At 43.7% G+C, this 72,089-nt stretch overlaps 1 protein-coding gene across 3 annotated transcripts; it reads left to right on the top strand.

The window, feature by feature from the left end:
* The first annotated feature begins 36,340 nt into the window (after positions 1-36,340).
* gprc5c (G protein-coupled receptor, class C, group 5, member C) lies at positions 36,341-68,856 on the top strand. 3 transcript variants are annotated; one of them, XM_072242334.1, is made up of 5 exons: positions 36,342-36,501; positions 47,357-48,416; positions 55,054-55,157; positions 62,770-62,961; positions 65,952-68,856. In XM_072242334.1, exons 2-4 carry the CDS (start codon positions 47,408-47,410, stop codon positions 62,923-62,925), a joined length of 1,269 nt encoding a protein of 422 aa, XP_072098435.1. In that variant the 5' UTR covers positions 36,342-36,501; positions 47,357-47,407; the 3' UTR covers positions 62,926-62,961; positions 65,952-68,856. The 3 variants fall into 3 exon arrangements, with proteins under 3 accessions (XP_072098434.1, XP_072098435.1, XP_072098433.1); XM_072242332.1 differs by having other exon boundaries at positions 36,342-36,530; XM_072242333.1 differs by lacking the exon at positions 65,952-68,856 and having other exon boundaries at positions 36,341-36,530; positions 62,770-64,475.
* The last annotated feature ends 3,233 nt before the right edge of the window (positions 68,857-72,089 follow it).

Raw genomic sequence — 72,089 nt, 5'->3', positions numbered from 1 at the left:
AGTCATTCAGTCCTGGAATCATTTTCGTGAACCTCCTTTGACTCCTCTCCAGTTTCAGCACATTCTTTCAAAGATGAGGGGCCCAAAACTGTTCACAAAACTCCAAGTTAGACCTCACCAGTGCTTTATAAAGCCTCAACATTACATCACTGCTTTTCTATTCTAGTCCTCTTGAAATGAATACTAACATTGCTTTTCCTTTCCTCACTACAGACTCAACTTGCAAATTAACCTTTAGGAAATCATGCACAAGGATGCCCAAATCCATTTGCACCTCAGTTGTTTTTGTATTTTCTCTCCATTTAGAAAATATTTACCACTTTCATTTCTTCTACCAAAGTGCATGACCATACACTTCCTGACACAGTATTCCAAATGCCACTCCTTTGTCCATTCTCTGAATCTTTCCAAGTCCTTCTGTAGCCTCTCTACTTTCTCAAAGCTACCTGCCCTCCACCTATTTTCAAATCTTCTGCAAACTTTGCAACAAAGCCATCAATTCCATCATCCATATCATTGACATATAGAGTAAAGAGAATGGGTCCCAACACACACACCTGTGGAACACCAAGCAACACACACAAAATGCTGGAGGAAATCAGCAGGCCAGGCAGCATCATGGAAAAGAGTATAGTCAATGTTTCTATCCGAGGCACTTGAGCAGAAACACCTCTAGTCACTGGCAGCCAACCAGAAAAGGCTCCCTTTATTCCCACTCTTTGCCTCTTGCCAATTAGCCACTGCTTTATCCATGCTAGAATCTTTCCTGTAATACCATGGGCTCTTAGCTTGTTAAGCAGCCTCATGTGTGGCATCTTGTCAAAGGCCTTCTGAAAATCCAAGTACACAACATCAACTGATTCTCCTTTGTCTATCCTGCTTGTTATTTCTTCAAAGAATTCCAACAGATTTGTGAGGCAAGATTTTCCCTTGAGGAAACCATGCTGACTACGGTCTATTTTATCATGTGCATCCAAGTATCCAGAGAGCTCATCCTGAATAATCGACTCCAACATCTTCCCAAGCACTGAGGTCAGACTAACTGGCCTATAATTTCCTTTCTTCTGTCTCTCTCCCTTCTTGAAGAGTGGAATAATATTTGCAATTTTCCACTTTTCCCGAACCATTCTAGAATCTAGTGATTCTTGAAAGATCATTACTAATGCCTCCACAATCTCTTTAGCCACCTCTTTCAGAACTCTGGAGTGTATACCATCTGGTCCAGGTGATTTATCTACTTTCAGACCTTTCAGTTTCCTCAAGAACCTTCCCTCTGGTTATGGTAACTTCACACACTTCATGACCCCTGACACCTGGAACTTCCACCATACTGCTAGTGTCTTCCACAGTGAAGAGTAATGCAAAATACTTACTCAGTTTGATGGCCATTTCGTTATCCCCCATTACTACCTCTCCAGGATTGTTTTCCTGCAGTCCGATATCCACTCTAGCCTCTCTTTTACACTTATGTATCCGAAGAAACTTTTAGGCAAAGGAAATAGTGATGTCAGACACTGTACTCACACATTATGATCCACATTGTCCAGTGCAGCTTGCCTGTAACACCTCGCCTTATGGTATAAGTGCAGTCATGTCACATATTATGAGTGATGGAAGTGAACTCCCCATTGCCTTTGCACCACGTTCCTTTCCTGCTGCAGAGAAAAATAGGCACAGATTACAGAGAGGCCTTGAATCTGGTTTGGGGTGTAAAGTGTTCCAACTTGTACTTGTATGGGAGAGAGTTTATCCTCGTTCCTGATCATCAACCACTAGTGTCCATTTTCAGTCCGCACAGGGGAGTTCCACTAACAGCAGCAGCACAAATGCAGTGATGGGCTCTGTTTCTTGGAGGACACAATTACAAGATCTAATTCAAGAGGACAACTAATCATGGAAATCCTGATGGATTGGCCTGTTTACCCTTGGAAAAGGAAACACCTGCAAAATTTACAAAATTCCTCTTGGAGCATTCTCCCTAATACAAACCAAAAGTCTCCCTATTATGGCAGAGATTATCCAAAGGGAAACTAGTAAGGACTCCACATTGTGTCAGCTCCACACGGCCACCCAAAGTGGCTGGAATGTGCAGCGGAAATTCCAGTTCCCTATTTTTACCAGTGCCGGGATGAACTTGCCCTTGACGGGGTTGCCTTATGTGGAGATTGGGAATTGTTGTACCATTCAAGTTGAGAGCTGATGTGTTGGAGGAGCTGTATGTTGGTCATCTAGATATGGTCAAATTGAAAGCGTTGGGTCGAAGCTTTCTGACAGTCTGGGCTAAATCATTTGATTGAGCAGCTTGCCATGCTCTTTACAGGGCGCTGGTAGATCCAGAAGATGCCAAGAGCAGTGCCTCTCCATCCCTGGGAGTAGCCTGCATTGCCCTGGCGGAGGATGTGTGTGGATTTTGCTAGACCAGTTATGGGCACACATTTCTTGGTGGTAGTGGCACAAAGTAGCTAGAAGTTTTTCCATTGGCCTCCACTACAGCCTTGCACACTGTTGATGTGCTGACCAGCCTCTTCTCAAGGACTGATGTTCTTGAACACTTAGTCAGTGACAATGGACTACAGTTTGTTGTTGAACAGATTCAGTCATTCCTAAAAACGAATGGAACTGGCAAATGTCGAAAAATTTGTTAACTTTACAGCAACAATACAATGAAATACATCATAAATAAATATATGTAAAAAACTGAACTACAATAAGCATCTCTATGTCTATTAAATAATTAAATTAAAATGAGTAGTACAAAGGAAACATAAATTTAAAAAGTAGTGAGGTAGCATTCATGGGTTCAATGTCCATTTAGGAATTGGGTGGCAGAGGGGAAGAAGCTGTTCCTGAATCGCTGAGTGTGTGCCTTCAGGCTTCTGTACCTCCTACCTGACGGTAACAATGAGAAGAGGGCATGTCCTGGGTGATGGGGGTCCTTAATGATGGACGTCACCTTCCTAAGGCACCACTCCTTGAAGATGTCTTGGATACTACAGAGACTAGTATCGATGATGGAGCCGACTAATTTTACAAGTTTCTGCAACTTACTTAAATCTTGTGCGGTAGCCACCCCCCATGCCCGCACTAGATGGTGATGTAGCCAGTCAGAATGCTCTTCATGGTACATCTGTAGAAGTTTTTGAGTGTTTTAGTTGACAAACCAAATCTCAAACTTCTAATGAAATACAGCTGCTGTCTTGCCTTCTTTATAGCTGCATCAATATGTTGCATCCAGGTTAAGTCCTCAGAGGCATTGACACCCAGGAACTTGAAATTGCTCAATCTCTCCACTTCTCATCCGTTGATGAGGATTGGTTTGGGTTCCCTCGTTTTACCCGTTCTGAAGTCCACAATTATCTCTTTGGTCTGGCTGACACTGAGTGCCAGGTTATCACTTCCTCACCACTCAGCTAACTGGGATGTCTCACTCCTGTACACATTTTCATCACCATCTGAGATTCTGCCAACAATGGTTGTATCATCAGTAAATCTATAGATGGTACTTGAGCCACACAGTCATGGGTGTTGAGAGAGAGTAGAGCAGTGGGCTAAGCACACATCCCTGTGGCGCGCCAGTGTTGATCGTCAGCAAGGTGGAGATTCTGATCCTGGTATCTCATCTGCACTGTACCACCCAGCTACAAATGGCTTGGCTGAAAGGTTAATGCAGAGTCTAAAGAAACCACTGCAAGCTATATTAGCAGAACACACTACACTAACACTGAATCAGAAGCTCACCAATCTCCATTTTGCAATGCAGCACACTCCACATTAAACAGTTCATCAGTTATGCAGTTGCTGGGTCATCCCTTGTGCTATAGGCTTGGATATCCTTAAATCTGTTCTCAGAAGGAGTATGCTGAGGCAAATTGAGGGCTCCTCAATCAAGGAGGCTCAATGTTTCACTCCTGGACAAGCAATCCTGGCGAGGGACTACAGAGGTGATCAAAACTGGGTACTCAGAAAGATTAAGGACAGAATCGGACCACTCTCCTACACAGTGGAGATTGCACCTGATATCATCTGGAGATGACACCTCGAGAGCAGAGTCGACTGTTGGAGAAGAAAGGTGACAATTGCTGTCAGAACAACTTCCTGCAGTTTCAGAGTCAACTCCTACAGTCACCACAGAGGAGACCCCCGAACCTCAGGTTGTTTTCACAGCCACAAGTTTCACCTACCAAGATGCTTTCCCACAAGTGTATGAACTCCTCCACAGCAATCAAACTTCTAGGCCAATGTAAAAGTTTTTTTTAAATGAAAACAGCTTTAATGGTTGATCAGTTTGTGACAACTTTTTATGAAGAAAATTCAAGACAGTGGGAAAGTTTCAATGACTGTAATCCACTGATAAGTAAACATCCATATCAGTCAAAAAAAACCCAAATAGTAATTGCTCTGACAAAGACCTCCAATGGCTTTTAGACCAAACAGGCGTAAGTAGTCTTTAGACTATATTGAAATACAGTTCTGATGAAGGATCTTTGATGTGAACCACAGACTGTTTCTCGTTCCACAGATGCTGCCCGATCTGCTGAGGCTTTCCAGTATTTTCAGTTTTGATCTAGGATATTTTCCGTGCTTTCAAATTTTTTCTGCTCCGCCTCCAGCCGGGACTACCGTGGGCCGAGACGGCTCCTCAGCAGCCCAGCGGCTGTCGTGACTTTTCTCGAAAGCCGCTGAGAAGAAGGAGGGTGAACTTTCTGGAACGTACCTCCTCAGCAACACTCCAGACCAGGAAGGGAGGGCGGCACAGCACGACGCACCCCCGTCACGTGAAACCCCGCTCCGGCTTCAGTTAGAGCCAATTTAAAAGTTACTTTGCTGTGGATGTCTATTTAGTAGTTGTATTATATATATATACATACGTATAGATGATTAGAGAGCAATATGTTACATATTTGAGTTGAGATGCATTCTACATTGAGTTGGATTTATAGCTAAGCAGGGAGGAGTGTAGTGCATTTAATATTTCAGTAATATTTTTATATTTTAATTGCATTGTTTAATTAAGCATTCTTTGTTGTTACATAATTCATTACGGGTCATATGTAAGAAGTACATGAATGGCACACATCATTACACCTCCATGTCACACGTAAGCACCTCACCAAGAGGAAAGTAAGTAGACCCGTATTCCCGGCTCCTGTGTTTTTTCTTTTGATTAGTTTTTGGAGTTACAAAACAGAACAGAGGGGAAGCGTGGATCGGAAAAGGAAAGAGAGTTAACGTTTTAAGATCATAGTTCCTTTAAAGTGGCGTCACGGGTAGAAATAAAATAAAATTGAAAGAGTGCAAAGAATATTTACAAGGATGTGCTGGAACGAGGCAAATGAGGGGTGGTTTGACAGAGGTTTACAAAATTGAGGGGTTTCGATAAGGTAAATACAAACAGGCTTTTCTCATTGAGATTGGATGAGACTTGCGGTCATGGGCTAAGGGTAGAAGGTGAAGTATTTGAGGGGAACCTGAGGGAGAACTTCTTCACTTATAAGCTGGAACTAGCTGCCAGTGGAAGTGGTGTATTGCAACATTTAAGAGAAGGTTGGGTAAGTACATGGATGGGATGGGTGTAGAGGGATATGTTCAGGTGTGGGTCAATGGGACAAGGTGAAATATCAGTTTGAAGTGGACTAGATGAGCTGAAGGGCTTGTTTCTGTGCTGTAGGCTCTATAACTCTGTTAAGATCTGATTCAGTCTGCAGGATGGATGACCTTGATCAGCACTGACTAGCTCTGAAATGAACAGAAAAGGTGACTTAGCTGACATTGTTGAGTTCGATATTGAGTCTGCAAGGCTACAACATCCCCACTACATTGTACACAAGTACGTGTACAGTACATACACAGGAGGAATGAGAAACCCACCTACAGCAGCTTCGCAGGCACACAGCATCAAAGACACAAACATTCACAAGAAAACATAAATTGAACGTAAATTATCGTCAGATGATGAGGCGCTGTAACACGCTCAACACAGCCTTAAAGTCAGAATCAGGATCTGGTTTAATATCACCACCATATGTCATGAAATTTGTTGTCTTTGCTGCAGCAGTACAACACAATAGATAATAGAGAAAACAACTGTGTGTTACAGTAAGTATACATAGTGTATAAAATAGTTAAAATAAATAAGTACTGCAGAGGCACTAAGTTGAAATGTGATGTCTGAATTAGGTGCTATCCCCATTTTTCTCACACAATAACAATCTGGATGGTAATGGAGGAGGTACAATTAGGAAGTTTGCAGCCAATACAAATATTGGTGCTGTTGTTAACACTGAAGAGAATTTTCTTTGGCTGCAGACCAATGCTGATAGGCAGAGAAATGGCAGACGGGCTTTAGTTTGGAAGATGAGACATGGTGCTTTAATAAGGGTAAGACCAAGGACAGGACCCCAAGCAAGTACTAAGGAACAGAGGGACCCTGGTGAACATGTCCAAGGATCCTCAAAAACAGTAGCACCAGTAGATCCAGAAAGAAGCTTTAGGAAGCTTCTCAGCTTCCTTGGGAGGCTAGAGAAATTCAGCATGTCCAAAGTTCAAAGTAAATTTATTATTAAAGTACGTACAGTACTGTGGAGAAGTCTTAGGCACATGTGATAGCTAGACTTTTGCACAGTACTGCATAATCACCATGTACTACCCCGAAATTCATTTTCTTGCAGGCATTCACAGCAGAACAAAGAAATATAAAATAATCAATGAAAAACTACACACAAAGACTGAGGAGCAACAAGGTACAAAAGAAGACAAACTGTGCTCATATAAAAATAAATAAATAGATAGATGAATGAATTAATTAATTACTGAATAAATAAATACTATGAACAAGAAATAAATAGCATGAGTTGTACAGTCATTGAAAGTTAGTCCATAGGTTGCAATCAGTCAACACACACCAAATACTAGAGGAACTCAGCAGGCCAGGCAGCATCTATGGAAAAGAGTAAACAGACGGTGTTTTAGGCCAAGACCCTTCAGCAGGACTGGAGAAAAAAAAAGATGAGTGGAGGGAAAGGGTGGGGGGAGGGGAGGGAGAACCACAGGGTGATAGGTGAAAGTGGGAGGGGGAGAGGTGAAGTAGAGAGCTGGAAAGTTGATTGGTGAAAGATACAGGGCTGGAGAAGGAGGAATCCAATCGGAGAGGTCAGAAGGCCAAGGAAGAAAGAAAAGGGGGGAGGAGCACCAGAGGGAGGTGATAGGCAGGCAAGGAAATAAGGTGAGAGAGGGAAAAGGGGATAGGGGTTGGTGAGGGTGGGGTGGGGGGAGTGGTTATTACTGGAAGTCCGAGAAATCAAAGCTCATGCCATCAGGTTGGAGGCTACCCAGCCAGAATACAAGGTGTTCTTCCTCCAACCTGAGTGTGGCCTCATCACAACAGTAGAGGAAGCCATGGATAGACATATCGGAATGGGAATGGGAAGTGGATATAAAATGGGTGGCCACTGGGAGATCCTGCTTTTTCTGGCAAATGGAGTGTGGGTGCTCGGCGAAGTGGTCTCCCAATCTACGTCGGGTCTCACCAATTAGATTTCCAGCATCTGCAGATTTTCTCTTGCTTGTGATCAGCTCAGTGTTGTGGTGAGTGAAGTTATCCATGCTGGTTCAGGTCCCCATCGACTCTTACCAATTTTTATAGAGGGTTCATAGAGAGCATTCTGTCTGGATGCATAACGGCTGGTCTGGAAACTGCTCTGCACGGGACTGTGAGGAACCACAGAGTCTAGTGGACACGACTCAGCACATGACAGGAACTAGGCTCGTCTCCATGGACTCGCAAAGCTTCCCGCTGCTTCAGTAAGGCAGCCAGTATAATGAAAGACCCCACCCGCCTCTCTTCTCCCCTGCCCCATCGGATAGAAGATTCAAAACCTGGAAGCTCAGGCTCAAGGATGGCTTCTATCCCACCATTATCAGCCTCTTGTACAGTAAGATGGAGTCTTGGCCTTACAGTCTACCCCATTATGATCTTGCACGTTGTCGATTCCCTGCACTGCACTATTTCAGTAGCTTTTACGCTTTTTTCTGCACTGTTCTTGTTTTACCCCATTCTAGCTCAATGCACTGCGTCTGAACTGTATGGACGGAAAGCTTTTCACTCTACCTTGGGGCACGTGACTATAATAAACCAATCCCAATCCCAGTTATTGGTTGCTTGGGATGGATAGTTTCAGCCAGGAGGAAAGCCAAGATAAACCAAGGGTTGTTTTCCTCTGAGAGGTGGAGGCTGTAGGTGGAGGAATGTGTTCCTTGGCGTACAAAATTATCAGGTACATTGTGAGGAAAATGTCCTTTTAACAGAAATGCCTGATTCCAGAAGGCATAAACAAGCTGTGGGAGATTTGGAGGAGTCTTAAGGAAGAATCCTATTCACCAGATTTATTCAAGAAAATGCAGAGAGCTCCAGACACAGCTCAACTCATCACAGAAATCAGCCTCCTTTCTCTGGACTCTGTCTATAACTCTCAGTGCCTTGGTAAAGCTGCCAACATAAACCCGAACCCACCCACCCTGGACTCTCTCTTTTCTCCTCTTCCACTGGGCCGACCATACAAAAACCTGGAAGCCCTGTATATAGTCTCTATAAAAAGTATTCAACAACCCTTTGGAAGTTTTCATGTTTTATTGTTTTACAACATTGAATCACAGTGGATTTAATTTGGCTTTTTTTGACGCTGATCAACAGAAAAAGACTCTTTTGTGTCAAAGTGAAAACAGATCTCTACAAAGTGATCTAAATTAATTGCAAATATAAAACACAAACTAAGTGATTGCATAAGTATTCATCCGCTTTAATATGACACACCAAATCATCACTGACGCAACCAATTGGTTTTAGAAGTCATGTAATTAGTTAAATGGAGATCACCTGTGTGCAGTCAAGGTGTTTCAATTCATTTTAGTAAAAATACACCTGTATCTGGAAAGTCCAACTGCTGGTAAGACGGTATACTGGTAAAAACTACACCATGAAGACTAAAGAACACTCCAAGCAACTCTGTGAAAAGGTTATTGAAAAGCACAAGTCAGGAGATGGATACAAGAAAATTTCCAAGTCACTGAATATCCCTTGGAGTACAGTTAAGTCAATCATCGAGAAATGGAAAGAATATGGCACAGCTGTAAATCTGCCTAGAGCAGGCTGTCCTCAAAAACTGAGTGACCGTCCAAGATGGGAACTAGTGAGGGAGGCCACCATGAGACCTATGACGACTCTGGAGGAGTTACAAGCTTCAGCGGCTGAGATGGGAGACACGGTGCATGCAACAACTGTTGCCCGGGTGCTTCACCAGTCACAACTTTAAGGAAGTGTGGCAAAGAGAAAGTCACTATTGGAAAAAACACATGAAGTCTCAGCTAGAGTTTGCCAGGAGGTATGTGGGAGACTCCAAACTCAGCTTGAGGAAGGTTCTATGGTCTGATGAAACCAATATTGAGCTTTTTGGCCATCAGACTAAACACTATGTTTGGTGTAAGCCAAACACCACACATCATCATAAACACACCATTCCAATCGTGAAGCACAGTGGTGGCTGCATCATGCTGTGGGGATGCTTCACTGCAGCAGGACCTGGAAGGCTTGTGAAGGTAGAGGGTAAGATGTACACAGCAAAATACAGGGGAACCCTGGAGGAAAACCTGATGCAGTCTGCAAGAGAACTGCAACTTCGGAGGTTTGTTTTCCAACAAGACAATGAACTCAAGCATAAAGCCAAAGCTACACAGGAATGGCTTAAAAACAACAAAGTTAATGTCCTGGAGTGGCCAAGTCAGAGTCCAGACCTCAATCCAATTGAGAACTTATGGCTGGACTTTGAAAAGGGCTGTTCACTCATGATCCCCATGCAATCTGACAGAGCTTGAACAGTTTTATAAAGAAGAATGGGGAATAATTGCAGTGTCCAGATGTATAAAGCTGATAGAGACCTATCCACACAGACTCAGGGCTGTAATTGCTGCCAAAGGTGCATCTACTAAATACTGACGTGGAGGGGGTGGGTATTTATGCAATCAATTATTTTGTGTTTTATATTTGTAATTAATTTAGATCACTTTGTAGAGATCTGTTTTCACTGACACAAAAGAGACTTTTTCTGATGATCGATGTCAAAAAAATTAAATCCATTGTGATTCAATGTTGTAAAACAATAAAACGTAAAAGCTTCTGGGGGTGGGGGAAATATTTCTTATAGACACTGTACCACCAGGCTCAAGGACAGCCTCTACCCCACTGTTCTAAGAGTATTAAATATTTCCCTAGTGTGATAAATTAGACACTTGACTTTTTACTCCACTTCATTATGATCGTGCTCTTTATTGTTTACCTGCACTGCACTTTCTCTGTAGCTGTTACAACTTATTTTGCATTGTTCTTGATTTACCTTGCACTGTGTAATAATCTAATCTATATTAAGCGTGTACAAGACACTATCTCTGTACATGTGACAATAATGAACCAATGCCAACGTGGCTGGAATCTGAAACATACTGCCTGAGGTGGCGGAGGATACAGATGGTGGGGTGGCACAATACCGTCGTGGTTAGCACAACACTTTACAGTGCAGGTGACCCAGGTTCAATTCCCACCATTGAAGAAAGAAGAAGAAAGCCCTTAACTCCGAGTGGAGTCATTGGGACGCTGTCATGACGGCATTTTTTTTTAGCATGCTTTCTTATTTTTACGAGGCCGAGTTGCTAGCCTGACACTCAACCTAGCATGGATGGAAAGCGTGCAAGGGAGCCGGCTGGATTCGAACTCGGGAGCCTTCGCTCCGAAGTCCGGCGCTGATGCCACTACGCCACCAGCCGGGGAAATTCCCGCCCTTGCCTGTTACGAATTTGTAAGTTCTCCCCATAACCCACTACAAGTGCTCCGGTTTCCTCCCACAGTCCAAAGATGTGGCTCGAAGGGCCAGAAAGCTGTATCTCAATAACTAAATGATAAAAGTTGCTTTCATGACATTTAACATGTACTCAGCTGAAATACCAAGGCATAGGAGACTACCCAATGCTGGAAAATGGGAATTGGAACAGATAGGGAGCCTTTTCCATCCTGTATGGGTCTGAGTCCAAAACTACTTGAAACCTGATCCAAAAACATTGAGAGTTGTTAAAGTTCTTGAACTACTGTGTTTAATGTGGAGGGATATGGACATCTGGTAAGCAGAAAGGATTCGTTTAGTTAGACATCTAACTGCTGGTTTAATTAGTTCGGTGCATCATCGTGTTCCTGTGCTGATCTGTTTTTATTTTCATTTTATTTACTTATTTAGAGATTTGGGGTGGAACAGGCCCTTCCAGCCCAATGAGCCCCCGTCACACAGCAACCCCACCTATTTCATCATAGCCTCACCACAGGACAAATTACAATGACCAGTTAACCTACGAACAGGTACATCTTTGGACTGTGGGAGGAACACCCACACGGTCACGGGGAGAATGTACAAACTCCTCACAGGACGACACTGGAATTGAACTCGCAACCCTGACGCCCCAAACTGTAATAGCATCGTGCTAACTGCTACACCACCGTTGTACCCTCCGTGTTCTTTAAAAAAAACACTACAATGCTTACATTCAGTTAAAAATAGTCAAGAACGTTGAAATGAATGAAACAAATAAAACAAATAAAGAGATCTGCAAACCCAATACCATCACAAGGTTAGGTAGTGTTTAAGGTTGTTGAGATGTTGAAGGGGATTGGCCAGATAAAGGAACGTGTAGTAAACTGGTCAATTAATTTATTACTTTCACACGCGGAGTCATGGAGCACTACAGCAGAGAAACGAGAATGGTTGATCAGATTAACTGTCTGGGAGAAGAAACTTTTAAGATGGTTCAAAGTTTTTCTCCTAATAGCTCTATGGTGCTTTCCAGTGCTTTTGGAAAAGGCAGTTTGTAGGGTAAGTAGTGTCCGCAATGGTTTCCCATTCTCGCCCTGGACACATGCAGGTCCTGTAGTGACAGGAGTTTCAGCCAATGAACTTTGCTGCTGACCTGACAGTTTGCTGTAGCTTTTGTACATTGTGAGAGGATACATGGCTGATGTGAGGATGCTGTCTAAACCATTATTAGTAGTTTCCCAATCAATTTTGGCCCAATTTTTCTGAAACACAAACATCACAATATTTGAATTGTTGTGTTTATATCCATCCATAAAACAATTTATAAAGCAAATATTAGACTGTACAGAGAGCTTGGTTGGTTGTAAACTCTTGTGGGCCACCTTGAGGTTACACAAAGTACTGCATAAATGCAAGTGTTAAGTCCCGGAGTTGGGGTGTTATATTGAAGTTGTAAAAGACATTGGTGAGGCCAAACTTGAGTATTGCTCACAGTCCCATTCACCCACTAACAGGAAAGATAAGAATAAAATTGAAAGAGTACCGAGAAAATTTACAAAGATGTTTCCAGGACTTGAGGACTTGAGTTACAGAGAAGGGTTAAATAGGTTGGAACTTTTGATCCATTATGTTGTACCAGACAAATTAAACTAATGATACCTAAATGTCCTAATCTGCTTCCGATAAGAAGAAAATTGTAAAAAGCCACATTAATGAGTATTACAGCAGGAAACTGAAAATGTGTTTATATAAACATGAAAAGAAGTAAGAGTGGACTCGCACTATTGAAGCTGGTCCTCCATTTCATAAGATCGCAGCTGATCAGGTTGTAGCTTCAAACTCTGCATTCCTGATGACCTGTATAACCTTTCTCCTCCTTACTGATCGAGCATCCATTAAGTTTGGTCAAAGAGATCAGTTTTAAATTGCTCCTCACAGGAGGAGGAAAGATGTGAGAAGTTTAAGGAGACACAAGAAAGATTGCAGATGCTGGAAATCTGGAGCAATACACACACACACACACACAAAACGCTGGAGGAACTCAGCAAGTCGGCGGCATTTATGGAGGGGAATAAACAGTCGACGTTTCAGACTGAGACCCTTCACCCACCGTCTCGTACTTCTCCCCCTACCCCACCCTTTGATTCCGGCTTCCCCACTTTTTATTTCCAGTCCTGATGAAGGGTCTCAGCTCGAAACGTCAACTATTCATTTCAAAGTTCAAAGTAAATTTATTATCAAAGTACGTACGTGTTACCACATACTACCTTCCCCAGCTATGGGTAAATAGCCCCATTGCCTTGTGGGCAGCCTTGGGAGAGATGAAGGCTACGGGAGTAAACCCAGGCAGCAAATCCAGGGTGGAGCCCCTAAGGCGATTGGATGTCATTGAACATCCTTCTGACAGCTCCTGCAGCCAAGCTGGTGCCAAACGTATTGCTTCATAAGCTTTCCTTTGGAGTACACTGGTGAGGCCAAGAGGGGGATCTTGACGACTGGGCATCTCAGGATCCCCGTACCTTCTGCCCAGGCTTGATGATGATCATTGCCCATTGTCCCTTGAGACAAACGGATGCCAACCAACCAACCACTACCTCGAGATTCATATTGCAGGCTTCATGGTAGAACAAACAAATACAAAAAAAATCAATGAAAAACTACACACAAAGACTGAAAAGCACCAATGTGCAAAAGAAAAGCAAAATGTGTAAGCACAGTAAATATATAAATACCGAGAGCGCAAGTTGTTGAGCGACTCCATAGGTAGTGGAATCATTTCAGCGTTGAGGTGAGTGAAGTTGTCCACACTGGTTTAGGAGCCCGATGGTTGAAGCAAAATAACTCTTTCTGAACCTGGCGGTGTGAGGCCCAAGACTCCTCTACCTCCTTACCAATGGTAGCATCAAGAAGAGAGCATGGCCAGGACGGTGGGGGATTCTTGATGATGGATGCTGCTTTCCTGGTGGCAGGGCTCCTTGTAGATATACTGAATGCTGCCTGCAGATGATCCCTGTTCCTCCATTCTCAGTATATTCATGAACCCCTTAAACAGCTCTATCATACCTGTCTCCATCATAACCCCCAGGCACCCACCACTCTGTGTGTCAAACACTTGCCCCATCATATTTCCTTTGAACTTCAACCATCACCTTAAACGCATGCCCCCTAACCTTAGACATTTTGACCCTGAGGTAAAGAAACTGGCTGTCTACTCAATAATCTTATAAGCTTCCATCAGGTATTCCCTCAATCTCTACAGCTCCAGAGAAAACAACCCAAGATTGTCCATCTTCCCATTACAACACTTGTCCTCTCATCCAGTAGTACCCTGTTAAAATTTGGTAAAACTTCTTCTAAACTCCTCTCACAGCTTCCACATACTTCCTATAATGACCGTGGGGTGCGTGGGGAATTGGAAACCAAAGTTGAATACAATACACCAGATACCTACCAATTTAATCAAAAATGAGAATCAAGTTTATATGATGTGAAATGTGTTGTTTTGCAACAATAGTACAATGCAAAGATATGAAATTACAATAAATTACAAAATTTAAAAAATGCAATTAAAAGGAATAACAAGGTAGTGCTCATAGGTTCCTGGGCCATTCACAACTCTGATGATCAAGACATAAGAAGATGTTTCTGAAATGTTGAATGTGGGTCTTCAGGTTGCTGTACCTCTCCCGTAATGGTAGTAATGAGAAGAAGGCACATTTTGGATGGTGGGGGTCCTTAAACATCTCTGGAAGATCTCCTGCTGAAGGGTCTCGGCCTGAAGTGTTGAATGTACCCTTTTCCATAGGTGCTGCCTGACCTGCTGAGTTCCTCCAGCATTTTGTGTGTGTTGCTTTGGATTTCCAGCATCCACAGATTTTCTCATTTGAAATTTCACATTTGTCAGTGATAATAAACCTGATTCTGTTTTTAAATACAAAATATTCTTCACTTGCCAGAAATCCAGAGTAACACACGGGTCTCAGCCTGAAACTTCGACCATTTATTTCCCTTCATGAATGCTGCCTGACCTGCTGAGTTCCTCAAGCCTTTTGTGTGCTTTGCTCTGATTCTCTTGCCGACTCTGTTCATTGCCAGATGTGGCCACTAGGTGGCAGAAAATGCTTCAGATTTCCAGGTACCTTCCAGCAGATTGCCTGCCCTCATCTGATAGATGGTGTTTAGCATCAGTGCATATGTTGGTATTATATCTGGATGTGAATATACCTGTCCAACATCATCAGCATAATGATTCTGGTAGGAACAAAACTCCTGCACTTAAAGCACACACTTAAATGGCAAACTTTCAGTAATAATTCCCGAAAACTGTGCAGGGGAACAATGCTGTCAGACACAGCGCAAACAAACTGTGTGAGACATCAATTTTTTTTATATATCAAAATAAACTTTCATAAATTCATGAATTACAAAATTATTTACAAGAATGAACTGTGTAACACCTTTCTCCCCTTACATTTAGTCAATAAGTTAAGTAGTATTCAATACATTTCTTAAAACCGATAGCATTGTTGCCTGTCATGTAGACCCTTGGTGTGGTATATTACTACAGTAATTGGGGGGGGTTTCCTCATCCCACCCAGCCCCTCCCTCTTGAGTAGTGGTAGGACTCTATTCTGTGGTCCTTCCTCACAGTGGCTGCACCGAGCTTCACTGGGTCCCTCAGTACGTACTCCTGCCGATTGGAATGTGCCGGTCAGCAACGTTCCTCCATGGCCATCTCCATCTGCTGGCGTAAAGAAGACCAAGTCCAGCAGCGGACGGCCAGGATAGGGGCCCACAAGCCCTTTGAATTAGCAACACAAGAAAAGTTCTGGCCCGAAACATCAACTGTTTACTCTTTTCCATAGGTGCTGCCTGACCTGCTGAGTTCCTCCAGCATTTTGTGTGTGTTACACAGACAAGAAGGCACAGTCTGATCCCAATGCCTACTTAATTGCCACTTTATTCATATGGATTCCACCTATAAAGAGATATTTCCTTTGTTCTAACCATCCCATCCCATCTTTCTTTGGGAATGAAAACTAATTTGTTTTCTCTCAAGCAACACACACAAAATGCTGGTGAACGCAGCAGGCCAGGCAGCATCTAAAGGAAGAGGTACAGTTGACGTTTCGGGCCGGGACCCTTCATCAGGACCGACTGAAAGAAGAGATAGTAAGAGATTTGAAAGTGGGAGGGGGAGGGGGAGATCCGATGCTGCCTGGCCTGCTGCGTTCCACCAGCATTTTGTGTGTGTTGCTTGAGAGAAAACAAGTTGTGCTTGAATTTCCAGCATCTGCAGATTTCCTCGTGTTTGTGTTGTTTTCTCTCAATCTCAGTTCTGAAATATTATCTTGTTTCTCTTTTCACAGATGCTGACTAACCTGCTGAATACTTCCAGCATCTTTTGGTTTTACTTCAGATTTTTTGCAATTTATTGACTTTTGTTGCTCTTGAACCAGAGGGGATAACTTCACTCAATTTCACTTGTCTCATCACTGAACTGTTCCTACAATCTACGGACTCACTTTCAAGGACCCATCTCATGTTCTCAATATTTAATGCTTATCTGTTTATTTATTTATTTGTTTGTTCGTTTGTTTGTTTATTATTTCTTTTTTTCTTTTCGCACTTGCAGAGTTTGTTGTCTTTTGCACATTGGTTGTTTGACCGTCCTATTGGGTGTGGTCTTTCATTGGTTCTGTTGAGTTTCCTGTATTTACTGTGAATGCCTGCAAGAAAATGAGTGTCAGGGTTGTGTGAGGTGACATTTCCTATATGTACTTAGATAATAAATTTACTTTCTACTTTGTACTTTGCCAATAAAATTAAGTTACGGCCTGCCGTACGGTAAGCCCATTCTTCATGCCACACTTCTTTCACGAAGATAACTGTGGGTCCTGTGAGAAGGGAGGTCAGCTGACTGTGATGGCGAGTGGGGGTATCTGTAGATGACACTGACCCAGGTAACAGGAGCGGGCCGGGACTCGGACAACCACCACACTGCCCTCTACATGTGGAACTCATTGCAGGAGCTGGATAATCATTGGCCACCAGAGGGCAGAGCTGCCCTGTACCAGAGCAACCCCCACCCCCAGCCACAGGTTCCAGCCCATTGCTGGACTTCCCGGCTTTTAACTCCCAAGTTTTCTGGGATTCATTATGAGGGAGAAGCTGTCTGAGGACATTGTCCAGGGGATGTTATGGTGTCAGTTGAATCACCTGGGGTTGGAGAGGGAGGTTGAGTGGGAAGGAAAGGAGAGGGAGTAGACGTTATGTCAGTCCTAAACACAGAAGAGATTCTGCAGATGCTGGAGATCCAGAGGAACAGGCACAAGATGCTAGAGAAACTCAGTGTTTAGACAGAAGCTATAGAGGAGAATAAAGAGTCAACGCTTTGGGCAAAATGAATGGAAACAAAAGAAATCGATGTTTATGCCATCGGGTTGGAGGCTGCCCAAACGCAATATGAGGTGTTGCCCCTCCAGCCTGAGAATGGCCTCACAGTGGCAGTGGGCTGACATGTCGGAATGGGAATGGGGAGTGGAATTATAACGGTAAGCCACTGGGAAATCCTCCCTGTTGCCAGCACTAAACCCTGCAGGCAGAACAAGCACGACAACTGCCTGTTCCACTCCCCCCTCACCACCATTCAGAGCCCCAAACTCTTCTTCCATGTGAGGCCACACTTCACCTGCAAGTCTCCATTTCCAGCCCTGTCAGGGCCGTCTACTGTATCCGGTGTAGAACGTTGTTGAGTCCTGACATAGACTGGGGGACCAGTCTGACGAGCATCTTTGCTCTGTCCACAACAGGGAGGATTTCCCAGTGGCCAGCCATTTTAATTCCAATCCCCATTCCCATTCCGACATGTTGGCCCATGGCCTCCTCTACTGCCACAACGAGGCCACGCTCAGGTTGGAGGAGCAACACCTCATATTCTGTCTGGATAGCCTCCAATCTAACCGCATGAACACCAATTTCTCTAACTTCTAGTAATTTCTCCTCCCTTCTCCTTTTCCATTCCCCATTCTGGCTCCCCTCATACCCTTTCTCTTGCCCTCACCTGCCTAAGGGAGTGATGAAGATTCCCTGAGGGCTAGATCTGATGGGCTGAACCACCTCCTGATGGGTGCTGGAATAAAAGTTTCCCAGGTGCTTGTCAGAGTTGTGGCAGAGAAAGGGAGATATTTGTCCTCAATTACCAGTTCTGTGTTATTCCTCTCCGCGCCTTGTGTCACATCGGGCAACCTTGCCATTTCTTTAGCATTTGTCCGTTTTTTCTGAGGCCGAGTTGCTAGCTTGATGCTCAACCCAGCACAGTCGGAAGGCGTGCAGGGAGCCTGCCGGATTCGAACCCGGGACCTCTCGCCTCAAAGTCTGGTGCTGATGTCACTACACCACTGGCTGGTACATTACCACTTCTAACGCAGATTATCTGACGTACTGAGATGTTCCACATGGATGTACATCTAATACTCCTTGTATGTCGGTGTATATGTAGCTGGTGGGGGTTTGGTTGTGCGTGCGTGTGTGTGTGTGTGTTCACGTGCACTAGACACACAGATAATTATAGTGCAGACAGTAGGATCTGGAATAACGTAAGCTCTCACAAGGAGAGCTTCTACCTCCTAGTTCCAACAATTGGTCCCGTGTAGAGTTTGCATGTTCTCCCTGATATGCTTTCCTCCCTCATCTGTTGGTATCATATACAGGTTCATTGGTGAGTATAAATTCTTTTGTGGTTTATTTATTTATTGAAATACAGCATGGAATAGATCCTTCCAGGCACACCACCTGGCAATCCTCTGATTTAACCGCAGTCTAACCGTGGGCAACTTACCAATTAACCCACCAACTGGTAGGTCCTTGGACTGTGGGAGGAAACCAGATCACCTGGAGGAAACCCATGCGGTCACAAGGAGAATGTATGAACTCCTTACAGTTCACTGTGGGAACTGAACCTGGGTACATTGGTAGCAATGTGCTAACCACTACACTACTGTGCTGCCCCATTTAATTCTTACCCCTGTTCACCCACTACTTTTAAATCCCGCCGAAGGGTCTGGGACTGACACATCGATTATACTTTTTTTTTCATAGGCGCTGCCTGACCTGCTGAGTTTCTCCAGCATTTTGTGTGTGTTGCTCTGGATTTCCAGCATCTGCAGATTTTCTCTTGTTTGTGATTTCACTACTTTCAATTATTCACACACTGAATTTGATTGGTTTGTTTTATTCCATTTCCACCACTAACTGGGCAGCAATACATGTGATCAGAACAATTCTGTGTGAATGCACTAAAACTAATTGATTTAGTCAACAATCCCCTGTGGTCTTATTAACATAAGAAGTTCTGCAGATTTTGGAAGTCCAGAGCAACACACAGAAAATGCTGGAGGAACTCAGCAGATCAGGCAGCATCTGTGGAAATAGACAAACAGTTGATGTTTCAAGTTCAGGATTCCTTGAAGTCATTTCCAGTACTTAAGTGTAAAGGAGAACGAAATAATTGTTACTCTGGATCCAATGAAGCACAAAAAAAAACAATAAGATAAAGAATACAATAATAACTAAAAAGCTGATTGTATATACAGGTATTTAAAGTGATTCAGAATCAGAATCAGATTTATTATCACCAGCACATGTTGTGAAATTTGTTAACTTAGCAGCAGCAGTTCAATGCCATACATAATATTGAAGAAGGAAACAATTAATAATAAATATATAAATAAACCAACAAATTACAGTATATGTATGGTGCAAAAAACAGAATAATATATATTTGAAAAGTGAGGTAGTGTTCACAGGTTCAATGTTCATTTAGAAATCGGATGGCAGAGGGGAAGAAGCTGTTCCTGAATCGCTGAGTGTGTGTCTTCAGGCTTCTGTACCTCCTACCTGATGGTAACAGTGAGAAAAGGGCATGCCCTGGGTGCTGGAGGTCCTTAATAATGGACACTGCCTTTCTGAGACACCACTCCCTAAAGATGTCCTGGGTACTTTGTAGGTTTGTACCCAAGATGGAGCTGACTAGACTTATAACCTTCTGCAGCTTTCTTTGGTCCTGTACAGTAGCCTCTCCATACCAGACAGTGATGCAGCCTGTCAGAATGCTCTCCAAGGTACAACTATAGAAGCTTTTGGGTGTATTTGTTAACATGCCAAATCTCTTCAAACTCCTAATGAAGTATAGTCGCTGTCTTGCCTTCTTTATAACTCCATCGATATGTTGGGACCAGGTTAGGTCCTCAGAGATCATGATACCCAGGAACTTGAAGCTGCTCACTCTCTCCACTTCTGATCCCTCTATGAGGATTGGGTGTGTTCCTTCGCTTACCCTTCCTGAAGTCCACAATCAGCTCTTTCGTCTTCCTGACGTTGAGTGCCAGGTTGTTGCTGCGACACCACTCCACTAGTCTAGTTACAGGAGTGTCTGTACATAATGTGACTGACTGGAACTGATAAAGTAGTGATGGTGGGGGGGTGTGAAGGGAAGGTTTAGTAGGTCGAGGTGTTAATCAGCCTCACTGCTTGGGGAAAGTAACTTTTTTTTTGAATCTGGGTGCTATGAAGCCTCCTCCCTGATGGGACTGAGATAAGCTGTTGAAGAGCTGAGACGCTTCATCGGGACTGGCAAGGAAGGGGGAAGGAGCCAGAGTAAAAAGGTGGGGGGAGAAGGGAAGGAGTACAAGATGGCAGGTGATAGGTGAGATGAGGTGAGAGGGAAGGTGGGTGGGTGGGGGAGAGGGGATGAAGTGAGAAGCTGGGAGGGGATGGGTGCAAGGTCTGTTCTTACGTTAACTGTTTATTCCTCTCCATAGATGCTACCTGACTTGCTGAGTTCTTCCAGCATTTTGCGAGTGTTGCTCTGGTGATTTTCCTTGCTGCTGTGATACAGGGATGGGAAAATCCTCTGGGGCATCCTTCTATAAGACATCCCAGAGTGGTATAGAGGCAATAAAATAGTTTTCCAAGTGCAGTCATTATTGTAATATGAGAAAGACGACAGGCAGTGTATACCTGGAAAGCTGACGCAAGAGGGAAAATGATAATGACAACATACACTCAGTGGCCACTTTGTTAGGTGCACCTTAAACCAGCCAATCACGTGGCAGCAACTCAATGCATAAAAGCACACAGACATGGTCAAGAGGTTCAGTTGTTGTTCAGACCAAACATCAGAATGGGGAAGCAATGTGATCTAAGTGGTTCTGAACAGTGAATAATTGTTGGTGCCAGATGGGGTGGCCTGAGTATCTCAAATACTGCTGATCTCCTGGCATTTTGATACACAACAGTCCCTAGGGCAGGGGTTCCCAAAATTCTTTTATGCTATGGACCAAAACCAGTAATCAAGGGGCCAGTGGACCCCTGATTTGGAACCCCAGTGCTAGAATTTACAAAGCACAGTGCAAAAAACAAAAAAAAATCCAGAGAGTGGCAGTTCTGTGGGTGAAAACAGCTTGTTAAAGAGAGAGGTCAGAGAAGAATGGCCAGACTGGTTGAAGCTGACAGTGACTCAAATAGCCATGCGTTATAACAGTGGAGTGCAGAAGAGCGTCTCTGAATGCACAACATGTTGAATCTCGAAGTGGATGGGCTACAGCAGCAGAAGATCATGAACATACACTCAGTGACCACTTTAATGGACACATGAGGGACCTAATAAAGAGGTCACTGAGAGTAGATGTTAATTAACAGGTAAATTGGCTGGGAGTCTTGCTTGCCTTTGTTCATACTGTGCTGGGGGAGAACTTGAAAGAACTTTGCTTTAACGTATCATGAGAAAAATATTAATATTTGAGTAGCAGTTTGATCAAACTATTTTCCAGTGTGGATTGTCATCAAAAGATTCACATCTCTCCCAAAAAAAAAATCTCTGGAGATAGAGAGAATGGTTCTGCATGTTTAATTTACCAAGCTTCTCTCTCGTGCTCAGATGCACTGGACGGAAAAATCCCTAGCAATGTAAGAAATTGCGTTCTCCTAAGCAAAACCCCATAGCAAAGCTGTAATGGAAATACTTGGCTGTCTGAACATGTGCTAATCAATTATTGAAACATAACGATTGCTGGTGCAACATTAGGGATGAGAGGTGATGGTGCAATCAGGAAAAATGGCTTTGGCTTCACTTGTTTACTGGCTGCGTCCAATTTCAGACCCTGTCACAGGAAAGCAGCATCCATCGTCAAAGATCCTCACCGTCCAGGCTGCGCTCGGTTCTTGCTGCTGCCATCATATACGGCACAAGTGCTTCAGGACTCGCACCACCGGGTTCAAGAATGGTTACTACCCGTCAGCCATCAGGCTCTTGAACAAAAGGGGATAACCACACTCTTCCATTGAGATGTTCCCACAACAAATTATCTCACTTTAAAGACTCTTTATTTTGTTATTTCATACTCCCGCTATTTATTGCTATCTATTTATATTTGTCTTCGCACAATTTGTTGTCTTCTATGCTCTACTGTACTTGATCTTTCATTGATCCTGTTACAGTTACTATTCTATAGGTTTGCTGAGTATGCCTGCAGGAAAATGAATCTCAGGGTTGTGTGTGGTGATGATGAATTTTACTTCGACTTTTTGACTTTGATTTTAATGTTCCTTTCAACTCCTTATTCCAGTCTGCACCTCTAATCTCAGACGAACTCAATAAAATACAAGCTGATATCCACAATGTAAACATAAAATGCGATTTAGTTCGGTGAAAGAAAACCGCTGGTATAAATTACAGCTGCTCTCTAAGATGTTAATAATACTGGAATCTAATGTAATGTAAATGTATTACCGATAATAATGAATTTGCAAGCAATAGTCTTTCTGGCTTACCTTGAAGGAAGTTTTGTATAGAGATTTGGTGATCCCCTGCGTGACAAGAACTTCCCTTCTTCTGTATTCTGCCTGGTTAGCCTCCAACCTGATGGCATAAACATCGATTTCCCCAACTTCCAGCAATTTCTCCTCCCCCTTCTCTTTTTTCATTCCCCATTCTGTCTCTCCTCCCACTTCTCTTCTCCTCACCCGCCCCCCTCACCTTCCTCTAATGCTCCTCCTCCTTCTCTTTATTCCATGTTCTGCAGCACTCTCCAATCAGACTCATTCTTGTTTAGCCCATTACCTCATCCACCTATCACCTCCAAGCTTCTCACTTCAGCCCACCCACCTTCCCCCTCACCTGGCTTTACCAATCACCTGCCAGCTTGTATTCCTTCCCTTCTCCTGCCATCTTACTCTGATTCTATCCCCTTCCCTCCCAGTTCAGATGAAGGGTCTCAGCTCAAAATGCCAACTGTTTATTCCTCTCCACAGGTGCTGCCTGACCTGCTGAGTTCCTCCGGCATTTTGCGTTCCTCGGGGTCTCCAGCATCCGCAGGATGTCTTGTGCTCCCCTCTTCTGATGCTTGCTGTTGTTGGATATCTGTGCAAAGGGATCCAACTGCAGTGAGTCGATCGAACTGGTTCGGAGGCTAATCCATTTCTGAATTCACGCTGGAATCAAACCAGGTTGCAAATTCTATCTAAAATTTCACACAGTTTAAAGAGAACTATATAAATATTTGATCTCAGTAAAACAGAGACTGAAACAAACTTTTATTAATTATTGTTATTATTGCTAAATCCATCTTATTTTAAACTGTAAGTGTGAGCAAAATACAAAGTACCTTCATAGATGTGTCTGGGGCAAGGAAGTGAGCAGGAACGCTAGCTCAGGTCTAACAACCCTAAGTGGATTAAAAACTGTTATGGAAACAGCAATGAAGAATCCTTCTACATCCGTGTGCGACGGTATTCCTGAGTCTCCACCGGGATTTGCAGGACTGACAGTAAACCCAGGGGAAGCTACTGACAAGATGAACGCTACCAGAGATGGAAGGCCTTCATTGTGGATTACAGGAGGAACGGAGACAGGCTCGGCCCTATCAACATCAATGGCTCTGCAGCTGAAAGGGTGTGTAGTTTCAGGTTCCTCGGTATGCACACCACTGATGATCTCACCTGGACTTTGCAAACTGACTTTATGACAAATAAAGCACAACAGCGTCTCTTCCACTTCGGGCAACTGAAGAAGTTCAGCATGGGCCCCCAAATCCTCAAGACCTTCTACAGGAGCACCACTGAGAGCATCCTAACTGGCTGTATCACCCCCTGGTACGGGAACTGCGCCAACCTTGATCGCTGGGCACTGCAGAGAGTGGTACGGGCAGCCCAGCGCATCTGTGGAAGTGAACTTCCCTCCATTGAGGACATGTACAGCAGCAGGTGCAGAAATAAGGGCTGGAAGATCATCAGGGATGCCAGTCACCCCCAACCATAAACTGCTTCAGCTGCTTCAGTCTGGCAAATGCTACCGCAGCATTAAAGCCAGGACTAGCAGGCTATGGGACAGCTTCTTTCTACAAGCCATTAGACTTTTAAATGCACATGTGTAACACCCTGGAAAAGGTTTCATTGCTAATGTAATGGTTTTTCTGCAGCAGCAGTGTTTGGGTTATGGCTAGAGATAACGGGGGCTTCAGAATGTGCGCCGTCCAATGAGGGGAGTATTTTTTTCTTGTCGTGTGCCTGAGAACGAGGTGATCTGGGTCTTTTGTTCGGCGAGAGGTGAAGAGAGAAGATGCCTGAAAGGAAAGGTGGTAGCCAGCAGGACGGAGAGGACTTGGAGTGGGGCCGGGAGTCGGTCAAGCCCGGGGAAATCGGTGGAGGACCAACAGAAGGGAAACCCATGGCTCCAACATGTACGCATTAGGCCATTTCATTACAATGGGCCCTTTTCTTTTTGTTTTCTTTACTAACCCTTTAGCCAAATTAAGAATTATAAAGCTAAATCGTTTAATTGCATATGGTGTACCGTCTGATATTTTGTAGTACTGACTTGTAACGGGGGAACCAATCACACAGCATCCAAACAAACGTTTTGCACCTCAGAGACCGTCTTCCATAGACTAACGCTGCCGACAGTTGCGAGGGAGTCATAACGCTAAGATTTTTACTCCCTAATGTTGTGGGATGGATGTAAGATTTAAATAAATTCTAATTCTAATTCTAGAGGCCAGCGCCAGAATGGGCAACAGAAGAAGACAACCCAGGAAACTGCCTTTTCCAAAAGCTTCCTTCTGGAGAGCACTGTAGACTTATTAAAGCAAAAACTTCACACTATTTCAAAAGTTTCTTCCCTCAGGCAGTTAATCTGATCAACCATTCTACTTAACCTCCATGCATTCTCTGAAGTTCAATTAATGAATGATTTTGAATCATTAATGAATCATGTGTGTTTGGTTATTTAGAAGTACAACGTGGAACAGGCCCTTCTGGTCCAAAAGGCCACAGTGCTCTGCAACCCACCTATTTAACACCATCCTAATCACTGGGCAATTTACAATGATCAATTACCCTACTAGATAGGTCTTCGAACTGTGCTCAGGGGGAGAACATGCAAACAAACCCCTTTCGTATGGCGCTGGAATTGAACTCTGAACTCCAGAATGCCCTGGGTTGCAATAGCATCATACTAACTGCTTTGCTACCGCGGTGATGTCTCAGGAGAGTGGGACTAGTTGTTTCATTGTCACTTTAACTTCGATATCGATATGTGTTAACTGCGGGGCCGTGCACAATCCTGATTTGATGGAGACAGATGTGAGAAGCACGGAGGAACACCTGGAGAAACTTCTGAAATGCCTGCTTCGCTGCCACTGCTACTGTGCAATCAAGAATCTCCAGAGACGAAGGCCCCAAATCCTTGGCTTTGCCTATTGCCTGTTGCCGGGGCCGGGGTCGAAGCGCTCAGCAGAGATGGTGTTCGGTGCTCGGTGTCAGAGGGCTGGTCGGAGGCTCGGAGTTTTCAGACGGACTCGGAGTTGGACTGTGGTCGGATGCTTCCAGGATGCTGCATCGGCAAGTTTGCGGCGCTGGAGGTTCACCGTCTGCGTGAGATGATGGGACTTTCGAGAGATTTTGAGACTTTTACCGTGCCATGGTCTGTTCTTATCAAGTTACGGTATTGCTTTGCGCTGTTGTAACTATATGTTATAATTATGTGGTTTTTGTCAGTTTTTCAGTCGGTTTGTCATGTGTTTCTGTGATGTCATTCTGGAGGAACATTGTATCATTTCTTAATGCATGCATTACTAAATGACAATAAAAGAGGACTGCATGTCCTCATAATCTAATCTAATTAATTGAGAATTTGGACCAAGATCTACTGAGGTGTTGTAACTCTGCACTCCCCTCTCCACCTCAGCTCTCATTTTAAGACAGCTTTTGTATTCTATGTGCATTGCAAATTCAAAATTCCATTTGTTTTTATGATAGGTAATGGTCACAGCTTCATCTCTCCTCTGGGATGGGAGTTAATTGACTCCAAGGGAACAAGTTCTGAAATCAAAATAAAGAGTGCCATTGCATCAAATTACCTGGTTACAAGGGGGAAGTATGTATTAAAGCAAGCTTCTCCTCCTTAAAAAAACTTTTAAAAAATTAATAAAGAATTAAGATTAACTACACCATTCTTTTCCAGTCAACTTCTAGGGATTTTCTTTTGGGATTTAATTTTTGTTCATTTTCTGCTGTGTAATAATTTTTCTTTTCTAATCTTTAATTCAGTTCTTTTCTCTCGAGGCTGCTTTAAATGTTAGCTTGTCCTGCAGTTTTATGAACTAATTGTGGGTGGGGAAAAAAGATATTTTTTGAACCAGACTGAACAACAAAACAAACGCTAATTATAATCTCTAGGGTGGTACTTCCTTTCTTTAGTAATATCGGCAATTATCTTTAACCATACTGGAATATCTTCCCAGGAAGAAACACAAGACTTGCCTATCATAAACGTTGATCAAGACATTCCAAAGCATTTGATATCCAATGTATAACTCCTGTTGTACTGCTAGAAATTTTGCAATTAATTTGCACCCATATCTATTAAATAGCCAGACAATCTGTCTTAGTGACTGCAGTGAAAATACAGAGAGGAGGAGCTACAGGAGAGAGTTAAATCAGATTCCTCTTTGGTGTCTGCTAATATGTGTAGCACAAAATGGAAGTTACAATGGTTTTAGTCTGGTATGTAGGAATGTTCTAACAAAGCACAAGGGAACCAGTCCACAGACATGTTTTGAAAAGTTAAGTGAGCACCCAAACTGCAGTCTACAATAGATAACGGTGAAAAGCAAGTTTGTTTGGGGAAGTGTTGGAGCACGGGATCTTGAGGGGGTATAAGAAGGGGCAATTTCTTTGTGTAAGTGGGAATCTTAATTTAGGCTGGGTCATGATAAAGAGAGACAGACACAGACAGAGAGACAGAGAGAGAGAGAGAGAGAGAGAGGGAGACAGAGAGACAGACAGAGACAGAGAGACAGAGAGAGAAACAGAGAGAGAGAGAGAGAAACAGAGAGAGAGAGAAACAGAGAGAGAGAGAGAGAGAGAGGGAAAGAGAGAGAGAGAGAGAAAGAGAGAAAGAATGGAAAAGTTTGTTGGGGACCTGTGGTTTCCTCCCAGCAGTATATTGTTTTCGTTTGTTGGGTATTTTATTCTTTACATTATAATTTATAGGCGTCACGGTAGCGTAATGGTTAGCACAACACTTTACAGTACCAGCAACCCTGGTTCAATTCCCGTCGCTGCCTGTAAGAAGTTTGTACGTTCTCCCCGTGACCACGTGGGTTTCAACTGGGGGCTCCGGTGTCTTCCCACAGTCCAAAGACATACCGGTTAGTAGTTTAATTGGTCGTTGTAAATTGTCCTGGGATTAGGCTGGGGTAAAACCAGGAGATTGATGGGCGGTGCAGCTCAAAGGGACGTAAGGGCCTATTCCATGATGTAGCTCAACAAATAAATAAATAAGTGACTCTAATAACAGTAATTTCTTATAATCTTTATGGATACCTCTTGCTGCTGAATCAGAAAATAGCAAAGAATAAATCTTAAACTATTTTCATGACAGTGAGAGGGCTAGTACAGCGTTGATGGGCTGAATAGGCCTGTTCTATGCTACAACAGTTCTGTGATTCTTGAATCAATGAGGCAGCACCAGCTGCTAATAGAATATAAAAGCTGTAGGAAATCTGGAGGAAGGTTAATTCTTCCTTGTCAGCGTTAATGCTGCCTTAGAATCCCAGCATGGTAAAAGCACAGAACAGTGGCATTTGACCCTGCCAGCTGCTGGTAGAAAGGGGATACTGAACAGCCAAAACACACAACCACTAATCACAGCCACCACTTACTCTTGCCTACACTGCACCTGAATACATAGATCCTGGATCGGACTACAGCCACCTGAGGACCCACCAATGGACAATCCCTCAGGAAAACATCACGCTCAACTCCAGTGATCGCAGTCTATCAACACTCTTCCCCTGTTCCTTCTCCCATAGCCCTGCAAGTTATTCTCTCCTGCCGATCCAATTCCCTCTCTAAAGGGAACAATTAATTCTGACACTACCTGATTAATTCTGTTACCACCAGTCTTGCTGCATGACCTACAGATGTCTCAGCATTTACTTATTTCGACTATCAATGACTTTGACATTAACTTTTATGTTTATTGGCCATTTAAGGGTGATTTTCTGGGCACTGTAAAGATCTGGCGAATCCGTGTGTAGGTTCAGGAATAATCTGCCGTTGCTTCACTATGCTGGCTCCCAGACGGAGCACTCCCTTGCTATTTCTTTGAAAACTGCAGCTCTATTTTTTAATGTATCATTCACTCAAGATAAAGGATATTACTCTCATGAAATTAAACAGCACTTCTACCCAATATCAGCAAAGAATGATATATGGAAGTAAAATTTCCTTGATTTCTCGGGGTTAGCAGCCTGATGACATGCCAAAACTTCACAACCTTTTAAGAAAGTAGAGGCGCTGCTGTGCTTTCTCTGTAATGGCACTTACCTGTCGGACACAGGACAGATCCTCTGAAATGGTAACACCGAGGAATTTAAATATGCCGACTCTCTCCACCTCTGGTCCCCGGACACTGCCCAGTCCATCACAGGTAAAGCCCTTCCCACCACTGAGCACGCCTACAAGGAGCGCTGATGCAAGAAAGCAGCATCCATCAACAAGGACCCCACCATCTAGGCCGTGCTCTCTTCTCACCGAAGCCATCAGGGAGAAGGTACAGGAGCCTTAAGTCTCATGTCACCAGGTTCAGGAACAGTTATCGCCTTCCACCCATCAGGTTCTTGAACCAGTGTGTATAAAGTCACTCACCTGAACACTGAACTGTTTCTAAAACCCATGGACTACTTTCAAGGATTCTACAACTCATGTTCTCGATATTTATTTATGTATATCTGTATGTGCATTGCCCTGGTTCATACTTTTTTGCTGTTATTCTGTATGTTCTCTCTTCATCTCCTCTCGAACAAAAGCCCTAAGTCCAACCTTAGTGTCCCTCACCAGAGAAACCTCCCCTTAATCCGACCATCCTAATTGGATGGCACACATTTCTCCTCATCACTTATCTTCAACAATAACCCAACCATAAGCTGGGAACAAGCCCCTCTCACAGAACAGCAGAAAATGAAATACATACAGCATAACAGTAAAAAATATGAACCAAGGCAATACATATGTATTATTATTATCATTCTTATTATTATTATTATTATTATTATTATTATTATTTTGGGTTTTTTTTGTGTTTATACAATTTGTTGCCTTCTGTACTTTGATTATTTGTCCACGCAGACACGAGGAAATCTACAGATGCTGGAATTTCAAGCAACACACATCAAAAAGTGCTGATGAACGCAGCAGGCCAGGCAGCATCTCTAGGAAGAGGTACAGTCGACGTTTCGGGCCGAGACCCTTCGTCAGGACTAACTGAGATTCTTTCAGTTAGTCCTGACGAAAGGTCTCGGCCCAAAACGTCGACTGTACCTCTTCCTATAGATGCTGCCTGGCCTGCTGCGTTCACCAGCATGTTTTGCGTGGGTTATTTGTCCATCTTTCTTTGTGTGCAGTTTTTCATTGATTCCATTGTGTTTCTTTAAATTTACTGTGAATGCCCACAAAAAAATGAATCTCAGGGTTGTATACATGACATATATGTACTTTGATAATAAATTTACTTTGAACTTTTAAATCCAATCTCAGATCACCATAGATTAACTGCTGGAAGATTTTGTACCTACTGTGCAAGTCATACTATGGATTTTCCTAGGTGAGCTATGAACCTGATGCTGAACTAGGAGTGAATTCTGCTGGGAGCCCAGTACCCAGTGAATTAGTAAAGCAAAGTTCAAAGTAAATTTATTATCAAAGTATATATACGTCACTATAATTAACCCTGAGATTCATTTTTGCAGGCATACTCAATAAATGCATAACAGAATCAATGAAACACTGCACCAACTTGGACATTCAACCAGTTTACAAAAGATAACAAATTGTGCAAAAACAAAAAGAAAGAAATAATAATAAGTAAATAAATAAGCAAGCAATAAATATCGAGAACATGAGATGAAGAGTCCCTGAAAGTGAGTCCATAGATTGTGGGAACATTTCAATGATGGGGCAAGTGAAGTTGAGTGAAGTTACCCCATAAGACCAGGTTCAAGAGTCTGATGTTATAATCTATTATTGAAGTAACTATGTGTCAATACCCTTTGATTAATTTTCTTGCAGGCATTTATAGCAGAACAGAGAAACACAATAGAATCAATGAAAATCTACACAAAAACAGATAATCAATGTGCACAAGAAGACAAACTGTGCAAATTGAAGTAAAAGCTAATAAGCAAGTAAATAAATAATACTGAGAATGTGAATGAGTGTCTTAGAGAAGTACAGCATAGAAGCAGACCATTCAGTCCATTTAGTCCATGCTGAAACCTTTAAAAATCTGCCTACTCCCATCAACCTGCACGAGGACCATATCCCTACCATCCATGTACCCATCTAACGTTGAAATCGAGCTCGCATGCACCACTTGAGCTGGCAGCTAATTCCACACTCTGAAGACCTGCTGAGTGAAGAAGTTTCCCTTCATGTTCCCCTTAAACTTTTCACCTTTCACCTTCAAGTAATACAGTTTGAACATATTTAATCTTTCTTTATAGCTCAGATTCTCCAAGTCCTTCCCTGTACTCTTTCAACCTTGCTAATGTCTTTCCTGTAGGTAGGTGACCAAAACTGCTCACAATACTCCAAATTTGGCCTCACCAATGTCTTATACAACTTCAACGTAACATCCCATCTGCTGTACTCAGTACACTGATTTATGAAGGCTAAGGTGCCAAAAGCTTTCTTTATGAGGTACAGCTTCTATCCCTATTGAATAGTCCCCTCGTACAATAAAATGGACACTTGACCTCACAATTGACATTGTTATGATCTGGCACCTTATTGCCTATTGTCTACCTGCACTGCACTTTCTATGAAGCTGTTACACTTTATTGTTTCACCTCAGTGCACTGTGTAATGAATTGATCTGTAAGAACAGTATGCAAGGCAAGCTTTTCACCGTATCGCTGTGACCGATTCCAGTTGCCGAGGTATTTCATACTGGCAGAGTGAAGGTAGTTTGTTCTGATGGCCTGCCAACTTTTGACCAAAGGATACTGTGCTCTATTTTCATTTACTTTTACTTAGAAGTACAGTTCAGTAATGAGCCTTAGTGAACTCCCCACCCCGCCCCCGCCGTGCAATTACACCCGTGTGACCAATTAACCTACTAACCTGCACGACTTTGGAACATAGGAGGAGATCGGGGACCCCAGAGGAAGCCCACACAGTCACAGGGAGCAGATACAAACTCCTTACAGACAGCAGAGTAATAGTGTTACTGGTGGAGTAATATTAATACTCTACTGGGTCTTTACAGCATCCAAACCATCTCGACACAGATTAAAAAATTAGAACTCAATATAATTAACATATAAAGCCAGACAATAGTAAGAGCATAACAATTATGAACATAGATAAACCATATAATCTGCTTCACCATTCAACAAGGGCTCTGACTGGTTTTATTCTGGCCTCATTTCCACTGTCCTGCCCGAAACCCTATGATCAGTGATTCCCTTGTATAGTAAAACAGTCACTGAAAACATCTTCATGCCAATTACAACATCTGTCTACATTTATCATAATTATTACCAGATTTCTACTTGGACTACAGTGTGTGCTTATGTGCAAGATCATTCCGGAATTTTTCACATCACTCAAAATTTACAGGCCTGCCTTATAAACTCCAACCCATTAACTGAGATTACACCAAATATAGCAGAAATCGAATCAGGTTTACTATCACTGGCAGATGTCATGAAGTTTGTTGTTTTGGGGCAGCGGCACAAAGCAATACTTTAAAAAATCTATAAATTACAATAAGAAATATGCAGTATACACACACACACACACACACACACACGCACATATATATGTACATACAGTAAATATATGTGTCACTTTAGTATCACTTTATGTACATACAATCAATCTGTGGATATAAGCCAATCTTATGTATTAATATTTATTGTGTTTTTAAATTATTTCTATAATTGTGTTCTTTATCTTAGTGTGTTTTTTCATTATATTGCATTGGATCCAGAGTAACAATTATTTCATTCTCGCTGGAAATGACATTAAACAATCTTGAACCTTATATATATATGGGTTGGTTCATTGTTTTTTCAGAAATCTGATGGTGGAGAGGAGGAAGCTGTTCCTAAAACATTGAGTGTGTGTCTTCAGGCTCCTGTACTGTGCACCCTGGTGGTGGATCTTCTTAATGATGGATGTCACCCTTTTGCGATGTCCTCGATGGTGGGGAGGCTAGTACCCTTGATGGAGCAGGCTGAACCTGCAACCTTCTGCAGTTTTTTTCTGATCCTGTAAATGGCCCCTCCATACCAGATGGTGATGCGACCAGTTAGAACGCTCTCCACGGTACATCTGTGGAAATTTGCTGGAGTCTTTGGTGACACACGAAATCTCCCCAGGCTCCGAAAGAAATATAGCCAGTGATGTGCCTTCTTTTTAATTGCATCAGTGTTTTGGGTCCATGATAGATCTGATGAAGATCTACTTTTCCTGACAGCTTAAGAGTGAGAAAACAATTCTGACTGAGGTTAGAGATGGAATCGAATGCACATCAACTCTGGCAGAGTTTGCAGGCCATTACTTCCTAAAAAGCAAAACTTAATATCCTGAATAGCTGTGATGTTTCACTTCCAGATGAGCTCAGCGCCTTTTATGCATGCTTTCAAAGGGAAAATAAAACTACTCTGCAGCATCTGGTGACACTGTGAGCTCTCTCTCGGAGGCCAGCGTCAGAACATCTTTCAGGAGGGTGAACCATTACAAAGCATCAAGCCCTGATGGTATACCTGGCAGGCCACTGGAAAGCTGTACCCACCAACTGAGGGAGTGTTCAAGAACACCTTCAAGGGGGAGGAGAAGATGGCAGCGCGACGCAGCGTGCGTGGCCACTCTGAATGATATCGTATTTTTGTGAACTAGGATGCCGTGCACAATCCTGATTTGTGATGGAGACAGCCGTGAGAAGCACGGAGGAACATCTGGAAAAACTTCTGAAATGCCTGCTTCGCTGCCGCTGCTACTGTGCGATCGAGAATCTCCGGAGGGGAAGGCCCCAAATCCTTGGCTTTGCCTATTGCCTGTTGCCGGGGCCGGGGTCGAAGCGCTCGGCAGAGATGGTGCTCGGTGCTCGGTGTCGGAGAGCTGGTCGGAGGCTCGAAGTTTTCGGACGACTCAGAGTCGGTCTGTGGTTGGATGCTTCCAGGATGCTGCATCGGCAAGTTTGCGGTGCTGGAAGCTCATGGCAGGGAAAGTTTCTCCTTTCTACCGACCGCGTAAAATGATGGGACTTTCGAGAGACTTTGAGACTTTTTTTACGTGCCCATGGTCTGTTCTTCATCAAATTAAGGTATTGCTTTGCACTATTGTAACTATATGTTATAATTATGTGGTTTTTGTCAATCTTTTTAGTCTTGGTTTGTCTTGTGTTTCTGTGATATCATTCTGGAGGAACAAATTGTATCATTTCTTAATGCATGCATTACTAAATGACAATAAAAGAGGACTGCGTGTCCTCATAATCTAATCTGCCTTGGATTATCTGGATAATAGCAGTATCTATGTCAGGCTGCTCTTTATGGTTGTGTTCAACACAATCATAGCCTTCTTCACTGGGCGACCCAGTCAATGTGGATTGAAAAAACATCACCTCCTCACTAACAATCAAGGATGCACGCTTAGCCCACCACTCTATTGTCTCTACACCCATGATTGTGTGGCTAGGCAAAGCTCAAATACCATCTACAAATTTACTGAAACATAACTATTATATGCAACATTTCAGATGGTGATGAGGAGGTGTACAGGACTGAGCGAGATCAGCTGGTTGAATGGTGTTGTGACAACAACCTTGCACTCAATGTCAGTTAGGCCGAAGAATTAATAGTACACTTCAGGAAGGGGAAGTCGAAGGAACACACGGCGACCCTCAGCAAGACATCAGCAGTGGAAAGTGTGAGCAGTTTCAAGTTCCTGGGTATTAGCATCTCAGAGGATCTCTCCTAGGCCCAACATATTGATGCAGTTACAAGAAAGCATAACAGCGGATGTGTTTCATTAGGAGTTTGAGGAGATGTGGTATGTCACCAAAGACCACACACAAATTTCTACAGATGTACTGTGGAGAGCATTCTAACTGGTTGCATCACAATATGATATTGGGGGGGGTCACTGCACAGGATCGGATAAAAGGTGCAGAAAGATGTAAACATAGTCAACTCCATCATTTGCACTAGCCTCCCCAGCATCCAGGACATCCATCATTAGGGACTCCCATCACCCAGGACATGCCCTCTTCTCATTGCTACCGTCAGGGAGGGGGTACAGAAGCCTGAAGACACACACTCAGTGATTCAGGAAGAGCTTCTTCCCCTCTGCCATCCGATTTCTGAATGAACATTGAACCTGTGAACACTACCTCACTTTCAAAATATATATTATTTCTGTTTTTTGCACCATACATATACTGTAACTTCTTTGTTTATTTATTTATTTATTTATTTATTACTAATTTTTTTCTTCTTCTATATGATGTATGGTATTGAACTGCTGCTACTAAGTTAACAAATTTCACAACATGTGCTGTTGATAATAAACCTGATTCTGATTGTGAATCACTTTAAATAGCTGTATATACAATCAGCTTTTTAATTATTATTGTATTCTTTATCTTATTGTTTTTTTTTGTGCTTCATCCGATTCAGAGTAACAATTATTTCGTTCTCCTTTACACTTCTGTACTGGAAATGACTTCAAGAAATCCTGAACTTGAAACATCAAGTGTTTGTCCAATTCCATAGATGCTGCCTGATCTGCTGAGTTCCTCCAGCATTTTCTGTGTGTTTTATTAGGAGTTTGAGGAGATGTGGTAGGTCACCAACAACCACTCGCAAATTTCTACAGATGTACTGTGGAGAGCATTCTAACTGGCTGCATCACCATATGATATTGGGGGGGGGGGGTCACTGCACAGGATCAGAAAAAAGATGCAGAAAGACGTAAACATCGTCAATTCCGTCATTTGCATTAGTCTCCCCAGCATCCAGGACATCCGTCATTAAGGATCAGATTTCTGAATGGAAAATGAAACATTTACTCAGCACTTTCCCCTCTTTTTTGCACTACTTATTTAATTTAAATATATATATTTCTTATTGTAATTTACAGGTTTTATTATTATGTATTGCAATGTACCACTGCTGCATAACAACAAATTTCACAACAGGTGCCAGTGATATTAAACCTGACCTGATTCTCATCTCAGCAGGAAATGCTGAAACAATTATGATGCTGGAAATCAAAAGTAAAGTCAGAAAATTCTGTGAATACTCAACAGTCAGGCAGCATCTGTGGATAAAGGAACAAACAGCATTTCAATTGTTTTACATTTCCTTATAGAGCCAATGAGATTAGCTGTTAGTTGTTGTGCAAAGTTAATCCTGTTACTCTGTGGATGCCGACTGAACTGATGGGTATTTTCAGCATTTTCTGAGCATTTTATTTCATAAAGGAAAAGCCACCGCGGCCCCTTCATCTTCAATTCCGCACAGACGAGCACTGCCCTCTGTGGCAGAATGGTCCAGGTAAACTCAGATCGAAATTGGTGGGGAAAAGGCTTGTGTTGAGCGAGAATGAAAACTCCGATCCGTTGGGCTGAATGTTCGGGTCGACATAAGTCAATCTTATGCCTGAAGCTTCCTTGACAACTCACCCTCGCGACTGGAGAAAGTGCGGCTGGAGAAAGTTACAGAGCAGGTGATAGCCCGAGGGATATGAAAATGAGAGAGTGAAATGTCCGCGCCATTTCCATGAAGAATCTTTAAGCTGTCACTAAATACTCTGTAAGGGGAAGGCATATGGTACAGGAGCAAATCGCTCCGGGTTGGGGGGGGGGCGCAATTCCTGAGCAAGGCGTGTGACAGAAACCCACCCGCTTCCCCGTAAACCCTGCATTGGGCAAGGTGTACGTCACGTCACGCTGATGTCAGCGCACAGACTCAGCCGGGGATCGGCGAGTTCGAGAGCTCCGGCCAGTGTGTGGATGTGCCTCCTCTGCGAAGCTTCCCTTCCCAGTGTTTCTGCGTGCACAGTTTTCTGCAGCGGGTAGACAGAAGTGAGTGCATTGGCAGTGAACACTGCATCGTAAGTGCAAGCAAATTGACTTTTTTTTGTTCGGAAGCAAACGGAAGCAAGCCTTGCTTAATAAGTTTTGCTTTAGGGGTTGGGTCCCGTGAAGGGGACCGGCCATGGTCTGGGATCTGTGTATGAGGGCGGTGAAGGGGAATACGTGTCCCGGACACCGGCTGCGCACCCGGGACCCGTGCGTAACAAGAAAAAAAATACACGGTGGAGTAACTCAGTGGGTCCGGCAGCATCTACTGGGCGCGCCTCCAGCACGTCGACTGAAAACGTGAAGGACTGCAAAACTTAATAGTTTCTAAGATAAATCTGCGGACGATATTCACGGTTCCGCCGGAGTTGGGAGGTTGGGAAGTGTATGGCCTCTCGTAAGCACGAGTCTGCGTCCGTGCGGGGAGTTTTCAAGCGAAGGCTTTGTGTTGTGGAAGCTGCCTACTTTCAACTGCTGTTGTCTGCCCAGTGATGCTACCTCGGGCTGTCCTGGAACCGTGCCCGAGCTCCTTCTCCAAGCAAAGATTTTGAATCGTCCCAACTTTTCCCCGTCCCATTGTGTTCGCCGCGTCCCCTTCGGCTTCCTCACGCCTTTTCATTGTGGACCGGTGTCCGATTTCCCCCGCCCGGGGAGTTAGAACCCTCGCTTTCAGAGCTTCTCTCTGGTGGATGGTTGGGGGGGGGATTTGTTTTTATTTATTTTCAGTGTTTCTCCCTTGAGTCTGAGGCTTTGGATTCTAATCTAGGGATACCACAGAACAAAGCGGCGGGTGATGGGTTCTTGATTAGTCAGGGCGTCAAAGGTTACGGGGAAAGGCAGGAGAATGGGGTTGAGAGAATAATAAATCAACCATGATAGAATAATGGAGTAGACTCGATGGGCCGAATGGCTCCGTTCTGTTCCAATGCCTTATCGTCTTAAAACTGGGCTATTACTGATCTGGTAGTCTGGCAGTGTCGGAGATGCTGCCTTTAAACTCCACCTGCCCCCTTCTTGCGCTGTAGAAGATCGATGGGCGCTGACGAAGTGAATCTTAAGGTAGTATGTAGTGACGTTTATGTACTTTAATAATACATTTGCTTTATTTTGAACTTTGCTTTGAAATGCGTTGCCTTCTCCTCTCAAGTATTTAACATGGGTCGGAGTTTCAGTGAATAAACTGGCTATCCACACAATGCTGTGTTCCTGCGCGTGGAGTTTGCCACGTTTCCCACAACTTCGACCACACGAGGTCTGCCTCGCTGTAGTCTCTCATCGTCCAGAGATGATAAAAAGTAGCTGTATTTTCTCCCTTTAACATCCCACTCGCATTATTGAAAGCTGTTTGATAAAAATGCCAATCCTTTATTTCATATGGAGCGCAGAATTGGCAGAGTTCTGTAGAGTTTGGAAAGAGTGCAGAACAGGTTTCCTGGGGTACTGATACAGTCGACGTTTCCGGTGAGGCCCTTCCTCAGGACCAGCTGAAAGAAATCTTCTTTCACGCAAACACGAGGAAATCTGCAGATGCTGGAATTTCAAGCAACACACTTCAAAGTTGCTGGTGAACGCAGCAGGCCAGGCAGCATCTCTAGGAAGAGGTACAGTCGATGTTTCAGGCCGAGACCCTTCGTCAGGACTAACTGAAAGAAGAGCTAGTAAGAGATTTGAAAGTGGGAGGGGGAGATCTGAAATGATAGGAGAAGACAGGAGGGGGAGGGATGGAGCCAAGAGCTGGACAGGTGATTGGCAAAAGGGATATGAGAGAATCATGGGACAGGAGGCCTAGGGAGAAGGAAAAGGGGAAGGGGGAAGCCCAGAGGATGGGCAAGGGGTATATTCAGAGGGACAGAGGGAGAAAAAGGAGAGAGAGAGAGAAAGAATGTGTGTATATAAATAAATAACGGATGGGGTATGAGGGGGAGGTGGGGCATTAATGGAAGTTAGAGAAATCAATGTTCATGCCATCAGATTGGAGGCTACCCAGATGGAATATAAGGTGTTGTTCCTCCAACCTGAGTGTGGCTTCATCTTTATCGTAGAGGAGGCCGTGGATAGACATGTCAGAATGGGAATGGGGTCTCAGCCCAAAACGTCGACTGTGCCTCTTCCTATAGATGCTGCCTGGCCCGCCGCGTTCAGCAGCTATTTTTATGTGTGTTGCTTGAAATCCCAGCATCTGCAGATTTCCTCGTGTTTGCGTTCCCAGGGTACTGCCCGGATGAGAGGACATGTGCTATAGACAAACTTGGATTGTGGCAGAGGTAGGGGAGGTGACCTGAAAAGTTTATAAGATTTTGAGAAGCATAGACAGAGTAGACGGTCTGTACCACTTCCAGGGATTAAATGTCTAATAGTAGAGGGCCTGAACTCTACGGTGAGGGGGGTATGTTTTTTTAGAGTAGTGGGTGCCAGGCGTCCTGGTGGAGGCAATCACAATCAGATCTTTAAGTAACTCTTGGATAGGTACATGGATATGCAGAGAATGGAGGAATTGTGCTTTGTATAGAAAAAAGGGACTAGTTTAGTTGGGCTTTAATTACTGGTTTAATTATTTTGGCATAGTATTGTGTTCCAAAGGTCCTGTTTCTTTGCTGTACTGTTCTGTGATAGACAAAGTTTACACTGGACGAGCTACCATGTGTTAAGACACAACGGTGTTGTTTGGGTACTGCATGGAAATTGGGTAACAAATAATGAGGGTGTAGATAGGGTAAGTGCAGGCCTTTTTCCATTGAGCTTTAACGGGAACATGAGGGGGATCTTCTTCACTCAGAGGGTGGTGACAGCGTGGAATGAGCTACCAGCAGAAATGGTGGATTTGGGTTTGATTTCAACGTTTAATTGGATAGGTACGTGGATGGGAGAGTTATGGAGGACTATGGTCTGGGTGCAGATCGATGGGACTAGATTAAGTTTGGCATGCACTAGATGGGCTGAAGGGCCTGTTTCTGTGCTGTAGTGTTCAATCTACGAGAGACCCTCCCTGTTGTCTTTGAGGTACTTTCTCAGTTTAAGCTCCAAATTGCCCTTCCCTCTGCACCAGGAGAAAGCACATTTGAAAACAAACACGTGATTGTGTGTTCAAGCCTCACAGCAGAATTTAAACATCTGAAAATCTCCCAGAATCAAGCTTATTACCACTAACACAGAGACATAGGATCGTGTCTCTCTACAGATTTGTTCCTCTATGTCCTGCAGATTAGTTGGGTGATCTATAATAGTCATACTTTATTGATCCCAGGGGAAATTGGTTTTCGTTACAGTTGCTCCATAAATAATAAATAGTAATAGAACCATAAATAGTTAAATAGTAATATGTAAATTATGCCAGTAAGTTATGAAATAAGTCCAGGACCAGCCTATTGGCTCAGGATGTCTGACCCTCCAAGGGAGGAGTTGTAAAGTTTGATGGCCCCAGGCAGGAATGACTTCCTATGACGCTCTGTGCTGCATCTCGGTGGAATGAGTCTCTGGCTGAATGTACTCCTGTGCCCACCTAGTACATTATGTAGTGGATGGGAGACATTGACCAAGATGGCATGCAACTTAGACAGCATCCTCTTTTCAGACACCACTGTGAGAGAGTCCAGTTCCATCCCCACAACATCACTGGCCTTACGAATGAGTTTGTTGATTCTGTTGGTGTCTGCCACCCTCAGCCTGCTGCCCCAGCACACAACAGCAAACATGATAGCACTGGCCACCACAGACTCGTAGAACATCCTCAGCATCGTCCGGCAGATGTTAAAGGACCTCAGTCTCCTCAGGAAATAGAGATGGCTCTGGGATAATGGGATAATATCATCCCATTAATGTGGTCAAAACTTTCTTATTCCTCCGTTCCACCCATAAAGCCTACAAGTTCTCTAGTCTGTCCTGGCTGAACACTGTTGTATCAATTTCCCTAACTAGTAATACCACCCTCTCCCTTGATCCCTCCCGTTCCATCACATCTAAAACAACGGAACCCTGGAACATTGAGCTGGTGGTCATGCCTCCTGCAACCAAGTCTCACTAATGGCCAAGATGACATACTTCCGTGTGTTGATCCATGCCCTGAGCTCACCAGCCTTTCGTACAATACTTCTTGCATTGAAATATACGCAGCCTGGAACATCAGTCGCACCATGCGCAAACTTTTGATTCCTGACTTTGTCTGAGGTCTTACAAACATCTGTCTACACAACCCCTCCACTATCTGTTCTGGCACTCTGGTTCCCATTCCCTGCACCTCTAGTTGAATCTGGTCATGAAGTTTGTTGTTTTGTGGCAGCGGTACACTGCAAAACACAAAATATACTATAATAAATGTATTTTTTTTTAATTAAGTAGTGCAAAAAGAGAGCATCTTCAGGTTCCTTGATGGTAGCAATGAGAAGATGGCGTGTTCTAGGTGGTGAGGGTCTTTAATGATGGATGCCACCTTTTTGAGGCATCGACTTTTGAAGGTGTTCTCAGTGGTGGGGAGGCTAGTGCCCGTGATGGAGGTGGCTGAGTTTACAACCCACTGTCTCCTTTTCTGATCCCGTGCATTTGTCCCTCCGTAGCAGATGGTGATGCAGCCAGTTAGAACGCCGTCCACATCTGTAGAAGTTTGCTAGTCTTTGGTAACAAGCCAAATCTCCTCAAACTCCTAATGAAACGTAGCCACTAGCATGCCTCCTTTGTGATTGCATCAATGTGTTCAGGATAGAGATGCTGATACCCATAAGCTTGCAACTGCGCAATTGCAACTTTCCACTGCTGCCTCCTCAGTCATAAGGGTCCAGGGTGATTGTTCTTCTGAGTGAAACCTCCAAGAGGACAACAACCTTGTAGGGTTTGGGGGCTTGTGTGCCTCAATGACCCAGGGAGCTATGTTGGCTGGAGTCAGTGTTGTGCTTTAGCGATGGTAGGGTCATCTAAACAAAACAGATCAAAGAGAGAAGGTTTACAAGGATGTTGCCGGGACTTGAGAAACCCAGTTACAGAGAAAGGTTGAATAGGTTAGGACTTTATTCCCTGCAGCGTAGAAGAATGAGGGGAGATTTGATAGAGGTATATAAAATTATGATGGGTATAGATAGAGTGAATGCAAGCAGGCTTTTTCCACTGAGGCAAGGGGAGAAAAAAACCAGAGGACATGGGTTAAGGGTGAGGGAGGAAAAGTTTAAAGGGAACATTAGGGGGGGCTTCTTCACACAGAGAGTGGTGGGAGTATGGAATGAGCTGCCAGACGAGGTGGTAAATGCGGGTTCTTTTTTAACATTTAAGAATAAATTGGACAGATACATGGATGGGAGGTGTATGGAGCGATATGGTCCGTGTGCAGGTCAGTGGGACTAGGCAGAAAATAGTTTGGCACAGCCAAGAAGGGCCAAAAGGCCTGTTTCTGTGCTGTAGTTTTTCTATGGTTTCTATGGTAGAAACCAGACTAAGTGTCCACCAGTCCTCCAGGTTTGGCTGTTCAGCTCAGGGCTGGCAATCGGGACAAGTTTTTAAAAAAATCTTCAGAAATAGCAATCTTCTTTACAGACAAACAGGGATGAAGGACCTTCACTGCTGCCTCAAATGCCAGTGGTGTAACAGGCAGTAAATTCATTCTGAGTGAATAGTGATCTCTCGCCTCTTGTACTGGACACTGAACAAGTTGCCCAGCTTAATTAGCACAGCTAAGCCTGGCCTGTTCATATTGCTTACACATGCATCAAATACCACAAAATCATAATGATTTCCAAATAGTGTCACGTGGACACTTGGAAATATCCCTCTCCCTCGATCTGAAACTGAGCTTGTTGTATTCCTACTTGCCAATTTTGGGCAAATAAACTTTTCATTTAACCAGCTTTTACTTGTTGATCATATTTGGCACTTTCATGTTTTATCAGAGACACAAAACAAAACTGCTGTAGATGGGGTGGATAAAAGTGCAGCCTTCTGTGTAACCAGTTAGTAACACATTAAGTTTCTGTGATTAATTAGTAGCTGAAGAACAAAATGTTCACCAGTAGAATTCAACTGGCTTTTGCATTAGGACACCCATCAGTGTAATAAAGGTATAAATCTATATTTAAAGGCTACTTTACCTGTACCTCCTGTACCTAATCATTTGTACCTTCTCAGTATGCTTTCCCGTCAGCTTGAACTGGTCTGGCCATTCTCTGTTAACCTCTCTTATTAACAAGGCATTTTCATCCACAGAACTGCTGCTCTCTGGATCCTTGTGTTGTTTTTCGCACCATTCTTTGTAAATTCTTTAAAAACTTGTGCATGAAAATCCCAAGAAATCAGCAGTTTCTGAGATACTCAAACGACCCCATCTGGCATCAATGTTCATTCCACTCTACTCTTGACCACATCTGCATCCTTCTGTGCGTTGAGTTGCTGCGACATGGTTGGTTGATTTGATATTTGCCTTAATGAGCAGGTGTGCCTAGTAAAGTGGTCAAAGTCACTTAAATCACGTTTCTTCCCTTTTGTTTTCTGATGTTTGGGCTAAACAACAACTGAGCCTCTTGACCACGTCTGCATGTTTTTTTGCATTGAGTTGCTGCCACATGATTGGCTGATTTGATATTTGCCTTAATGAGCAGGTGTACCTAATAAAATGGCCACTAAGCGTATATCCAGCCAAGGCATACTTTTGTGGAACTAACATTATTCATTAAGCCCATTGCCACAGTATCAGGATTATTTTGCAGATTTCTGAATATTTTAAAAAAAGAAACAATTTGAACTTTTGCCTTGCAAAAATATAATTAAAAGTTTTAGATACAAGACATTTGCAAATATAACATACTTTTATTAAAAGGAACCCCATCACCCAGGACATGACTTCTCATTACTGCCATCAGGAAGGAGGTACAGGAGTCTGAAGGCACAAACTTATTGTATTAGGAACAGCTTCTTCCCCTCTGCCATCAGATTTCCGGATGTACAATGAACACTACCTCATTGCTCTTTTTGCATTACTTGTTTAATTTGTTATTGTAATTTAGTTTTTTTTTGTATTGCTCTGTACTGCTGCCACAAAAGAAGTTTCATACAGTATGTCAGTGATATTAAATCTAATTCTGAGGAACTGGCTGTACAGGGTAAGTTTATAAGCTTGGGGGATAGAGCAAAGAAATGTGGTTAGCACACCTGTGATGGGCCAAATAGCCTCCTTCAATGTTGAATGACTGAGTGGGCTTGATTTTGACCTGTGCAATAGTGTGAAACAGATGATTGTGACTTGCCGGTCTATCATTTCCTATTTGACTACTTCATGATATAAAGTAGATAGTCAGCTCTACACTCCCACTTTCTCACTGTGGGACAAAATCTACAGAGACGACATGGTAGTATAGCTTAACGATACTACAGTATCAGTGACCCAGGTTCAACTCCTGCCGCTGTTTGTAAGGAGTTTGTACATTCTCCCTGTGACCATGTAGGTTTCCTCTAGGTGTTCTGATTTCCTCCCACGTTCCAACGAGATACAATTTAGTAGATTAATTGAGCAGCATAGGCTCATCGGGCCAGAAGGTCCTGTCATTGTCCTGTATCTCTAAATAATTTTTTAAAAGTCCTGTTTTCCTCAACAAACATTGACTCAGCATTTTGTATTTTGAATCAGTCTGACAGGGCAAAAGTTTGTGCCTCTGAGGTTGCAGCTGAATTATGAGCTGGCCACCTGGGAGAGGAATTATTTCATTTGTTGGATAACTGTAATTACAAACAACACAAGTTGACCATAAGATCTGACAAATCTCATTAGTCCAGTCTGTAAACATAAAACACATTCCTTTCTCAATTCTTGTTTTTCCAAAATACTTATAATAAAAATCAAGGAACTGCAGATGTTCAGAATTCATAACAGAAAAATATTGGAAGGTCGGGCAGCATCTGTGGAGAGGTAAACAGTAACATTTGAAGTTGAAGACGGGTCATCAAAATTTCATCAGTTCTGATGAAAAGTCTTCAACCTAAAACAATAATTGATTCTTTATCCACAGATGCAGCCTGTCCTGCTGTGTAATTACAATGACTTTTTAAATTATTTCTGATTGTTTTACTTAAATAGAAAATACAGTGGATTCCAGTTAACTGGGACACATCAGGGCTAGTACATTTTGGTCAAAATAAGTGTTTATCCCAATTTGCTGAGGTTTCATGGAAATAGTTAAAAAGGTATATTTTTTAAAAAAACCCAAACTACCATTTCACTGAATAACTAAAGAATGTATTTAAATGAAATGCGTTCAGACCCTGCATAATGCTACCCTATATAGTACTGATTTGTTGCAACGTGGTTATTCAATTCTTTATTGAAACTTGACAAAAATTCATTCTAAACAACACTTACAACTTCTCGAGTAGCCGCCATTACAGTAAGCATTCAGTCAGCCAATGGGAACACTTCACATGCGCACTGAGCCACTCCCAGCCAATCATATATTAGTTCACGCTCTGCCTCCCTTGCCAAGCGTTCTTGCTCCCTCGCCAATTTATTCCATTTTTTTTCCACCACCCGTAATGTCTGGAAAACGGCCTGCAACTTCCAGTGAGAGTAGTACATCTGAGATGTCGAGGAAAAGCATCAGCACGGATGTGAAACTGCAAGTGATGCGGCATTAGGAAGCAGGTGAGCGTCAGGCTGATGTTAGGGCCTGTTTGAAATTAGCTGCATTGATAATCACAACCACCACCCACTTCCCTCTGCCGCTGCTGCAATGTGTTGCTGTTCCACTGATATACAGGTTAGGCCTATTTGCGTGTGCGTTACTCCACGAATTGTTGTGTATACCTAAAATAATACATCATATATCTCTGGTTTGATTTTTTTTAATTAAAAATTAGGTGCACATATCCATTTATGTAATGTTATCATAGCCCCACACAGAGCTGGTTTACATAAGGCTCCACCTCTGAGGAATGTATCTTCAGCATTAAGTGGGGTCTGAGTGTACAGATCAGGTCAGAAAGCTATCAATACTACCACAGAGAACTATAAAACTGCATATTAGTTCCTTATAGTTATTGATGGAGGGATTGCCCTTTCGTGTTCTTTTGACTGACTGTAAATAAAAACATCCAAAACAAAATTGCAGACACCTATCGTAGATAATGGACTGCCTTCATACAATATTCAGCAATTGCATCCTCCAAAATCTTCATTTTCATTCTAACATTCAAGATGATTGTCGATACCTTCAAATTCTTTCTAGTTCCTAACTTCTTGAAGCAGTGAAATCATCTCGTTTTCACTCCCAGGTCTGGCATCTCCAAACCTGAATGCTTGAAACCGCGGTGAGCAAAACAGTTCTGAATTGCCTTTCTGCTTATTTCTCGTCAACTATCAGTGACAAAAAAAAAATCACTGAACACAAACACACGAAACTAAAGTCATTTCAAAGCTATTCTCTAAGCATAAGCAACACACACACAGACAACATTGGAGTAACCCAGCAGGCCAGGCAGCATCTATGGAAAAGAGCATAGTCGACATTTCGGGCTGAGACGCTTCATCTCTCTCTCTCTCTCTCCTCTGCAACCACAGTTTTGGTGTCTAATGGCCACTCAAGTGCATGTGTCTGACGCTAATTAAAAATTGTTCAGCAATGGCCTTCTGTCCCAATTAAGTGACGTGACATCCCAAATAAAAAGAAGGGAATCCTGGCTATTTTCTCAACTAGTTACTCTTCTTTAAGATTTGTCCCAAATAAGGGGCTGCCCCGATTAACCAACAGCCTAGTTAACCGGAATTTACTGTAATTTGTGAAAGGACAGTGTATCCTCACAGAATCTAACTAGAGAATGGCAACAGGGTTTTGAGGTTGAGCTTTCCTTTCGCAGTGTACTTTCTATTTATGAAGTAATGTTGGTAAGTTATAGAAATCTAATAGTTTTGCATTGTCATAATTGTACCACTCTTGCAGTTTGAATGTCCCTAGAACCTCAGATTAACAGAAGATTCTGCAGATGCTGAAAATCCAGAATAAACAAAATGCTGGAGGAACTCAACAGGCTAGGCAGCTTCTCTGAAAAGGAATGAGCAGTCGATATAAAAGTGCCCAACCCTTTTTAAAATGCCATGGACCCCAGGTTGGGAACTCCTGATGTAAAGGGTCTGCTCATCTTACTTCCCTCTAGTGCCTCTCCTCTTTCCCTTTCTGCCATGGCCCACTCTCCTCTGCTAGCAGATTCCTTCCTCAGCCCTTCACTTCTCTACCTGTCACCTCTCAGCTTCTCACTTCATCCTCACCTATCCCCCTCACCTGTCTTCACTGTCATCTTCTAGCATGTACACCTTCCTATTTCCCCCTACCTTATTTTGGCTTCTTCCCCCCTCCCCCACCTTTTCCAGTCTGTCAACTGTCCATTTCTTTCCTCAGATTAATATTTGATCTACTCTGGCCTCTTGATTGGGTCGGTACCCATACAACAGTGGGGCATTTGATTTTGCTTTAGAAATGACTGAGCATTCTTGGGGGAAGTTGGCAAGGGGTGATGGTGGAGAGTAATATTCCTGGGGAATATATAAAGTTTTTTTAAAAATGAAAGGCAGGCAGTCTTATTCATTTAATAACTTAATTGGGTTCACATGGTCTTGAAACTGCTTGAATGGAGAAGTTCTTAGCAACGTGCTTTTATTTAAAAAACCTTACATGGCAAATTATTGTTTTAAAGAAGTATTCTTAGTGGTGAAAAATTGTTATCCTGAATTAGAAATTATATGCTTAATTTTAAAGTTGACCAAGTGCTTATTGTGGCTCTGAGGGCAGATATCCATTTTCTCCTCTTGTTGCTGTAGAATTAAATCAATAAGTGTGTACCCAATAGCTGACTACAGTGTAATTTGATAGCTGACAGTCTGTGTTCTTCACTTTTCCAGGTACGAGACAAGTTCTGAGCTCTAGTCAAACAACAGCCCAAGCTGGAGACGATGCTGATCTCGCCACTGTGTCTTCTGGTGGTTGCTCTTCCTGCAGTGACTGCTGCCGCAGCGCCAGCGGGTTGCTCCGTCACCCTCGACCCCCTTTACTTCAACCTCTGTGACTTGTCGGCCGTCTGGGGGATCGTGCTGCAGGCAATAGCCAGTGCCGGCATTCTGAGTTGCTTCGTGCTCGAGCTCGTTTTGGTAGCCAGCATACCCTTCATTCAAGACGGCAAGAAGAAGAGTGTGGTTGGCGTCCAGCTTTTTTTCATCTTTGGCACCTTTGGGCTTTTCTGCCTGGATTTTGATTTCATCGTCAGCGAGGACTTTGCAACCTGTGCCTCTAGAAGGTTCCTGTTTGGGGTACTTTTTGGCATCTGTTTTTCATGCTTGTTGGCACATGCTTTCCGACTTAATTTCCTCGTCAGGAAAAATGATGGTCCCAAAGCGTGGTATGTCTTTCTGTTGGCTCTTTCTCTTGCCCTTGTGGAAGTGATAATTAACACTGAGTGGTTAATAATTACCATTGTACGAAACAACAGCACCCACTCCGTGCCACTTGGAGATCCTTGCAATATTGCTGAAATGGACTTTGTCATGGCTTTAATTTATATCATGTTCCTAATCGTGGTCACCTTTGGCATGGCTGTGGCCTCTCAATGTGGTCATTTCAAACATTGGAAGAAACACGGCATTTTTATCCTAGTCACGATTAGTTTCTCCATCGCCATTTGGATTGCATGGATTGTGATGTATATTTACGGGAATGACAAAGTGGGAAGCCAGAGCTGGAATAACCCGACCATCTCCATTGCATTGGTTGCCAATGCCTGGGTGTTTGTCTTTCTTTACATCATCCCCGAGATCTGCCACCTGACCAAGGCTAGCATGGAGCAGAATTATGTCGAGGAGGTCTATCCTACAAGAGGAGTGGGCTATGAGACCATCTTGAAAGAGCAGCAAGCCCAGCACATGTACATAGAAAACAAGGCCTTCTCAATGGATGAACCCAACGCAGGTTAGGTCATTTCTTTTTTTCGGTATTTTGGTAACATGACTTGGTAGAAACTTGTCCTGGTACATGTGGTAGCATGTTTGCAATGGCAGGTAATCCTGAAATATATTGATTCAGTGGTAGTAGATGTTTCAATGTACAGGTGACAAATGAAGTTTAGAATTAGAAATTTTGGAGGTGGTACATGTACACTTGGTGCCAATCTTATTAGGTACAGGAGTGCACCCAGTAAAGTGGCCACAGCCGTGGTCTTCTGCTGCTGTAGCCCATCCACTTCAAGGTTCAACATTTTATGCATTCAGAGATGCCCTTCTGCACGCCACTGTTGTAACAGATGGTTATTAGAGTTACCGTCACCTTCCGGACAGCCTGGTCATTCTCCTGACCTCTCAATAACAAGGCGTTTTCACTCAGAACTGCTGCTCACTAGATGTTTTCTCACTCTGTTCTCTGTGATGCTAGAGACTGTTATGTGTGAAAATCTGAGTTTATGAGATACTCAAACCACCCCATCTGGCACCAGTAATAATTTCAAAGTAACTTTGATTATATTTCTTCCCCAATCTGGTGTTTGGTCTAACAACCGACTGAACCTCTCGACCATGACTGCATACTTCGGTTGCTGCCACATAATTGGCTGATTAGATATTTGCATTAATGATTAGGTGTACGTAATAATGTGACCACAATGTATATCATAAAGACAAGAGATTCTGCAGATGCTGGACATCTGGAAACAGACAAACTGCTGGAGGAACTTGATTAGTCAGGCAGCGTTTGTGGAGCAGAATAAGCAGTCAATGTTTCACCAGGACTGGAAAGGAAAGGGAGTGGAAGAGAGAATACGAATGTGGGAGGGGGAGGAGTATGATCTGTCAGCAGATAAATGACCCCAGGTAAAAGGGGGAGGGAGATGAAGTAATAAGCATGAAGGTGATGGGTGGAAGAGGTTAAGGGTTGAAGGAGGTATCTAATAGAAGATGAGAGTGGGCCATAGAAGAAAGGGAAGGAGGAGTGGCACCAGGGGGAGGTCATAGGCAGATGAGGTTAGAGCAGGGGAAGGGGAAAAGTTACTGGAAATTAGAGAAATTCGTGCCATCGGGTTGGAGGCTGCCCTAATACAATATGAGGTGTTGCTTCTCCCACCTGATTTTGGATTCATCATTGCAGTACACCAGCATGTATATTACTGTTCTCCACATTTGCCACAAGTGAAGAGAAACTTCTTTTTTCTTTGATTAATTAAGTGGGTTTGAATTCCCTCTGCTGTAAAAATATATCAAATCACTTTTTTTTGAATTGCTAAAGTTTCATTCAGGTGTAGCATCCTGGTGGCCAACCATTTTAATTCCTGTCCCCAATTCTGTTTTGACGTGTCAGTCCATGGCCTCCGTCTTTGCTCGGGGTGGAGGAGCAATACGTCATATTCCCTTTAGGTAGCTGCCAACTTGATGGCGTGAACATTAATTTCTCCTTCCAGTAATTTTTCTTTTTGTTCTTTTCTCCTTCCTTCAACTTCTATTCCGCGCTCTGACCTCCTGCCTCTTCTCACCTGCCTTTCAACTTCCCTGTGGTGTCCCTCCTTCCCTTTCTCCCGTGGTCTTTTCTTCTCCAGCCCTTTATCTTTCCTGGTCTCACCCATTCCCCTTCTAGTTTGTCCTCCTCCCCCCCCCCACCCCCACCCCATTACTCTGGCGTCTTCACCCTTTCTTTCCAGTCCCGAAGGGTCTCAGCCCTGTATTCATTTCCATAGATGCCTCCTGACCTCCTGCGTTCCTCCAGCAGTTTGTATGTGTTGCTGATCGATGGGCAGTCATTGTTCCTCATTCCTTTCAATGAATTCAGTCATCATTGTAATCTAGAGACCCAGCACGGTAACAGCCCCACAATCCAGTGACACCCAATTACACCCATGTGACGAATTAATCTCTTGACTCGCACGTCTTGGACCTTGGGAGGAAACCAGAGCACCCAGCGGAAACCCACTGAATCACGGGGAGAATGTATAAACTCCTTACAGTTGGTGCTGAGAATTGAGCCTGGGTCCCTGCTCAACAGTGTTAAGGAAACAGCTATTCTACCATGCTGCCCACAAAAATTAGTCAGATAAAAATGAAAATTTAACACCATCCCAGATGGGATTTGAACCCACAATCCCTGGCTTAGGAGGCCAGTGCCTTATCCATCTTCTTTCTCTGACTTTTAAATAAATTCTTTGATCATTTAAAAGGGGCAGTACTGGTTGGAGGTGATGAGTCTAGCGGTGAGGTGTCTGACTGGCGTTGAAAAATAGCAAGCTGTGTTGCAGAAGTTTCTATTTTTTTAAAAAAGTTGTTTTAGTTGCACTGTTACCTTTGAACTTCCTCCATTGGCAGAAATGGTTCTCAGCTTGTGGCCGGAGCAATGTATGGCTGCAGCTGATATGAGATTGTGTTAAGATGGGTATATGGAAGAGTGTGTGGGTGTGGCCCCCTAGACATGTTGAGAGATGCAAATCTGACCCACTAAGGTAAATGACTGAGAACAAATCATGGCCATTTTTTCCCCTGATATTAAAAATAATTATGATGTTTTGTTCATTTGTCTCTAGTTACCCTGAGCATATTTAAAGAGTGGCTTTATTTGTCATATGTACATCAAAATGTACAGTGAAATGCGTTGTTTGCGTCAGATCAGCAAGGACTTGATGGCCATGTCTTGGAGTCGCCAGGCTGTCAGAAATGCTTGAGTGGGACTGGTTTTGGCTGTTAAATAAAGTGGGACATCTGGTTCAGCACCTGGGCCTGATGGTTCAATCCCTCCTATATCGAGGTATTGTTGAGAAAGCGAACGGAGTTTCATCGCGCACAAGAGTTTCTGCAGATGCTGGAAATCCAGAGTAACGTGCACAAAAATGCTGGAGGAACTCAGTCAGGCAGCATCGATGGAGCGGAGTAAAGAGCCAGTGTTCCAAGCCGAGACCCTTCATCGGGACTGGAAGGGAAGGGGGACAAAGCCAGACTAAGAAAGTGGTGGGAGGGGAAGGAGTACAAGCTGGCAGATGATAGGTGAAAGTGGAGGTGTGAGGGTGGGGAGGGGTAAGTCAGAGTTTCACTCTGACTGCTTCCTCACAGTCGCCATGTCCTCCCCTTCCTCGGACTGAACGGAATGGGGAAGCAGGTTTACCTAATGTGAACAAGGGGGAAACTAATCAAAGTGGCCAGGATTAGGACTCCATGTTTGTGTGGTTGAGCAGTCACTCAGTGCTGAAGATTTGTCCACTCTAACAGTGAGACTGGGCAAAACTAGCGGAAACAGGAGCAGAAGACTTGAAGCCTTGAAGAGTGGCCAACTGCAGAGGACTTGACATCTGTTCTCAATCTCTCACTGCTTCTTGGGCTCTCGGTGGGGGCTGGGGACCGTGTTCAAGGAGCAGACGCCTCTCAGGCTTGAGTTACTGATACCAAAAATACCCAGTTACTCCCTGGTGTGGAGGTCCCGCCATGGGACTTAATTATTCCGTTCGTGGGTCTAAAACTGGACTAGGCAAGAGAATTAATTTGATTCCATTACAGAGGACATTAGTGAGATATTATCTGGGGTGTTGTGTACTTTGTTAGTCTCCTTTTTAAGGATTTTTAATGCATTGGAAACAGATTGGAGGTTTGCCATGCTTGTACTGGCAATGGGAGCTACAGTAGTGTGCAGGACCAATTATAAGAGTTCAATTGTTGCAGAAGTCTGTAAGGAGTCTGTCTATTCTCCCTGGGTTTCCTCCGGGTGCTCTGGTTTCTCTCCCCCACCCCACACACATTCCAGAGACATTAGTTGGTAAGTTGTAGGCATGCTGTGTTGGCGCTGCAAGCGTGGCCACACTTGCGGGCTCCCCTTGGCGCATCCTTGCACGGTCAGTGCAGATGACGCATTCTGCTGCGTGTTTCGATGTACGTGTGACAAATAGTGCTAATCTTTTAAGTTGGACTTGCTGAGAAAGGTGAGCAGGGTAGGCTTATGTCTGTTGAAGATATAAGTGTGAGAGAGGACCAGACTGAAACACAAAGTTGTAAAAGATTTGGCAGTGTGGAGGTGGAGCGTTTTTTTTTGTGTGGCAGTATCTAGCACTGGGTGGGAAGTCGGGTATATGTCCCTTTTTTTTAAAAAAAAAGGCAGAGGGCTGTCCGTGTGAGACAGATTATGGAAGCTGTTTTCTCTAAGAGCCTTTGGAACTATCTTTCAGAGTATTTACATATTTGATAAGTAAAGGGTTGCAAGGTTACTGTAGAGTTTACAAACAAGTTGGTTATGATCTTGTCAAATGCTAGAGCAGGCAAGAGGGGCTTGAATGACATCCTACTCTTAACTAATTTATCTATATTAGGTGCAATCCCTGCATTTTTAATTTGGAATTTAAAATTTCGCTGGTATGGAGATGGTGTAGCCAGAGAGCTTTTGCGTTGTATAAACCAAAAACAAAAATAGTTGGTTTCCGTTCAGGTTTGGACAGCACAGTGGCGTAGCGGTGAAGTGGAACGTGATTATAGTCCCAGCAACCAGGGTTCATTTCCCGTCGTTGCCTACGTGGAGTTTGTGTGTTATCCCCATGGTTTCCTCTGGGTGCTCCTATTTCCTACCACATTCCTAAAAGAACTACAGATTAGGGTTAGTGTTGGTGCCAGAAGCTTGGTGACGCTTGCAGGCTGCCCCCCAGTACACCCTCGATCTGTATTGGTCGTTGATGCAAAGAACGACACGTTTAATTATATGTTTCAGTGCACATGTGACAATTGAAAAGAAGGAAATATGATCTGGCCTATGTGACTCCTGCCCCACCAACACGTTGGCTTCATAGCTCCCCATGAAGTTGCCCGGTTATACCCACTTCCACGCCCCATATTGCTCAGGAATGAGAAAGAAATGTAATCGGGGGGGGGGGAGGGAAGGTGGGAGGGAAGAAACAATGTCCTTGATGATTGGCATTAAATGTGTACAAGAGGGCTGGCTGTTAGTTGTTCTCAGTTTTGTGCTTTGTAAGCTGATGTGTGTGGTGACCGTGTTCTGCAGCTAATTCTTTCGCACCATCGCCACTGTTAAAGTCTTGATTGGATGGTTCTTCGTCTGGAACCTTTCCCAGAGTGGCAGGGTCTTGTGAAAGCCATTGTGCCAGGTTGTGCCAATGCTCAGACGTGGAATCACCACCCACACCCACATTTACCTAGGCTGAATGTGGGTGCCTCTGTACTGACAAGCCCCCGCTGGGTGAACCTGAACATTCACTGGTCCGAGGGTAGTGCCGTGTTCTAAGGGGTTCTCCAGTGGTGGATCGCCAGGTGGTTGTAGAGGCTGATCTGAGACCCACATTCTGGCATGGAACTTAATCCTGGGTGTTAGGGTGGGTTTCCTCAATGGAGAACGTCTGTGCGTGGCATTGTTTAACGATGAATGGGCAGCCACCACACAGTCCTTGACAGATCTGGGTCAGGGTGCAGTCACATGGCTGGGGACTCCTCACTGCCATTCTGATGAGTCATCCTCTTCCGCCAGTTCTGCCGTTGGATCGTTCTTTTTCTGGGACCTTCCCCTTGACCTTTAGTGCCGTGGGTGACCCAGTCAGGAGCTAACCACCAAATGGCTAAACTTCAGACATCGTCACTCTCGGGGTCTCAGGAATTCAAAAGTCTCTCCAGCACAAGATGATAATTGTCGGAGGGAGGCCCAAGTGTATCTTCATACAGAGACTCCTTTCTCCCTTCCTTCTCCCTGCTCATCCCTAATGTCATGGCAACCTGCCACAATCTAGCAAACCTGTACTGCTGGAGCTTTGCTGGCTGTGAGATACTTTAGGGCTTTAAATCTCTCTGCCTTTCAATGTTACTTAAAGACTGCTAAAAATCAATTGGGAGAAAAAGTCTGACTACAAACAACAGAACATTTCACTGGTGTAAAATCGTTAAAGGACTAATCTTCCACTTTGCATCGTAATTCAGCTCAATAATTCCCATCTGGAATTCAAAGGTTCAACAGATGTATGTAGTATACGACCCTAAGATTCGTTTTCCCACAGACAGCCATGCAACAAAGTAAAAACCATGGAACCTGTGGAAAGAGAATCCCAACAAAAATGGGGTTATCCCATTTTTATCTCCCAGTGACAGAAAGCCATGATATATACGGCAATTTCTGTCATTCAGCACTTCCCAGCTTCCACACAGAAGGCTTGAATTTGCAACTCTCTGGTTATTTCTGAGCTCTGGCTGCCTGGCCGAGCCATGTACCACCAACTTCAGCAAACCTAATAAAGGGTTTAACATCTGAACTGTTTGCATCTACCGATGATGCCCAACCTGCTAAGGTTTTCCAACATCTACTGTTTTTTGTGAAGAACTCCCTCCTCTACAGATGTTTTTTAAAAAAAAATTGAATTAATTGCTGATTAGCCATCTGAAACGGAACCCAAGCCAGTTTTCTCCCTCTTGAACACACAGAAGCCAATTCCAGATCACCTCTGACCCAGCCGAACTTGGCGCACATCTGGAATTAAACCTTGTGGAATGGTTGTGGTGAAATTACTTCAGGGATAGTTTTGCTGAGAGCCCTGTGAGTTTGGAAGTCAAGCTATTTGTTATTTTCTCAAGATAACATCAATTTCCCTTTACTTTCCCAGCAAACAAGTCCAAGTCTCCTTATAGTGGCTACTCTGGTTACAATGGGCAGCTGCGCAACAGCGTTTATCAACCGACTGAGATGGCGCTAATGAACAAGCCCAGTGTAAGTTGTCTTAATTTGTTTACGGATAGCTACAAAGTTAATAACTATTTTGTAATAATAACCAAAGGGTGGCGGGGTGGAAAAATGTCTCTGCCAAGGGAGGTGTAAGGCGCTCCTTCCCTCCGCTGGCCCGCAGGTTGCCCTTGGGCAAGGTGTAGCACCTGCTTAGTCCCTGAATCGGGGTCAGATGAAGCCATGGGAGCAGGTGGAGGATGGTCGTTTGAGTAGCTGGTGCACGTCACAAGTCCTGGTTATGTGACCACTGACGCCAGGCAGACAATCTCTGAAGAGCATTGATAATGGCTGGGGTCACCCCTCTTGTAAAGACACTGATAGAAGGCGGCAATAACAAATCACCACTGTAGAAAAATTTGCTGAGACCAACCATGGGCAAGACCTCGATCACCCACGTCATACAACATGGCAAATGATAATGAATAACTACAGAACCGGCAGGATTTCTGTTTTAGACAGCTAGCCCTTAACTGTATCTGGAGTTCAAAATCAAAAATGTTTGCAGTCATTAAAGAGGTCATGATTGGTTAATATTTTTATATGAGAAAGTCATCTCTGAATTTACAGCTGATTTAGTCCACCTTTAACTAGCATTTAAGCTCTGAAAATGCAATTGTTAATTATTGAAGTTCCAAGAACGTGTATGTCACCATATACTTCCCTGAGATTCATTTTCTTGAGGGTGTTCACAGTGAATACAAAATGAAATGGTGTAATCAATGAATAGAAACATAGAAAATGGGTGCAGGAGTAGGCCATTCGGCCCTTCGAGCCTGCACCACCACTCAGTATGGTCATGGCTGATCATCCAACTCAGAACCCTGCACCAGCCTTCCCTCCATACCCCCTGATCCCCGTAGCCACAAGGGCCATATCTAACTCCCTCTTAAATATAACCAATGTACTGGCCTCAACTGTTTCCTGTGGCAGAGAATTCCACAGATTCACCACTCTCTGTGAGAAGAAGTTTTTCCTCATCTCGGTCCTAAAAGGCTTCCCCTTTGTCCTTAAACTGTGACCCCTCATTCAGGACTTCCCCAACATCGGGAACAATCTTCCTGCATCTAGCCTGTCCAATCCCTTTAGAATTTTATACGTTTCAATCAGATCCCCCCCTCAATCTTCTAAATTCCAACGAGTGTAAGCCTAGTCGATCCAGTCTTTCGTCATACGAAAGTCCTGCCATCCCAGGAATCAATCTGGTGAACCTCCTTTGTACCCCCTCTATGGCAAGAATGTCTTTCCTCAGATTAGGGGACCAAAACTGCACTCAATACTCCAGGTGTGGTCTCACCAAGGCCTTGTACAACTGCAGTAGTACCTCCCTGCTCCTGTACTCGAGTCCTCTTGCTATGAATGCCAGCATACCATTCGCTTTTTTCACTGCCTGCTGTACCTGCATGCCCACTTTCAATGACTGGTGTATAATGACACCCAGGTCTCGTTGCACCTCCCCTTTTCCTAATCGGCCACCATTCAGATAATAATCTGTTTTCCTGTTCTTGCCACCAAAGTGGATAACTTCACATTTATCTACATTAAATTGCATCTGCCATGAATTTGCCCACTCACCTAACCTATCCAAGTCACCCTGCATCCTCTTAGCATCCTCCTCACAGCTAACACTGCCGCTCAGCTTCGTGTCATCCGCAAACTTGGAGATACTGCATTTTATTCCCTTGTCTAAGTCATTAATATATATTGTAAACAAGTTGGGTCCCAGCACTGAGCCTTGCGGTACCCCACTAGTCACTGCCTGCCATTCTGAAAAGGTCCTGTTTATTCCCACTCTTTGCTTCCTGTCTGCCAACCAATTCTCTCCACATCAATACCATACCCCCAATACCATGTACTTTAAGTTTGCACACTAATCTCCTGTGTGGAACCTTGTCAAAAGCCTTTTGAAAATTCAAATAAACTTCACACAGACGGACACTGTGCAAATACAAAAATATAATAAGCAATTGGTAATATTGAGAACATTAATCACTGAAAGTGAGTCCATAGGTTGTGGAATCAGTTCAGTGTTGAGGTAGGTGAAGTTCTCCAAGCTGGTTCAGGAGCCTGATGGTTGAAAGGTAATAACTATTTCATTTATTTATGGAGATACAGCAAGGAGCAGTCCCTTCTGGCCCACCGTGCTGCTCAGTGATCTGCCTATTCAATTGTAGCCTAATCACAAGACAATTTATAATGACCAATTAACCTACCAACGGGTATGGCTTTGGACTGTGGGAGGAAACTGGAGCACCCGGAGGAAACACACACAGTTCATGGGGAGAACATACAAATTCCTTACAGGCGGCACCAGAATTGAACTCTGAACTCCAGAACGCCCTGAGCTATAATGTCGTCACGGTAACCGCGACGCTACCTGGTGGTGTGTGACTCGGGGTTCTCGTACTTCCTTCCCGATGGCAGCGGTAAGAAGAGAGCAGGTGGGGCCCACGAGAATATTATTTCCTGCAGGTCTGGACCATTTATTCCGGAGCAGACTTTTGTAGTCATTGAATGCAGTGCCTTGAGTTGGATGAATGTGTGAAAAGCACACTTTGTTTTTCACCAAGGGATCAGCAGAGATTGTTCTCCTGTCTCTCTGAATTTTGGGGGCTTTTGAGCCATAAAATGCAATAAGAATTATCAAAGGAAAAATGGTTTAAATGTGTATTTAGGTTTAAAATTTAGAATCATAGAACACCACAGCACAGAAACAGCCCCTACGGCCCATCTAGTGTGTGCCAATACTCTGCCTGGTCCCATTGATCTGCACCTATACCCTCCCATCCATGTACTTGTCGACGTTTCTCTTAAAAGTTGAAATCGAACCCACATCCACCAATTGCCCCGGCAGCTCATTCCATACTCTTGAGTGAAGTTCATCCTCATGTTTCCCTTAAATATTTCACCTTTCACCCTTAACCCATGACCTCTGGTTCTAGTCACACCCAACCACAGTGGAGAAATTCTGCTTGCACTTGCCCTGTCTATACACTATATAGATTAAAAATTTATATGTATTTCAACATTTTAAATGTCATTGTATACTGGTAAATCACACAACACTCAGTACCTTTTCCAAGGAGGAGACTGTAGCTGAATAGTCATAGTCATAAAGAGCCCATTATATACTGCACTTGCATTGGCCAGGTGCCATTGCTGTAATGCCTCTGCACGTGAAGAATGTGGTTCCATCGGCAATCTGCTAAACTCGTAGACAATTTGTACAATTTTATTTTTGTTTCTTTTCATTATTTTTGATCCAGATTTGATTCTAATTTGAGAAAGACTATGATTTATATTTCAACATTCAGTCAGAATGTGCAAGATTTTGTGAAATCTCACATGTGCTTCACAAGAATGTGTTTCTTTAGACTTGCAGGAATTTCTCTGCTCTTTATCATGGGCAATAGCCCACAGGGCAGGTCTCTCCTCCTCCAGTGTGTGACTGCTGTCTGTCTGTCAGCACTTGTCAGATACCTTTGGTGAAGTGTGACCGTGGGTTATTAAGTCTGATGCACTGTATGCAAAGATGCAATGTTGTTTTATCAGTTCTAAATCGATGTTGGTGCATTACTGAGGAAGGGAATTGCAGGAATCACTTTCCTTAGCTTCTCTTTTTTTAAGTTAGAAATCGTAAAACTCTTCCACCTCCAGATGCTCCAATTTCCTCCGACATTCCAAACAAGGAACGCTACATCACAGTACAAGCCAATCGGCCCACAATGTTGTGCCGATCTGTTAACCTGCCCTAATATCAATTTGACCCTTCCCTCCTACATTTTTCTATCATCCATGTCCCCATTTTTTTTTAATGCCCCTAATGTATCTGACTGTATCACCACCCCCAGCAGGGTGTTCCATGCACCCACCGCTCTGTTTAAAAGCAAAAAAAAACAAACTTGCCTTTGACACCTCCCCCCCACATATTTTCCTCCAGTCACCTTAAAATTATACCCCCTGGTATTACCTATCACCTATTTCTGGCCTGGGAAGAAGCCTCTGGCTGTTCACTCTTATCTATGCCTCCTCATCTTGTACAGCTCTGTCAAATTATCTCTCATCCTCCTTCACTCATAGCTCGCTCAACCTATCACAAGCCACATACTCTAATCCAGGCAGCATCTTGGTCAATCTCCTCTGCAAAGAACAAAGATGGAGCGTTAGGGAGTTGTGCACGTGTGACGTTGGCGCAGGAAGTGTAGCGACACATGTGGGCTGCCCTCCCAGCACAGTCCTCCCTGATTTGACACATCTCACAGGACGTTTCGATGTACTGTAGTTGTGACAAATAAAGCTAACCTTTATTTTGTTTGCACTGGCACTCACATTAAGGGAACTAGAACTGCGGATCAGTGACCTTTGACTTGTATGGGAGAAGGAGGAGGCGTTAGATGGGAGCTACGGGGAGGTCGTCACCGCTAAGTTGCAAGAGGCAGGTGGCTGGTTGACTGTCAGGAGAGGGTTTCCTCTGGGTGCTCCGGTTTCCTCCCACATTCCAAAGACTTTGTATGGGTTTGTGGGTTAATTGATCACGTGGGTTTAATGGACCGAACGAGCTCTTTGGGCTGGAAGGGATTGTTACTGTGCTGAATTTCTAAGTCTAAAATAAATACATTGCTATCATTAAGATCCCTGAGCAGGTGCCTCTGGGTTCATGAAATTTGAGCCTAGTGATTTGGGCATAATGGTATTGCTGTTGTACATTAGTCTTCTGAGAACGCAGTGCAGTTGCCTGGTAAATCAGCGTTAGTTTAAAACAAATGCAATCAATGGAAAAATATTTGCAAATAGTTCTTTAAGTTTTCAGTGGGAGGTTAACATGGGAACCCATTTGTAAGCCACACTAATACTGCAGACTTGATGTGGGAATCCTTTCTGAAGAGTGCCTTTCGTTGGATCGCGGTTAATGTGGGAGCGCATTTATAACTGGTGTAGGATATACTGTATAATCATTATATAAGGTTGCAATGCTGAGGGTTTATGAGGCACTGGTAAGACTTCACTTGGAGTATTGTGAAGAGTTTTGGGGCCCCCTTAAGGATGATCTGGCATTGGAGAGGGTCCAGAGGAGGTTCACGAGAATTATTCTGGTAATGAAAGGGTTAATGTATGAGAAGAGTTTGATGGCTTTGGGCCTGTACTCGCTGGAGTTTAGAAGAATGAGGGAGATCTCATAGAAACCTATTGAATATTGAAAGGCTTAGATAGTGGATGTGGGGAGGATGTATCTAATAGTGGGGGAGTCTAGGACCAGAAGGCACAGATTCAGAATAGAAGGACGTCCCTTTAGAACAGAGATAAGCAGGAATTTCTTCAGCTGAAGGGTGGTGAATCTGTGGAATTCATTGCTACGGGTGGCTGTGGAGGCCAAGTCTTGGGTATCTTTAAAACAGATTGATAGGTTCTTGCTTAGTAAAGATGTCAAAGGTTAAGGGGAGAAGGGAGGAGAAGGATAGTAAATCAGCCATGATGGAATGATGAAGGAGACGCGACGGGCTGAATGGCTAATTCTCCTCTTGTGTAGGTGCTCTGGGTTATAGAGTCAGGGGAGTGCATAGTTACATTGTCTACCTGACCAACATAGTCTGCCCCAGCAAGTGTGATCTATTTATACAATGAGGAAAGCCCAATTTAATTATTTACTTTGGCATTTTGGTCTCTGCAAACAACACTGCCCTTCAAGGGTGGCTGTAAAACTGTGCGATGTGTTCTGAAACAGTGCAGCCTTTTGTCCTGCGCAGCAGGGTCAAGCCATAGACATATGCCGCAATAAACTTGACAAAGCAGCAAACGGGCATAATGAGGAAAGACGCTGTCAACACGTGGGCTCGGCCAGAAGGTCTGTTTGTTTTCTCCAACAGTGGAAAATCAGATCACAGTGTAATGATGACAGACTCTGAAGGCTTCCTTTTCACCCCCACCCAACTGTAAATGCTGTTTCTTTCTCTGCTTGTTTGCCCTTCACCCTCTTAATGGCCCCTGCCAAAATCTGCTGGCAGAAAACAAAGAGAGACTGTGAAAGGAGAGTGAAAACGGGCTCTGAGATTTTTGTGTCTGGTGGCCAATTTCAACATAAAGGCATTTTTCATTCTGTAAGCCGGAGCCGGTTCTGTACGGCTCTCTGCTGCTGGCTTTAGCCCTGCTGCTCGTATCTGGGGGTGGGGGGTGGGGGCTGAGTGGCCAGCTTCTATGTGGCTGCGTCCCTGGGCGACTTCACCCACCCTGCTGCCCGATTGGCCCTTGCCTTTGCTTTCAGCCAGAAGGTGCACTGGCCATTGCTTGCCGATCCAGGCAGGTAAACTGCTCCCTCAGGCAGCTGGAATCTCCCAGCAGGGGCAGATCTCTGTCACTCAGCCTTGCCATTATACGATACAGGAGCAGAATTTGGCCCGTCAAGTCTGCTCTGCCTTCAATCATTCCTTATCCTATTTCCCCTCTTCAGCCCCACTCTCTGGTCTTCACCCCGTAACCTTTGGTGCCATGTCCAATCAACAACCTATCAATCTCTGCCTTAAATACACCCAACGACCTGGCCTCCACAGCTGCCTGTGGTAACAAATTCCATAAATTCACCACCCCCTGGCTAAAGAAATTTCTCCATGTCTCTGTTTTAAATGGATGCACCTCTATCTTGAGGCTATGCTCTCTTGTCCTAGACTCTCCCGCCATGGGAAATGCCCTTTCCACATCTACTCTGTCGAGGCCTTCCAACATTTGAAAGGTTTCAATGAGATCTCCCCTCAATCCTTCTAGATTCCAGTGAGTACAGACCCAGAGCCATCAAATGTTCCTTATATGATAATCCTTTCATTTCTGGAATCATCCTTGTGAACCTCCTCTGAACCCTCTCCAACACCAACACATCTGTTCTTAAATGAGGAGCCCAAGCCTTATAAAGCCTCCTTATCACATCCCTGCTGTTATATTCCAGACCTCTTGAAATGAATGCTGACATTGCATTTGCCTTCCACACCACCAACTCGACCTGCAAGTTAGCCTTTAGGGTGTTCTGCGCAAGGACTCCCAAGACCCTTTGTATCTCAGATTTTTGGATTTTCTCCCCGTTTAGAAAATCGTTGGCTCATTTATTTCTACTACCAAAGTGCATGACCATGCATTTTCCAAACATTGTATTTCATTTGCCACTCTCTTGCCCATTCTCCTAATCTGCCTAAGTCCTTCTGCAGCCTAACTGTTTCCTCAAGACTACTGGCTGCTCCACCAATCTTCGTGTCATCTGCAAACTTGGCAACGGTGAAGGTTTTGTTTTAGTAGCCCTACAACACTTTCCAGAGGGAGTTTTTGGAAAAGGTAGTTTGCAGGGTAGGTAGTGTGTGCAGTGATTTTTTTTTTTTCCCCCTACCAAGCTCTGCTTGTACGAGAATTTTGACAGATAAAGCCATTTCAGATCCATATCCATGATTGCTAATATGAAAACGTTCTGAATTTCCATGTGCAATTGTTTGCGTAGATGTTTTACAGTTGAATCAATTGGACATTATATTGTACATTACAGTCGCTAACACTGTAGCCTTGGTTTCTGTTAGTTTTGTTGCTTTCTCACTCATTTTCTTCTCTCTCTCTCTCACTTGTCAAGCCATTGGAAAATCCCTATGATCATTACATCCCGAGGGTCACCATCAGTCAGTCGGCATTTTCCAGTAATGCTTCCACTCTCCGCGCCGAGGATGCGTTTACAGATGAGAATCATCAGACAGCCCAGCAAGAGGGCAGCAGTGGACAGACGTTTTAAAGTCTGCGCGCCTGGCCACAGAGAGATCGGCAAAAAGTATACAACTTTCTGTGTGTGTGTGTGTGTGTGTCTGTCTGTCTGTCTGTCTATAACCAAGGATCAGCAAGCAAAATGCTGGAGCAGCTCAGCAGATCAGGCCATGTCTGTGGAGGGAACCAGACAGTCATTGTCTCGGGTCAACCACCTACTTCCCTCTGCAGACCCGGCTCGACCAGCTGAGTCCCTTCGTTTTCTGTATTGCTCCAGATTGCAGTATCTGCCGTCTCTTGTGTCCGCTGTACCGAGGTACCCCTTGCAACGGATAACTGAAGGTGCTTGTTGAGCCCAACTGATTGACTGCAGAGAACAGTTAAGTTGCTGTGATCAGAGGTGTCAGCACAGTTTTTCCTTCGACTAGAACTTGCTGCTGGGTCTCCCCTGCGTTTTGAGATATCGAGCGTCCTTGGCTGCCTTTCCCTTTTATAGGTTGAGCTGTTTTTTGGACACTGTTCCAAAGATAATAAAACCATGGAACCGTGACTCTCCTCCCTAGCAACTCTTCAACTTTACAAGCTTAATAAAATCTAAGCTAAATGTCAACTAATCTCACTATTTGTTAGCCTGGGTGACACTGGGAATGAAACCTGAATGAAAAATGGGTGCTGTTCCCCAGGGCCCACCAGTTGCCTTTTTGAGACCTGCTCAAATATAAGAATTGGCTTCCCGTGACCAGACCATGTCCTGCGGCTGGGGAGTGGAAGAGGGAGTCTATATGCCAAAGCAAAAATGCAAAGGTTCCATATCGTACCATGAGATGTCTCAACCTCTTATCAGTTAATTACCTGTAACAATTACACAGACAGGCTTTGTTTGATCCTGAGAATTTCTCCACAAGTCAGAAATATTCAAATTTCATAGATTTTCATATCGTATCTCTCTATGTACATGAAATATTCACCCTAACACCACCCATAATTGAATGATTTATATCTATAGTCTTTCCATCAATTAATGACTGCCATAAATCTCATTATTGTTATTATTGCTATTTTAAAATATTTTTAAAATGTTTTGAAGAATTTGTGAGAAGTCAGATTCGGTATATCAGGTTATCCATAACTTGTAAGCCCTTGTATTGGGGGATCTGCGGTAGTTCTGAAGGTTTCCCACACATTCTGGTGGGCTTCCCAGCCTGCTCCATGTTGCGTTTGAGAGATTTGCGTCAACCTTCGCATGCACACGTGTGCTGCCTGTTTGCCCAGCATGGCCGCACCTATATAATCACTGGTGCTCCCACACCAACCAACTTGTTCAGCAGACCAGAAGCAGGAGCCAGGCATCGTGAGAAGAGGGGTCTGGGCAGGTTGCACAGTTCAATCTCAATACTAGTCTTTGTCCTTGAGAGTACCTTTTAAATTCCTGAATTGGTCCTTAAATTCTGCATGTGTTTCCTAGTAGTGTGCTGGACATTGAACTTAGGCTGCTGCTGAGAACAACATGCTCTTGTGAGCTTGACAGGTGTTTCGAAACGATATTTATTTTAGGCTTAATAAAGAGATTTGTTAACGTTTTGTGATGTTGTAGTAGTATCTTTCCCAATGTGCCTAAATTTGTCTTGGTTTGTCTTTCAACTGAGCCAATCTGATCCAAAATGTGCATTCAAAGTCCACCTCTGATTTATCCAGTCAAACATTTAACCATAAAGCAAAGACTTGTTCAATAGAATGGTACTTCCCAACATTTGTGCAGAGGCTTGCAACTTATTCCCAGGGCCTAGTGGCCTCTACTGCGGAGACGTGTGCCTGGTAAAATATCTCCTTGATCCCAGAATGCCTTTTGAAAATGTGCTCACCAAACCATTTTTCCAGCTAAACGTGAGAAGTAGATATGAGCTGGGCAGGTGGAAATATCATTGGATGTTCTTGTGCAGGTTGAAGACCATTGGCAGGTTAGCCTTTTGGTGTCTAATTGTCAGAGTGAGAGAATTAGTTGGGACTGGACGGCTGCAGATGCTGGAAATCTGAAGTGAAACAAGGAGCACTTGGCAGGTTAGACTGTATCTGTGGAGTGAAATCTCACTCGCTCCTCCTGAAGTGGATGGGAGAACCTTTAAGTTCTTTGTTATCTGTCACTATACATCCAGTGGATGCATAGTGACAGTTAAGAACTTAAAGGTCAAAATTAAGATACCATTTTAATTGTAGTTGTTATCTAGACTAAGAACACTACCGTGTAGAAGCAGGCCCTTCAGCCCAACTAGTCTGTGCTGATCTGTTATTCTGCCTTGTCCCCTCGACTCCCTACCTGGAGCAAGCCCTCAATACCTCCCTCATCCATGTACTTCACCAAACCTCTCTTAAATGTTGTAATCAAACCAGCATCGAGCACTTCTGGCCGCTCATTCCACACACTCGTCACCCTCTTGAGTGAAGAAGTTGCCCCTCGGGTCCCCCTTAAATATTTCACCTTTCACTCTATATGACCTCTACTTCTAGTCTCACCCAGCCTGCTTGCATTTACCCTATCTATACTCTTCCTAATTCTATAAACCTCTGTCAAATCTCTCCTCAGTTCCAGGGATGAGAATCCTAGCCTATTCAACCTTTCCCTATGAACTCAGGTCCTCAAGTCCCAGCAAAATCCTTGTAATTTTTCTCTGTACTCCTTAGATCTTATTAAAAACATTCCCTGTAGGTAGCTGACCAGAGTTGCATACGATACTCCAAAACGGGCCTCACCAATATCTGATACAACAATTCCCAACTCCTGTACTCAATACTCTGATGTAAGAAGGCCAACATGCCAAACGCTCTCTTTACAACACCATGTATCTGTGTCATAATTTTCAAAGAATTAATATAGGGTCCTTAACTTCGATCTATTTTGGAGAATCTGCTTGTGTAAGAGAGTCTGATTTCTTTTTGTCCCCTGCACCCCAGACTGTCATTGGAGATGATGTTTCTGCCATTCTGAAGGTTCAGATGGGGCGGGTTTAAGAAACCTGTCCAGATGAGTTCATAAAACATCTTTTCTCTTGGTGTACGCAGGTCAACTTGCGATCTGGAAAATCTGTGGTGAAAGGAGTCTCTCAGTTGACCCCTTGTGACAAGAACCAAACACTGAAGCTTCAGGCCTTTCCTGATTACCTTTCTTTTAATGCTGTACTGGCAACCATTGTACAGAATCTAACCTGAAGATCAAGTTGATTGGCTGATGGGAACCCATGAGCAGCATGGCTTTGACTTCCCTTAAAAACTTAGTAAGTTAATTCCCATAGATTGACAAGTGGATGGAACTTTTGCTGTGTGTTCCCTCTTCAAGACACTGTATGGATTCAGTTCGGGGAGCTTCCAAATCCAACCTACCTGTCAATAGAACACCAGCATCTCCACTGGAAGTGGAGCTCATTTAGCAGACTACTTGATTCTGAAACAATGTGTGCTCAAGTCTCACTCCAGACTCTAGTCTGACACTCTGTGGAAAGCTTCACCATCTGTGAGTTGCTGAGACTTTCTGACTCGTTTAACCTCTCAAGCGCTGTGAAGTATCTCAAGGCACTGTCTCAGAGAAGAACATGAGAGCGACTTCTGGGTGCTCCGCCCAATTCCTCAATCAGAGCACCTGGAAAAGCTGGTCACCTGATCAACAATGGTGGAAGCTTGCTGTGCACAGTGTTTTCTACCTTACTACACTCCAAAGGGTAATTGTTGGCTGTAGAACACTTTGGATTCTGTTGGGGCTTTTAAGAAGGTGCTATATAGATGTACATCTTTCTTGCATTTCCTGGTTTCTTTCATTTCGGTTTCATAACTGTGCAACTCGCTACATCATGACACTGGCCAGCAGGAGACTGTGTGGTTTGAGAAGGAATTCCACCTCTTGGGGGTTTCTGTGAGCAGGGATAATAAATGTGTCCTACAAAAAATGTTCAAGTGAAGTGAAGGGCATTGACCAAGAGGGTGACTTTTACTTGCCAGGCACTACACCTTGTCTCTTTGCTGAAGGCAGCAATTCATTATGCCCTCCAGCTGGGTAACAGTGTGAAGATATTCAACCAAAGAGCACTGGAAAGGCATTGCAAGCGACTAAACCAGTTAAACCTAAATCGGCAATGGGAAGCACAAAGTCTGGATACACACAATTTGTTTGGTATCTTAAAAAGATTATGATAAGCTACTTGGTCAGAATGTACTGTAGTAGGTTAAGAGTTTTCTCATATCGCTTACAAGATAAAATGATGTATACTGAGTCATCCTAAAGATACTGGCCAAGGGGCATTTTTTTGGAACATCGCACATGTTGTAAAGTGTCATATGAGTGGGAGGTTGATCTGTGTTGAAGTCGTGTTGGTATGCTGCACCTTTGAGCAAGTACACGATTTGATACCTTTTACAGGTGGGACTAAAAGCACAACCATTCACAATATCTAAATATGCTGTTGCACAATGAGTTGAAATCAAAATTAATCCATGTTCCTTTTTCCAGAGTGTTTACTGGAAAAGGCAACATTTAATTCTCTCGGCAAAAAAAAAGACAAAGCATCTTTCCATTACGGGGACGAATGTTGATCTAGTGAACCAAGCCACATATAAGGTCTGCCTACAACTGCTGGGCCTGCAGAATCTAAAATCTCATTAAAGGCTGTAATTATGGTGTTCCTTGAAGCTATTTTTCTCCCCACCTGTACAGTAAATTGCTAAGCTTTGTACCCCTGTTAAGAGATTACAAAGGGTTGCTCTGTGTTTTTTTTTTTGGCTCCCTCAATGCATGTGTTCGCAACAGGCCGGAGAGGGTAACCTGTGACTTGGGTTCCTCTGGAGTTGGCCGCTGGCTCGTAGATGCACGAGCTACATTTTTACGCAGATGTGTTTCAGAATATCCTAACACCAGCCTTGGATGGACCAGATGTCTGTCTTTGGCCCTCCTGGGTTTGTGATCAGAACACAATGGGGTTTACTCATGAATTACTGAAGTGTGGTTGTGAAACCCGACACCTCCGGCCTTGTGTTCAGATTATTAGCCATGTCTAGGTTTCAGTCTTACCACCTGCTTGAGTAGAGATAGATAAGAGCATGGAATGTAAAATATAGAATAGAGCACAGTACAGGCCCTTCAGCCCACTATGTTGTGCTGACCTTTTAACCTACTCTAGGATCAGCCCTTCCCTCTTGCTCAGCCCTCTATTTTTCCATGTGCCTATCTGAGAATCTCTTAAATGTCCTTAATGTATGTACAACCACCCCTGGCTGGGGGTGGGGGCATGCACCCACAATTCTGCTTTTTAAAAAAAAAACAACTTGCATGTGACATCCTCTCCCTATATTTTCCTCCAATCACCTTAAAATTATGTCTTTGGATGTCCACTCAATCTTTTCTTTAAGTCTCTGGATGTCCAATGGATCCAAGCATCTGGTTTTGCCCTAAAGAGCTGTCTTCCATGTAGAGGACTGTTGGCATGAAAGTGTTATTGGACTCTAAATAATTCTCTGTTGGTGATTGACCCTTTACCATTGAATCCTCCACGGTATTATCGTTTTTTTGATTCATTATCACATTAAGGAAAGCAATAGAGCATTCATTAATTTTAGAAATTGCTGCTCTTATGCCACTGTCAATCCTATAAAATGTGTAATGTATTTTCATCTCCATGTGTAATTGCTGTTCAGATTGTTAAACATTTATCAGACTTTATCTAAACTCTTTATTCTGGAACCCAAATGTTGATCGTCAGCCTGCCAAAGTGACTCTTCTGTCAGTTTATGGTCTTGCCTCCCTGACCTACTCAGGAGTGTACGTTTGGCCTCCATTTTCCGAGCACCGCAATGATCTTCCGACCAGGCAACCTTTCACTCGGGTCTCTAGCAGAAAGTTAGTACCTGGTGATTGACCACGTACGTCAAGAGGATAATTGTCCTACCCCGTTGTCATGGGGGTGAGGGGGATGGGGAGAGATTCATCCAGTTGCGTTTGACTCCGGGGGGGGGGGGGTTGATTTAAACAAGAATTAATATTTAAGGAATATGTAAGTGGCACCAGGAGAGGTGTGTTGTGAACAGCCTCTTGTTTTTATCCCCAGCATCACATTGAGGAACAGAATTGTACAGCTGTTGTCATAATTTTAACATGATTAAAGTGGGGGGGGGGGAAGGACATCAGAGACAAGTTCTTTACAAGAAGAGTACTAAGTGCCTTGCCAGAGATGGTGAGAGAGGCAGATACATTAGGGAGATTTAAAAAAAACTTTCAGATAGCCCTCCATGTTTCTATCATGAATGTGCCCAGGTAGGAGGAAAGGTCGGCACAGCGTTATGGCCTGAGGAGTTTGTACTGTGCTGTAATGTTCTGTGTTGTAATTTAGATTTACCATTTTCTGCAAAGAAGGAGAATACCCGGTAGTTTTTCTTTAAAGCCTGGAGTTTGCCAATTACTTCTCGTTTTTCTTTTCCATAAACTCCGAAGTTGGTCTAGTAATTGGACGCTGTAAGAGCTTCAGTAATTAATTCCTCTGCTCACCAAAGACTGGACCTTCGAAGCAGATGAATTGCATATTACGTATTTTGAAGATGTTTTATCCTTAGTGCAATGTCACTATTTTTGACAACAAATTTAGTTGTAAATCAGCATATATATGTCAATATCGAAATAGCAGCTGTGTGTCTTGTGTATGTTTGTTTAAATCAGACCAATTTGTATCTTTCTCAGATGCATGAATAGTTGACTTGAACCAGACAGCTCATTGCTGCTCTTCTGCATTTATTTTGCAAGTGTTATTACACACAAGTTTGACTTCAAGTGGGATTGATCTGACCAGGAGACTGCGGTTCTGAAAACAAAATATTGCAGATGCTGGAAATCAGAAACAAGGTCAAGAAGTGCTCAGTGTAAAGGGGTAGGGGAAATGAGGTAACATTTCAGGTAATGGACTGAAACAGCTAAGCTGGGCTTGCCCCAGTCCTGTTGAGAGGCTGTGGACTTGAAATATGGACTGTCTCTTTCCACCCAGATACTTCCTGACCTGAGTTCTTGAAGCATTTTCTGCTTTTCTTTCTGCAGTTCTAATTTTCTGTTCAGCTGGTGATGGTGGTGGTGGGGGTGCTTTCATTTTTACAGCATGAACAGTGGACCATTGTACTGACAGAAACAGGCTGTAATATGAATTCACCGGTCTATACACTGAGCTTGTTTGGAGGGGGATGACACTGTCACCAGGGCCCTTCTCTTTCAACTCCTTTTAAGGAAAACCAAATCAAAGTAGTTCTCCCCCCTGCCCCCCAACCCATAGCCATGATGATGTTGGGGGGGCGCGGTTGGTGGTGGACTGCATACTGGAAGAACAGCAGACTGGAATCCATTTTGTGTCTTGCAACCACACAAAATGGTGGAGGAGTTCACCAGGTCAGGCAGTATCTATGGAGGGGAACAAGCATTTGACCTTTGGGCTGAGACCCTTCATCAGGACTGGATGGGAAGGAGGAAGAAGCCAGAATAAGAATTGGGGGGGGGGGCAGGGTGGAGCATGGGGGAATGAGTACAAGCTGGAAAGTGAGGCCTGTTGACAGGGAAGATGGGTCTGTTGTAATATTTGGATCTTTCAAGAAGCCCAGTCCTGTTCTCCCAATCAAGGCTCCACTTACCTAGCAGTCCTGCATTAAGGAGTTGCTTTCTAATCAAGATTGTTGAAAGTACCAATTGTCCATTTTCTGGAAGTATTTCTGTCTGGATTTGCTGAACCTGAACTGGTACGTCACAGTAACACACAGAGATTCACGCAGGCACTCAGCAGGTTAGGCAAAACAAACAGCCGATGTTTCAGGCTGAGACCCTTCATCACTTGAATAAGCAACTGTTCATTCCTCTCCATGATGCTGCCTGACCTACTGAGTTCCTCCAGCATTTTGTGTGTGATTCTCATCACATCCGCAGAATCTCTTGTACATCATATGCCTGTGAACACAAATACTATTTCTGCTTATCCCACGCGCAGTGATATTCAGACTTGTTATTTATTTAACCATATGATCCATAGTTTTTTTTAATTTATGATGTTACTACACTGAATATCAACATTAGATTTTTATTTCATCTATTATGTTCTATGCTTCTTAAAGGAAGTTACTACACAAATGACTGTGAAAATAAATGTTATGAAAGGAATTGGTGAGATGTAATGGAACAATATCTATACGTAAAGCTTAATAATTAAAGGCAAGGTATTTACTCTGGCTCTGTTCATTGTACAGGAGGCGTTCCTGTGTTATAGCTACAATTTTGTTAAATAAAGCTTTGCTTGCACATCATTCTCCAGTTTGCTGCTTCTGCAGAGCCCTCTGGCAATGCAACACTCACTTGTTAGAGGCTCATGAATCTGTGGAATTTATTCCCACAGGGCTGTGTAGGCCAAGTCATCGGGTGTGTTTTGGGGAGTGGTTTATAGATTCTTGACTTGGTAAGGGAGTTAAGGTCTGGGGAGAAGGTGGGGGAATGGGGTTGGAGTTGGGAATTTGGGGTCCTGTCATCGGCTGATACCGAAGACCAAAGCTTCGGTACTAGGAGACCAGCAGGCTGGAATCTGGTTGCTTCCTGCTTCGTGCTCAAAATGGTGGAGGAGCTCAGCAGGTCAGGCAGCATCAGATGAAGGGGACTAAACAATTGAGACTCGGCTTGAAGCTTTAGCCATTGGGCTTCAACTTCCGAACTTCTGATCAACCTATGGAAGTTCGGATGCGCGTCCTGGAGTTGGGGGACTATCAGTGAGTGGGTAGGTGGGAGGAAGGAAAGGAGCTTGTTTTGCTGTTGGTTGTTTTGTTGCTGCTTGTGTTCTGTGTTGTTCTGCCAAGCCTTGTGGGCACGCTTTGTTGATACTGCAATGTGTGGCCCCAGCAGATCCCAAGGTGTGTTGGTCGTTAACACAAAATGATATATTTCACGCTATGTTTAGTTAGATGTGTGTGGCGAGTGGCCAAGTGGTTAGGGTGTTGGGCTCACGATCTGAAGGTCATGGGTTCGAGTCTCGGCCAAGGCAGCGTGTTGTGTCTTTGAGCAAGGCGCTTAACCACACACTGCTCCAGTCCACCCAGCTGAAAATGGGTACCGGCAAATGCTGGGGGCTAACCTCGCGATAGACAGGCGTCCTATACGGGCGGGGAAGTCTCGTACTCTCAGTCGCTTCGCGCCACAGAAACCGG

The sequence above is a fragment of the Mobula birostris genome, chromosome 24 (genome assembly GCF_030028105.1).
Source record: "Mobula birostris isolate sMobBir1 chromosome 24, sMobBir1.hap1, whole genome shotgun sequence".
In the NCBI taxonomy this organism is placed as follows: domain Eukaryota; kingdom Metazoa; phylum Chordata; class Chondrichthyes; order Myliobatiformes; family Myliobatidae; genus Mobula; species Mobula birostris.
This window is presented reverse-complemented; position numbering and strand designations above follow the sequence as displayed.

What these genes read in the sequence shown, in the direction of transcription:
- gprc5c (XM_072242334.1), top strand. Translation starts at nt 47,408, where the DNA reads ATGCTGATCTCGCCACTGTGTCTTCTGGTGGTTGCTCTTCCTGCAGTG. An exon ending in AATGGATGAACCCAACGCAG is followed by an intron (nt 48,417 to 55,053) that starts GTTAGGTCATTT and finishes TTACTTTCCCAG; the next exon opens with CAAACAAGTCCAAGTCTCCT. An exon ending in CGCTAATGAACAAGCCCAGT is followed by an intron (nt 55,158 to 62,769) that starts GTAAGTTGTCTT and finishes TCACTTGTCAAG; the next exon opens with CCATTGGAAAATCCCTATGA.